This window comes from Emys orbicularis, chromosome 10 (genome assembly GCF_028017835.1).
Source record: "Emys orbicularis isolate rEmyOrb1 chromosome 10, rEmyOrb1.hap1, whole genome shotgun sequence".
Classification (NCBI taxonomy): Eukaryota; Metazoa; Chordata; order Testudines; family Emydidae; genus Emys; species Emys orbicularis.
The window spans coordinates 84080148-84151875 of NC_088692.1; the positions used below are offsets into that span (position 1 = coordinate 84080148).

Here is a 71728-nt window from a genome sequence, read left to right on the forward strand (position 1 = left end):
ACTATTACATGAAAAATCTGTCCTACTGGTTATTCACCTAACGATTGCTTTTTTCTGGCCGTAGGTCATGGATTACAATTTCTTAACAATTCAAAGTTCATATTTTATGGCCAGCTAAGCATGCAGACCCATTTCCTCATGACAGAAAGTCATGCTATAGGCAGTACATGTGCAAATGTGATTCTGCAATGTTCTGTTTGACAATAGCACGGCCTTTTAGAGAATGAAACCCCTAAAACCTGTGTCTGGAGGATGTATTACCTCACTCTCCATTAAGTTTGTAAGCCTACAGATAGATCATTCACCATAGAAAGAGCAAGCAAACTATGGTGTGCCACAGGAAGCAACTTATTTGAATGTTACCTCCAAAGGAGAAGTCCAACACTGAACATTTTAAATCGTGAAGGGATGTTTTCTGTGTAATCGCATGTTCAAATAATAATATTTGACATTTATATGGTATCTTTTATCCCAAAATGCTTCATAAACTATGGGCAAAATCCTAAAGTCCTTGCTCAGATCAAACTCCCATTGGCAGCAATGAATTCAGGAGAGTGGTGTCAGAGGATTTGGCCCCATAAAATACCAATGAAAGGCAGCCACCTCTGGGGTGGAGAGCAGCAACCGAGCAGCGTTTTGCACATGAGTGGGAGAAGGGAAAATTTTGGTAAAGGACATTAGGGCAAACCCCCTACTGTTATGGAAACGGTGAGGGGATCTTTTACGTCCACATGTTCCTGACAGGAGCTCCATATTTAAAGCCTCATTCATCTCTCTCACACACAAAATAAACTGCACTGAATTCCATTTATCTGCCTCCAGCATATGAAAGCCTGAACTGAGCAGGTGGTTCCAGAGAGCTTTGCATTTCAAACCTGAACCACGGACTTTCAAGCTGCCCTTTCACAGTTATTATGATATGCCGCATTTCACGTTTAAAAGCGTTGGCTCTTTTGTTTCGATACCGAAAAGCAGGGGGCTGGTCACTAGGATGGACTGGACCACAAGAATTCCATTTTGCAAACAAAGGCAAGGTTCTGGAATTTGGTTTCATTCTGCAGCAGGATGACACTGAGATGTTCTGAATTTTTTCACAACTAACAAGCGCACAGTCTGCTGGTTAGGGCATGCACATGGGATGTGGGAGACCCTGCTCTGCCTGGTCCTAACTGCCAGGCTCTTGATTACTGGGGTGGCACACTCAGTCTGACCAGAAATTCTGTCCTGGACCTAAGGAAACTTTCACTGAAACGAATGCATTTCCAATGAGAGCTTCAGTTTGACTAATCAGCATCGGCTGATGAAGAAACGTTTAGTCAAAAAATTCCTGACCGGCGCTGTTGGTGACATCCCCGCTAGAGCCCTGGTGACCTCTTCTCTAGGGGGGCAGGATAGCTCTAGTGGTTTGAGCATTGGCCTGCTAAATCCAGGGTTGTGAGTTCAATCTTTGAGGGGGCCACTTAGGGATTTGGGGCAAAATCAGTACTTGGTCCTGCTAGTGAAGGCAGGGGGCTGGACTTGATGACCTTTCAAGGTCCCTTCCAGTTCTAGGAGATAGGTATATCTCCATATATTTATTTATTTTTATTTCTCCAGACCCAACGTCCTCGGCCTCACACCACAGCCAGAGTTGCTGTCACTAAGGCTACGTCTACACGACGAGTTAGGGATGCAATGCCCTCACTCGCTACACATCCTCGTGCCACCTCTCATTGAGCCAGTGTGCGTCTAAACAACAGTGTAGCCATGGTAGCATGGGTAGTGGCAGTGAAGGTACCGCTTAGCCAGGCTGAGGACATACCCACAGGGTTCAGGCAGGTTTGTTCTCAGCACAGCTAAGCCTCCGTGGCTACACCGCTTTGTACACTTGCATTAGCTCAATGAGCTCCAGTGCAAATATATGTATACAAACAGGGGAATTATACCCCTCACTCATAGTGTAGATATAGCCTTAGATCGCTGGGCAAGGCTCTCTGGAGCTGCACCTTAACCAATTCAGAGTTAAGTTTGCAGTCCTATCTGGGACTCACCTCATGATGTCCGTGATTGAGGACACCACCCACTGTGTAGCAGTGACTTTAATACTTTGGTACAATTTGGGGAGCTCAGGAAAGAGAAAGCCGGCTTCCAGATTTTCCTAGCTTTTGTTAATTTCAGGCCTGTGCACAGTGGGGTCAGTATTTCATCCTGTTTGGGGAACATTTTCCCCCCAGGTTATTTTGGGTGATATTACACCTGCAAAATTTCATATTGTTTTCAAAACCTGGATTTTCACACTGAAATATGCCAGAGTCACACCTTGAACTTTGCAGAGAAAACACAGATGCTCGTCGGCATGGACTTTCACATTTCAGGGCTCCACTCCACACCAGGTCCTGTGGAATTGTGCAGGTTTTGTCCTGCAGTTGCACCCTGTTTATTACATTGCAATGAAATGTGGAAACTCAAATGGTGAGACTGTCACATTAATAGTGAATATTTTATACAACCCCAATGCCCAGTCCTGCAAAACCTTACTCATGATAGCAATCCTTATGCATGCAGGCAACCAGGGGGGCTGGAACAATTTGCACAGTGGGGGTGCTGAGAGCCATTGAACCAAATTACAAACCCTGTATGTGATGCAAACTGCTTCAAGCCAGGGGCAGCAGCAGCATTGCCAGCACCTCTAGTTCCAGCACCTATGCAGGCAATCCGATCAACTACACCAGTAAGTTTGTGAGACCAGGCTCTACATATTAGGATCTGAGGATCTGGCCCGCAAGAGTATATTTCCACCCCCTGTTGGGCACACCATATTGCATAATCAAAATCTGTCCTGGAATGTCACAAATATACCCTTTCTTTTTATTTTGCACGTTGGCTTTTATTGGGCTTTAACGTTTTAGGCCGTTTACCAGGAGACATGCTGCGCTCAGTCTGGGCGCAGAATTCCCAATGATGCTCATAAAAGTGCAGTGCCAATTTTTTGACTCTATTGGGGGACAAATCAGATCAGCTGGCCAGCAGGCCTTGAAGTCTGCAGTCAAGATTCTCCAACCCCATCTGTGATTTATCTTGTTGAGACCGGCAATAAAGGCTCAGTCCAGCCTTCAGAAAGGCTATCTATATGGACTATCTGATAAGAAATTATTTATGTCCTTTCTGTCTCCTTGCCTTATCATCCTACAATATATTGCAATACAATTACAATCATCACATTTTGGGATTAATCACCTTAGAAAATTGTATTCTCTTGTCTCTGTTCCGCTGGTCTCAGTTCATGGTGATGGTTGTGTATTAACTGCATTAAATCTTGCATGTCATCCCAGATATTGTATCTGAAGACTCCCATCCTAACTCTAGTACTAAATTTGCATACCTTGTAAACAGAAGCCAATATTTTTGTGTCCAAGAAAGTTAAACTATGGAAGCAGTTCAACCAAAGTTTTTAGCACTTGGGAGCAAAATTGTTTAACTTATTAAAGGAAAAAATATTAAAACAGGGAGGCACTTTTTAAACTTTTGAATAATTAGAAATCTAGGAGCAAATCTACACAAAATTTTTCAATCCCAGTATTATTCTGGTTTTCTATATATAGGAGCTTAAACATTTGAATATGGGTATATCCTTCTTCCCATCAAAGTCCCTTTCTTATCAATAAAAGGATACACACACTTTTCTTAAGAATATCATGTAGGCTTTACACAAAAATCTCCAAAAATTCCCATAATTGTAACTTAAAAAGTAAAAAAGAAAGAAAATCTCCTTTAAAAATACCTAAAAATTAACTCACCAGAAAGCCAGTAGTTTTCGGAGGAAGGGAAATTACATTTCTTATGTAAGTCTTGCCATCTGCAGCTTTGACACTATGTTGAGCACTACTGAGTACTTCACTTCAGCAGTTGATCTTCTTTGCTCTGACCTCTGTAAGTCACAAGCAGTGATTCATTCTGCTGCTCGTAATCATGTGGAAAGTAGAAACCTACAGGTATCTTTTTCAAAGTCCCAGAAAATAACACCACCCTCTGCTGTTGGTTTCATTTACAACACAGGGTGAATGAACTTTTCCCCATGATGAACTTTAAGAATGTTCCATGTATTTACTCAAGTTTGTTGGCATAATCAGTATGAAAAAAGAGATCTGAATAAAACTAGATACTAAAACATAGTACTCTGGTTAAAAAAAAAAGTTACATAATATGGTTTTCGTGCCTTTGTTATGTGAAACCTAAATTAAATGCTCAATTTTTCCACATAGAAAATTAATATGGCTAGATATTATCCATACCATCACACAAAGGTGTTCACAGCTAATCTGGACGACGCTGGTATTTCAAGAATCAGTTGTCCACAGGTCAACAAATGGTTCTTTCATCTCCCCCAATTTTTTTTAACCTGCCCATTACGCATGTTTTTCCACCTATTGATCCTTTTACAGTTCAGTTTTTCTACTGTGGCAGCAAAGAGGTCTGAAAGACAATAGGCACAAGTCTAGAAAGTAACTTAATTAAAAGAAATAATCCTAACCTGAGGTAAAATGACTCTATTATTAATGACTTTAAGGTAGGACTCCAGCCGGGAGTGGGCATTCCGGCACCGGTTGGGGCGGGAGGAGACGCAGCAGGAGGTGGTGCTCCCCATCTTCCTTCGCCGCCGAGCCCCGGCCGGCCAGCCAGGCGCAGGAGAATGCAGGGGGAGCCCGTCACCAGCGGTGGCGTGAAGCTATGGGCAGCAGCGAAGAAAACAACAAGTAGGAGAGGAAGAGGTGGTGGCTGCTGCTGCTCCCGTAACCATACTGATCCCCCCACTGGCTCCTCCAAGAAGCCTTTCCCCAAGCCCGGCCAGCAGCAGCTAAATCATCCTGCCCTAGCATCATGAGATTTTTCCAGGACCCCCCAAATTGGCCAGGGCCCCTAGGCGCAGGCCCTATGGGCCCATGTGTTAATCCACTACTGTCATAAAAGACACATGTTACAGGTGTTGCCCAGTGTTTGTAGATAATAACAACACTGCTATAGCATCTTCACGCTGAGGCTCTCAAAGCCCTTTACAAACATAATAAACACAGTCCAAAACACCCTTGGGAGGCAGGGAAATAGTATTATCCCCATCGTACAGGTGGAGAAAGGTGAGATATCTAAATGATTATTATTAACAATAATACAAGGGGTACATAAGTAAGAGGCCTTGTTTTAGCGGTGCTGGGCATCCCACAATGCCAAATCTGAATTCGATCCTTTTGATCTGATCGTTCTATATCTCATTAACATGCCAAGTTACGCTGTCAGAGTGTAGGTTAAATAGAGTAGTACATGGAAGACATATTCGCCAGAGGAAAAGGTGGTAGGATAACTATTTGTTCCATGTGCTATATAGGTGCAGAAGGCCATTCTGCGATTTACTGGTGAGGGCTGTAGCCAGAGCGGGTCCCTTGCAGGTACGCTCTAACTGATTAACCAGTAAAACTTTGCAATGTAATAATAATGCCAAAGTATTCGTTTTAATGTCAGCCATAGTTGAAAATAGGGATTAATGCCACAGGAGCCATTAGCTTTTTTACACGTGTCTGATCTTAGCATCTGAGTGCACAACTGAACGGTGCACAAAAAGGAAAAACCAGATCCCATATCAGTGGTGAGGCTCCTAACAGCCAGGTATCATTAATAGCCTATGGTCAGGGAGTGGTTGTCACAGGCTCCACATTCTCTCCCTGTCTTCAGCATTTTCCAATTTGAATTGACGCCGCTTTGCTGTTGAAGCAGCGTTTTGCAATCATTTATCTTTGAGTTCCCCGTCTAGATGCAATTCAGAGCATTCTCTGCCCGCCCCTGTAAAACCTTATCTAGCCAATGCTCAGGCTACATCTACACTACAGGGGGGGGGTCGATTTAAGATACGCAAATTCAGCTACGCGAATAGCGTAGCTGAATTCGACGTATCGCAGCCGACTTACCCCGCTGTGAGGACGGCGGCAAAATCGACCTCCGCGGCTTCCCGTCGACGGCTCTTACTCCCACCTTCGCTGGTGGAGTAAGAGCGTCGATTCGGGGATCGATTGTCGCGTCCTGACGGGACGCGATAAATCGATCCCCGAGAGGTCGATTTCTACCCGCCGATTCCGGCGGGTAGTGTAGACCAGGCCTCAGACTCTCCAGACAGATAGGATTTACCTTCAGTCTGGCAGGGAACAGGATTATAGTTTTTCATTCACAAGCCATTTCTTAGGGGTATAAAGGCTCGCGTAGACTGAGGAGAGAGGCTTAAGGCTAAAAGGCAGGGGATTTGATGTAACTTATACAGTCTCTCTCCCAGGCTTTCTATAGTGTTTTTTTCCGTCTTCTTTCAAGCTGCATGATTTATAAGGGCTCTGGCGCGCCGGACGCAGCCTTATCACCCATTCCCAGGGAGTCTGTAGGGCTTTTCTTTCCCCTTTAAATGAGCACACGTGTTGTGTACATCAGACTGAGCAAATAGTTCCTTCCACCATCACAGGGCCAAACGGGGTCGCGTACCCCTCACTTGTTGGCTTCAACAGACGATCAAGGGGCGGAGGAAAATCTTGACCCACACAGACCAGTCACCAAGTGAAAGCATGGAACTGCCAGCACCAAGATCTATCCAACCTAAAGCTGATCATCATCTATGTTTTCAGACTGATATTGCCCCCAACTGGGGTCTTAAAGCTCACCCATGCAGGGTTTGGCACTATAGCTTACGTTTCCAAACCTGAATGCCTATGGAAGTGCGCCATGGAAAACCATATTTAGGGGCCTAATAATTAGAGGCACTGACCATCTGCAGCTCCCACTGAAGCCAGGAGCAGGTGTAATAGCTCCCCAGTGATGGTTTGGCTCATGTCCTGTGTCAGGGCAGCTGCACTATTCAGTCATCAGAGGGGGAACTCAGTGGTCTAGAAACCTAAGCCGCCTCTCCCAGTCACAGGAGTAAGTTGTGTGGCTGGGGGGAAGGGTACGTGGCCGAGGCTCCCTGAAGGCCTGATCCACTGTCTGAAACAAAGGAAAAGATTCTTGCAGGCTACAATGAACCCTTATGCCCCAGAGATTTTGATTGCCACCTTTGTATCCCTTACCTGAGCTCTTCGGCTCCACCCATGACATAGGACATGACTTTGTGCTCCATTTCCTCCCCAGATTTGGCTTTGGTGTTTCTAGGAAGAAACTAGACTCTGTCCTTGGCATTTCAGTTTTGCTTATCTGTTTGTAGTACAGTTTTCTGATCCCTTCGGTGTCTTTGACCCCACATGCCTGGTTACAGAATAACTCAGCACTTTTTTTTTTTTGGTGCCATGTACAAAATCAGAGTTCAAATGCATTATGAAAGCAAGGTCCCTGAGCTTTTTATTTGAATAACAATAAAAATGGTTCCTTTAACTGTGCAATAAACATTTATATCCAGGCAAGTTTTTAATTACAGTGCATGCACACTGTACAGTGTGCAATAATAAAACAGCTAGTTGAACTATGCGGTCACATTACTGTCATGAATCAATTCTTGGGAGTAAAATAGATCTGAGTGACTTTCAAACCACTTCATGAAAGCACCAGAAACAAAACACTAATTATTTTGTAAATGAGTCTGGCAAGAATTCAGCATGAAGTTTCAGTATTTCCAGAGTCCTTAAGTATAACTACTGACAGGATTCTGAGGCCTAAATTTGCTATATTAAGTTACAAATCAGTATGACTGTCACTAGAACAGAGCCGTAACTAGCTATTTTTGCGCCCGAGGCAAGAATATAAAATTGCCCCCCCCCCCAGCGCCTCCCAGCCCCCCCCGAAACACACACATCCAGCGCCGCCCACCCCACGGAAACAAACCCATCTTCCACTGTCCTGGCCTTCCCAAACTGCTGACTAGACAAAGCCATCAGCTCACAAGGCTGCCTACGCTCATCCAGACTTTCCTTACCAGGCACATTGCCACTCCCAACAGATAAACTGCTGCTCTTCTCGCTACACTGAGCTACTGCCAGCAAATCACAGTTACCCTTTTCAGGTTCCCTTTTACAAGCTGTACTAGCCAACAATCCATCACCCATCCAAAATCTACCCTTTCCTTCCTCAGTTAGGGCTTCCACCTGACCATCCACTCAGGGACGGCTCCAGGCACCAGCTTGCCAAGCAGGTGCTTGGGGCGGCCACTCCGGAGAGGGGCGGCACGTCCAACTATTCGGCGGCAATTCGGCGGACGGTCCCTCACTCCCGCTCGGAGCAAAGGACCTCCCGCCGAATTGCCGCCGCAGATCGCGATCGCGGCTTTTTTTTTTTTTTTTTTTTTGCGCCGCTTGGGGCGGCAAAAACCCTGGAGCCGGCCCTGCATCCACTTTAATCTGCTCCTGAGAAACATTTTCCTGACCAATGAGATCTTTCTGCTCTTGATTTCAGATTTACTTCAGATTTACTTCTGAGACATTAGACAGACATTCAGAAACTTCATTTACAGACAAACAGCTCTTTTCCTCAGACAAACCTTTGGAGAAACCCTCCCCAGGCAAATCATTGCCCATAACAGACACAGGTTTAAGATCATTCCTGTCCTGTGACTGGCTCTGGCTACCTGGACTGAACAAAGCTTTAACATTTTCCCCAATCAAAAGATCCTTAGGCAATAACTTCCTTACACCAGCTATAACTTCATGCTGAGTATCATTCCATTCAAGGTGGATTCTGGCTAAAGGCAGACTTACAGGCCTTGGCTACACTTGCAGATGTACAGCGCTGTGAGTTAAACCTGACTTCGTGCAGCTGAGTAGGGAAAGTGCTGCAGTCTGTCCACACTGACAGCTGCCCAGCGCACTGTCGTGGCCACATTTGCGGCAATTGCAGCGCTATTGGGAGCGGTGCATTCTGGGCAGCTATCCCACAGAGCACCTCTTCCCATTCTGGTGCCGTGGGTTGTGGGAAGGGGGCGTAGGTGCGGGGCATTCTGGGTCCTGTTCCAACGCTCCGTGATGCGTCGCTTCGCATCCCAGAAATCCCTTTGTTTCCGTCCACCTTTGGCGCCATCTTTCAACGGTTTCTGTGCAGCGCGATCTGTCTGCGGGAAATGGAGACGAACTGCTGAGACATATGCTGACGAGTCTCGCCAGCACGTCACGTTTGGCTGTCGAACTATTCCTTAAGATCCAAAGTGACAGTGAGAGTGAGGGTGAGGAGTCCAACGATGCTATCGAGCCGCGTAACGCATACGACACGAAATTGCTTGTGGCATTCACGGACATGCTCAGCACCGTGGAACGCCGCTTTTGGGCTCGGGAAACAAGCACCGAGTGGTGGGATCACATCGTCATGGAAGTCTGGGATGACAAGCAGTGGCTGCAGAACTTTCGGAGGAGAAAAGCCACTTTCATGGGACTGTGTGAGGAGCTCGCCCCCACCCTGCGGCAAAAGGACACGAGATTGAGAGCTGCCCTGCCGGTGGAGAAGCGGGTGGCTATTGCAATCTGGAAGCTGGCAACTCCAGACAGCTACCGGTCGGTCGCAATCCAGTTTGGAGTGGGAAAGTCGACCGTTGGAATCATAGAATCATAGAATATCAGGGTTGGAAGGGACCTCAGGAGGTCATCTAGTCCAACCCCCTGCTCAAAGCAGGACCAATTCCCAACTAAATCATCCCAGCCAGGGCTTTGTCAAGCCGGGCCTTAAAAACCTCCAAGGAAGGAGATTCCACCACCTCCCTAGGTAACGCATTCCAGTGCTTCACCACCCTCCTAGTGAAATAGTGTTTCCTAATATCCAACCTAGACCTCCCCCACTGCAACTTGAGACCATTGCTCCTTGTTCTGTCATCTGCCACCACTGAGAACAGCCGAGCTCCATCCTCTTTGGAACCCCCCTTCAGGTAGTTGAAAGCAGCTATCAAATCCCCCCTCATTCTTCTCTTCTGCAGACTAAACAATCCCAGTTCCCTCAGCCTCTCCTCATAAGTCATGTGCTCCAGACCCCTAATCATTTTTGTTGCCCTCCGCTGGACTCTTTCCAATTTTTCCACATCCTTCTTGTAGTGTGGGGCCCAAAACTGGACACAGTATTCCAGATGAGGCCTCACCAATGTCGAATAAAGGGGAACGATCACGTTCCTCGATCTGCTGGCAATGCCCCTACTTATACAGCCCAAAATGCCGTTAGCCTTCTTGGCAACAAGAGCACACTGTTGACTCATATCCAGCTTATCGTCCACTGTGACCCCTAGGTCCTTTTCTGCAAAACTGCTACCTAGCCATTCGGTCCCTAGTCTGTAGCAGTGCATGGGATTCTTCCGTCCTAAGTGCAGGACTCTGCACTTGTCCTTGTTGAACCTCATCAGGTTTTTTTTGGCCCAATCCACTAATTTGTCTAGGTCCCTCTGTATCCGATCCCTACCCTCCAGTGTATCTAGCACGCCTCCCAGTTTAGTGTCATCTGCAAACTTGCTGAGAGTGCAGTCCACACCATCGTGTTGATGCAAGTTTGCAAGGCCGTTAATCGCATCCTACTCAGAAGAACCGTGACTCTGGGTAACGTGCAGGAAATAGTGGATGGCTTTGCACAAATGGGGTTCCCTAACTGTGGAGGGGCGATAGATGGGACGCACATTCCTATTCTGGCACCACCCCACCTTGGATCCAAGTACATTAATCGGAAGGGGTATTTCTCTATGGTTCTCCAGGCGCTTGTGGATCACCGTGGGCATTTCATTGACATTAACACAGGCCGGCCCGGAAAGGTGCATGAGGCACGCATCTTTCGGAACACTTGGCTGTTCAGGAAGATGCAGGCCGGGACTTTTTTCCCAGAGCGGAAGATCACGGTAGGGGAAGTTGAAATGCCCATTGTGATCCTTGGAGATCCCGCTTACCCGTTAATGCCGTGGCTCATGAAACCCTACACAGGGAGCCTTGACAGCAGCAAGGAACGGTTCAACTACAGGCTGAGCTGGTGCCGAATGACTGTGGAGTGTGCCTTTGGCCGTTTAAAGGCCTGCTGGCAATCTCTGTATGGGAAGCTGGACTTGGCCGAAAACAGAATCCCCGCGGTTATATCCGCGTGCTGTGCCCTCCATAATATTTGTGAAGGGAAGGGTGAAAGCTTCACTCAGGCATGGACCTCTGAGGTTCAACACCTGGAGGCTGAATTTGCACAGCCAGAGAGCAGGGCTATTACAGGGGCCCAGCGCGGGGCTGCAAGGATTAGGGATGCCTTGAGGGAGCAATTTGAGGCTGAAAACCAGCAGTGATATCTGGTGCCCTGCACGGGAGTGAAGTGCAGTAGTTCCAATCTTTAGGAATCAGTGTCTGCTAAGCAGACAAGCAGACTTGCAGTGCCTGTTTATTTCCTGGGCTAAGGAGTCTTTTACTTTATGCAATAATAAAGAATGTTTTCAAAGCCAAAAAATCCATTTATTGAAAAGAAAAAAAAATTTATTTATTGAAAAGAAACAAGGGGGTGGAGTGGGGAACGGTACAATCAGAGATTCGCGTCTGTCCTGTCTGGTGTGCTGTGCAGTGAGTGCTGCACTTCAGGACAGCTATACTGCATGGTGATGGGGGTTGAGTGCAGAGGGTAAGGGTCGTGGTTTTCAGGGCTGGGTGGTGAAGATACTGGTGTTGGAGGCAGCGGGTGGCGTGAAGAACATGGAAGTTGGGGAAAGTGGGTTGGAGGTGACAGTGGGGCACAACGGAAAGAGTTTTGGGACAAGGGCTGTGGGGGGGGTGGCGTTTGCGGTACTGCTCCTCTTTCTGCATGGCTACCAGCTCCTGGATAGCGTCTGCTTGGCGCTCCAGGATGCTTATGAGCCTATCCGTGCTTTGCTACCAGTGCGCGGTCCTTTGCCGCCGGTGTGCTGCGTTTTCCTGGCGGATCCTGCTTTCTCTCTCCCTCCAGTCCTGTGCTTTCTCATTCTCTTTAATAGATTGCCGCATCACTTCTTGCAGCATGTCTTCTTTGCTTTTTCGCGGTCTCTTCCTGAGTCTTTGCAGTCTCTGAGCAGGCGATAAGAGGGACGGCTGAGGTCTCAAGGTTGATGCAGCTGTATAGGCAAAATGCAACATTTAACAGAGGCAGCATTGTTCATACCAGACAGAGTAATGATTCCCCCCCGCACTTAAGGAGTAGAAAACACACAGGGTCTACACAATAGCATAATTTTCCTGTCCGAAACAGAGCACACATATCCCACGGGAGCCTCACAATGGTGAGTAAGGGGGACTGATTGTTTCAGGGCTGCACTGTCCTCTGGGTTTCTGTGCCTTGGGGAGAGCCAACAGCTTCAGGGGGCACCTACACTGAACACTGTCCCAACATTTTCCACAGGAGTTCATCCTGGACGATATCTCGCTGCTGAGGGTGACCTGGGAAGCAAGGGAGGGTCTTCTACTGCAATGCGGCTTCCGCCCTGGCCCATATGCAGCTTGCCTGTGTGCAGCAATGGTCCCCCCACCCCTCGCAGCACAGTGGCATGGACACGTTAGCCTGGCTGGGACAAGGACCACGGTGGCTCTCCCGATAAACCTGCGCAAGCGCATTGCACACGTTCTGGATGAGACATTCGAGGAGATTACCAATGCCGATTACCGCGATGTGATAAACCACATCAATACACTATTCTGCATCTAGGCATGCATGCCTAACCCTCCTCTCCCAAAGAGCCCGCACCGAAAAAATTCCTTCCCGAAAAAAAAAACCTCTTACCGGGAACCTGCTCTTCTGTTTGTCCTCCACCAAGTACTGGCTGCTGCGACTGGCTACCTTCCTCCTGGCTCCAGAAGAGCTCCTGGCTGCATGGCTCCAGGGATTCCGGGGTGTCTCCATCCGGCCCACCACCATCACTCCCGTTTTCCTCCTCCTCCTCCTCTTCCTCCTCCCTCCCCCCCCCGCCACCGGCTCTGAAGTGTCCATGGTGGTGCTCGGAGTGGAGGTGGGGTTAACCCCAAGTATCGCATCCAGCTCCTTGTAGAATCTGCAGGTCGCAGGGGGAGCACCCGAGTGGCCGTTTGCGTCGCAGGCTTTGCGGTAGGCACTCCGCAGCTCCTTCACTTTAATCCTGCACTGCAGGGCGTCCCGGTCATGGCCCCTTTCCATCATGTCCTTTGATACCTTCCCGAAGGTATCGTAATTCCTACGGCTGGAGCGCAGCTGGGACTGGACAGTTTCCTCCCCCCAAACACTGATGAGGTACAGCAACTCGCCATTGCTCCATGCTGGGGCTCGCTTGGCGCGTGGAGGCATGGTCACCTGGAAAGATTCGCTGATAGCACTTCACACCACGCCGGGCTGAGCAAACAGGAAGGGAATTTTTAAAATTCCTGGGGAATGTAAAGGGTGGGTCACATGGTTGGTTACCCAGCCACCAACTCGCCGCTCGCCTCGTCACCCCCCACCAAGTATAAAGCCTCATTCAAAGACCCAGGGGGTCACTATATTAATGCACAGAGCAGTCAATCAATGTCCAGACATATTATGATGATACAGTCTTTATTACATGATCATGCATTATTTTGTCTACAAGAGTAGTTTTTGTGTGTGTAATATAATATATTGAACATTAGATTGCAAAATCAAAGGGAGACTAGACTTCATGGGGCCAACACAGCAATTCAGGATGAAGACTTTCAGGAACAGTAAAGTTTTGATTCTGTAAGTAAAAATCAGTAAGAATTGAGTCTAAATGTATGATTAGAAACAAAACATTTCTATTCCCGGTGATAGATCTTCCCTGTCCCAGGGTGTGGGGCATAAGTACCATTTGTAGTATGGTTCAAGTGGTTTTCCCAGCATAGATGGCAAGATATCTGTTATGGCACTCCCTATTTAACAGAGAAGATCACACTAGAGGTATGTTGACACTATACACTCCTTATGGTGCGTGTAGAGTACATACACTGCACACACCCCCAGCACAAGTATAAATAGTGTAGACGGTGAGGCACTGCTTATGTGAGTAAAGACACATCTGAACTTTAAGGTATACCGTACTACACGGCTCTCTACATATCCAAGCAGTGCCTCCCGCATCCACATCCCTATTTTTAGCAGTGTAGTGTCCCGCTGCCACCCCCTGTTGGAATCTTTCCCTGTCACAGGGAGACTCCTGTAGCGGGGAAAGGCTCTAGCACAGGGGTCGGCAACGTTTGGCACGCGGCTCGCCAGGGTAAGTACCCTGGCGGGCCGGGCCAGTTTTATTTACCTGCTGACGCGGCGAGCCGCGTGCCGAACGTTGCCGACCCCTGCTCTAGCAGCTCTCTGCTGCCGGAGCTTTTCCCCGTAACAGGGAGCTGCCAAAGCCTTGCCCTGCTGTCTGAGGTGTTCCCTGCTGCCTTCCCCCTGCCAGAGTCTTTCAATGACATGCGCAGCTACATACCACAACCTGCTTTTCACTGTGGCGTGTAGCTCCACATACCCTACACACCACCACCAGTTATGTGCATATAGAAGTAGCCTCGCTGTTCCCCCTCTGCCTCCACCCATGGGGCTAGCGTCACTGATATGGCATTGACCATATACTAGTTGAGCAGTGCCACCTCCAGAAACCTAAAATTGGGCAAATGAGAGCTGGAAGGGAACAGGATCTCTAGCCCCTAGCTGAATATGAAACTAGAAAGTTAAAGATTACATGACCTCTGCAACGGACAGTGCCATCTATAGATAACGTTTCCTGCGTATGCTTCTTATACAAATTCTGTTATCTAACTAGTAAATAATCCATATCAACACTAGACTACCTACAATATTTCCAAATTCTTAGATACTATGTTGAACAACTTCTTAGTGTCAAAGTTACTAGGGTACATTGCCATCTAGAAGTGTAGGAAGTTTGACCATCTAATTCAAATTAAACTTAGTTGGAGTTACATATATAAACCCTTTTCCCATAGAGAAAAGAATGTTCTTAGAAGATGATAAAATATTTTCATTCTTAGGTTATGGGAGAAGACTGTTCATTATGTGATTATCCCAGGGGTAGGCAACCTATGGCACGCATGCCAAAGGCGGCACGCGAGCTGATTTTCAGTGGCACTCACACTGCCCGGGTCCTGGCCACTGGTCCGGGGGGCTCTGCATTTTAATTTAATTTTAAATGAAGCTTCTTAACATTTTAAAAACCTTATTTACTTTACATACAACAATAGTTTAGTTATATATTATACTTATAGAAAGAGACCTTCTAAAAACATTAAAATGTATGACTGGCACGTGAAACCTTAAATCAGAGTGAATAAATGAAGACTCGGCACACCACTTCTGAAAGGTTGCTGACCCCTGGATTATCCTGACCTTGTACTTTACAAGAACAGAACATTCTTTAAATTATAACCACTGCTAAACCAGAGCATGTCTCACCAAAAGAATTAACTTTTCCAATGCAGCAGCTACCCATCAATCTTGCTCAGAACCAGAAGGATGTCAGTGACTTTGGTGTCAACAGTCACCCTTTTTTGCCTGACATTTTTTCACTTAATGTTTACACATCGTACTATGTCTAAATATAGCCAGTTTAAAACACATGGTCAAAGGTTACAAGATCATGTTCAAGAAAGAGGTTAGATTCTGTGTTGCTGGTTGTGAAGATGATCAAAGAAAGCAAATACAGATGGAGTGAAAAACCACTTAGGTTCACAAAATTGCATGGTTGCAGCTGAAATTTCCATGAGGACTCATTCTGAAAAGGAACAGAAGCTGACATGTTGCTGCTCTGTCATAGTAGGAACACAACAGTAGCAGGAAACAGTGATTAAAGTATCTCCTAAAAAAAATGGACGAAATAAATTTGGAGAGCCGTAACATTGTGATTAGGGCGTGATGCGTTTAACACCTTGGGGAATCATTTACAGGGCTGATGCGATGTAAGAGCTTGGCTACTCATGGTATTTTGAGCCTCCTCGTGATCTTTCAGTATCCAACAGTGAAAATACAGTAAGTCCAGGAACATTTTTGTTCCTGAAAGCATTAGTCCTGAATTATTGTATTGGCTTCATAAAGTCCCTTTGATTTTACAATATAATGTTCTCTCTATTATATATAATATAATATCTAACTAGATAATGCATAGTGTTGTCAGATGCTACCGGTAATCCAGCGGGTTTACTGGCAATCCAGCGGGTCCAAGAGTTATGAAACTCCGTGGGGATCATAAGGGAGGGGATCAGGGGGTTTCCTAGCTTGAGGTTTGCTGCCATGTTAGATTGCGATTCTTACCACGGCAGGTTCGCTTACTCACCAGATCAGCGGTCGGGGTCACCAGTGTTGTCAGATGCTACCGGTGTGGTGCTCTGCTTTCTCCTATGTTGATATCACTCGGCTGCGTGCGTGTGTTCCCTCTGTGCGCTGCCCCAGCTCTGCGCAGATAGCTGACCCAGCAGATCCGAAGAGAACCCCCAATAACCACAGAGTCTAGTAAGAAGCAAAGTCACGTCGACTAGGTTTATTGCGACCTCGGACACAATTGCAGTTCCCCGTAGATTACTTAGTCTACCGGGCATACTACGAGAAAGTGCCTCTTGGCAATGGACCCGGCTCAGTCAGTGGCGGGACTTTCCACTGCCCCCTCGGCCGGACAAAGATATCCACTCAGGGATGCATTCTTATACACAGGTACAAACAAGTTACACATCACTCCTGACGTATTGAGGTGCAACCCCTCCACGCAGCAAGGTACAACCCCTCTACGTAGTAAGGTGCCGCCTCTCACCTTGTACATGTTGGTTCGAACAAAACAACTCTATCCATCATATTCCCCTTTTGGCCCTGTCATTGGGATAGGTCAGCCTGTTCCTTGTTTTGTGTGGAATGTACAAGTATGCGAATGTTCTGATATCTGGCGTCCAGTACCTTGTAGGTATGTCTCTTTTTGCAGCATCAGCCCTTTCCTTGCCAGCTTCTGTGAGCAGGGCCTGCCTCTGGCTCACAACTTAACTTTGCTTTATGTTAGCAAAGTCTTGACCATTACTTTAGTTCAGGCCTTAGGCCTCATACCGGGCCTCTGATACCAAGGTTTATATCTCAGGGCCTCCTCTTACTACACATAGTATATTATATATAAGCGTGGGAGAATTTAATTTTTATTTTTTTACAATTTTGAGGGATAATATTGATGATTATTTTTAAACTTTTAACATTTTTTATTGATTTTAATTTTCACAGTTATTGGAAATTAAGTGGGGGGAGCTAGATAATAATTATTTCATGACAGTAGACATTGCAATTCAAAAAGTTAAAGCGTTATAACCATTAAAACACAAATTGTCCACATCATATGTCAATATACACAAATAGTCTTAAATCAAACTCTAACACAGTCTGCTAAGCGCAGCCAGGACGCCTCTGCACACTCAGGTTGGTAGATATTCAGGTTTATCCATATTGCTGTCCTCGCCCTGCCAACACAAAGGCCGCGCTCCCTTGGGCGCCGGTGTGGGGAGCACCATGCACCATGCACCGGCTAGGGTTGCCAACTTTCTAATTGCACAAAAAACGAACACCCTAGCCCTGCCCCTTTCCCGAGGCCCCGCCCCACGCTCACTACATTCCCCCTCCTTCGGTGGCTCGCTCTCCCGCACCCTCACTCACTTTCACTGGGCTGGGGCAGGGGGTTGGGGTGCGGGAGGGGGTGAGGGCTCTAACTGGGGTGTGTGGGCTCTGGGGTGGGGCCAGAAATGAAGGATTCAGGGCAGGGCCATCCTTAGGCATACACAGCTTACGCGGCTGCGTAGGGCACCCAAAAATTTGGGGCACCCCCGGGTCTTAGTGTCCACCCTCCCACCTCTTCCTATCCCTGTTCTGACCCTTCCTGCAGGCTCCCACAGCTGGCTGTTGCAGCCTGGTGAATCTTCCTCCGGAGGGGATCTAGTAACTTAAAAGTGAAAACATCTTCCAGCCTGCCAGACCTATTAGCACAACACTGAAACTGTTAAAGAGCCATTCAAGTGGTATCAAGTATCAGGGGGTAGCCCTGTTAGTCTGTATCTACAAAAACAACAAGGAGTCTGGTGGCACCTTAAAGACTAACAGATTTATTTGGGCATAAGCTTTCGTGGGTAAAAACCTCACTTCTTTGAAGCCATTTAACAGGCATTTGCCAACCCCCAGGTATATACTGTCAGTTTCTGAATGTACTGACAAAAACAGTTGTGCATCACTGTAATATATTTACTCAGAACATGTTAGTCTACAGGACCTTAGTTTAAAATTTGCTTTAAAAATATTTCATTAGAAGATTGCTGAAGATTATTAAATCACATCTCTAAAAAATCCATGCATAGATTTTTAGATGCATAATCTGAGTATTCATCTTTAGCCTTAAATGCTTGCATCTTCAGACATATAGCTTTTTAAATAAATCCTTCAAAAGACCACCCTTATCTAAAATACACATTTTAATTTTAATTACTATAGTCCAAAAAACTTGCTTCCAAAGTCTTCCTGTCCTTTCTGTCCATCCCGTTCTCCCTTCACCCTGCTGTTGAAGAGAGCCCTTAAAGGGAAAACACCCCTTTCCTTCCAGATAGCTGGACAAACAGGTTTCCCTTTCCTTACTTCTGACTATTTTATGAACTAGTTTTAAGAGAACCCTCCAGCAAAATCAGTACCTTAGTAAGATATAAAATCCTTTGTTATGCCTAAAATCTTTGGAAACATATTTTTTATAGTTGGTGAAATTTCATAAACGTGTCTATTGTTATGGAGATTACACAATGTGAATTAGTGTTCCCTTTTTCTAAAAGCAATGAACATTGTTATGAAGACACTAAACCTCTGTGACTGATTAATTGAAAATAATGTCTTTGTTTCAGTGAGTTAAATATGTAGTTATCTGGAATGATTACTTTATGAAGGCTTAAGAGTACATTTAAAATATAAAAGCAGCTTAGAATTACTGATTAAGAAAATGTAAAACAGAGAAGCGCTGCATCGTGTATTCCATAATATGTAATGTTGTATTCAGCAGGACAGCTGACTTGCCCTTACTACAAAGGTTTTGCAAATAAATCTCTGACAAACTTCAGGGCATATCAAAAAACCTGTGACTGACATTTTTTATTCCCAAGTTTAGTGCTTTTAATTAGGTACCTTCTGCATGTCCAGTCTTCACCAGCTGGCATGCAGTGGAAAACATACTCCATTTTCTTTTGAAAAAAACCCTCTTCTGTAATTTCTTTAATGTCATTTACTTCATTTGGGTTCAGGGATTTGGCTGGAAGGGGGTGAGCAGGGTGGGGGAGAGAAGAGAGGAGGGAGACAGTGGGAGAGGGCGGGGCCTGAGCAGAGTGGGGCGGAGCCTGGGCCGGGCAGGAGTGGAGTATGGGTGGGGCCACAGGCAGAAGAGCTGACCACAGGTAAGGGCGGGTCGGCTCCCGCACACCCAGCATTCACTGCAGTCTCCTTAGGCGGGGCCGTAGTCACAGAGCCGAATGCGCCAGTGCCGGGCATTCTGCGTGAGGGAGAGGCTACGGGGGTCTCTATGGGGAACTGTGATTCTCCGCCCCGTGAAGCGGACGGCCGGCTCAGTAGCCTTGGTGCCTCATCCCTAGGGTTACCATATTTTGAGTGTCCAAAAGGAGGACACTCCACGGGGCCCCGCCCACGCCCCCGCCCCAACTCCGCCCCCTCCCCCAAAGTCCCCGCCCCAACTCCGCCCCCTCCCCTGCTTCCCGCAAACATTTGATTCGCGGGAAGCAGGCAGCAGGTAAGGGGGGGAGGAGGTGCGGCCCAGTCTGGCCCCCTCCGGCGGCCGGCCCCGACATCTCCAGCCTGGCTCGGCTCGGGCCCTGGGGTGCCGGCCCCCGGCCAAGCACCCCCGGGACAGCCCCGCCGGCCCCCGGCCTGGCCCCAGCCCGCGGCCCCGGCCCAGCACCGCCCCCTGGCCGCCCAGCACCGCCGGCCCGGCGCCCCCCCCGGCCCGGCGCCCCCCCCCGGCCCCCGGCCCGGCGCACCCCCCGGCCGCCCAGCACCGCTGGCCCCCGGCGCACCCCCCCCCCCGGCCGCCCAGCACCGCCGGCCCCGGCGGCCCGGCGCACCCACCCCCCCCGGCGGCCCAGCACCGCCGGCCCCCGGCGGCCCGGCGCACCCCCCCCCCCGGCCGCCCAGCACCGCCGGCCCCCGGCGGCCCAGCGCACCCCCGGCCGCCCAGCACCCCCGGCCGCCCAGCGCCCCGGGCCAGCCCCCGGCCCAGCGGCGCCGGATTTTCCCGGACATGTTCGGCTTTTTGGGATTTCCCCCCGGACGGGAATTTGAATCCCAAAAAGCCGGACACGTCCGGGAAAATCCGGACGTAGGGTAACCCTACTCATCCCTCCCCCGAGGCTGCCATGGGGCACAGGGGCACCAGCTTAATCACACTGCGCAGGGCCCCACAAAGCCTACGGCCGGCTCTGGTTCAGGGTGCAGGAGGGGGCTGTGGGCAGGGACCTCGCTGCTCCCCTCAGGACAAGGGAGGTTCAGGCCCGGGATGCCCTGTCTAGTCCTCAGAGCCCTCCCGCCCCCTGCGCTTACGTCATGGCCTAGCCCCGCCCCGGCGCCCAGGCAACGCCCCTCCTCAGGCCCCTCCCATCTCCGCGGCGCAGCGGGCCATGACGTCATCGCGCCAGGCCGTGCTGAGGCGGTCTGCGTCACCACGTGCCGCGACCCCGGAAGCAGAAGCGGTCGGGCCTTGGGGCTGCCCGGCCCGCGCTCGGGCAGCATGAGGGGAAGGCTGCTGCGGGCTTGGCGGGAGGGAGCCGCCGCCGCCGCTCGCGGGCTGGCCGAGCGCGGGGCCCCCCGGGGGAAGCCCCCGTGGCGGGTCCTGTTCTTCGGCACCGACGAGTTCGCCGCCGAGTCCCTGAGGGCGCTGGAGGCCGCCAGGTGCCGGGGGGAGCGGGGACCATGGAAGGGGTGGGTGTTGGGCGACCGTGAAGGTGGGAGGAAGGGAGGTGGGGACCAGGGGAGGATGGGGTGGGCGCGGGGGGGGCCTGGCATGGGAGGGACCGAGGAGGCAGGACCATGGGGAGGGGGGTGAGCGGGGATCATGGAGGGGTTGGGCACCGGGGGGGTTGAAGCGGAGGGGAGCCTGGGAGGGAGGGAGGTGGGGACCAGGGGAGGGGACGATGGGGGGGGGGCATGAGGTGGGGAAGCGTTGGGGTGCCTGGGGGAGCAGCTGTTTCTCCACCTGTTGTGCCTAGAGAGGCTTTGCCTTCCCTTCCTGGCTGTGCTGGGCACTCATTGGCATGTGCCACCTTGTCATTCTGCTACAGGGAGCCCAGGGAGGAGCCGCTCATAGACAGGCTGGAGGTGGTGACCCTGCCATCCGCTTTGCCGAGGGGGCTTCCTGTGAAAAACTGTGCGAAACAGTTTCAACTCCCAACCCACGACTGGCCGGATACAGGACCCAGTGGCCAGTTTGATGTCGGGGTGGTGGCATCGTTTGGGCGCCTTCTGAGTGAGGACCTCATTCTTCAGTTTCCATAGTAAGTCAGATATGATGGAGCAGCAGCCTGTTTTCGGGTATGGTATATGTTTCTTGTCGTCTAGCCTGTTTTGGCCGTGAAGCTAGTTTTAAGTTGTCTGTGTATGACTGAGGGCTGGTCTACACTAGGGGGGGATCGATCCAAGATATGCAACTTCGCGAAGTCGAAGTATCTTGGATCGAATTACCTGGGGTCCACACGGCCCGGGATCGTTGGCCGCGGCTCCCCCGTCGACTGCGCTACCGCCGCTCGCTCTGGTGGAGTTCCGGAGTCGACGGTGAGCACGTTCGGGGATCGATATATCGTGTCTTAACGAGACGCGATATATCAATCCCGGATAAATCGATTGCTACCCGCCGATACGGCAGGTAGTGAAGACGTACCCTGACTTTGGTTATAGAAGCATGTGAAAAGACCATCTGAGCTTTGGGTCTTTTGTATTGTGACAAATCCCTTTAAAGGGACACCATCAACTCGAAAACCAGTCATTTTTTTAAAAGAAGTTGAGTCGTTGCCAATACTAAGCTTGTTGCTGAGTTCTGCAGCAGATTTTTATGGCTTTGAAAATCACATTTCCTTGCTCTGTTAAAAATATTTTTCTTTCTCCATTTGCTGTGTGAAAGATTCACACAACTTTCTGTGCAAACTGTGAAGCTGATATGCAGAAAGTCTATCAAATATGCAAAGTTAATAAACTGAACAAAATAGAGAAATTTATTTTCTTGAATCTGTTCCAGTGCTGCTTGTAACAATAGTAGATTCAAAAACAAAAATGTTGACATACAGAAGTGACTTAAAAAAAGTTAATGAGGTCCTTCTAAATATGTGGTGTGTTCCCCTTACTTTTTCTGTTCCCCTTCCCCTGTTCACTTGTGGCCAGACATTAAAGCTATATAGTGTAGATAAGCCTCTAAATGCTTATTTATTCTTAGGATTGGCATATTAAATATGACTTAGTGAAACTGATTGAATTTTCAATACATCTAAAGAGCTAAAACATGTTTTTTATAGAAAGCAAGTTCAGTATAATAAATGGTTAATACCCATTTATATGTGTTACAGAATTACTGGTCCTATTCTAATTTAAAAATATTCTGATTCAGTGGCGTGTTGAATGTCCATCCCAGCTATCTCCCAAGGTGGCGTGGCCCAGCACCGATAGTCCATGCAGTTCTTCATGGTGATACAGTAACTGGGGTGACAATTATGCAAATTAAGCCTAAAAGGTACAGCAAACATCATTTAAAAAAAAAAAATTCAATCACTGCAATGTCTGCCTTTCACAAATATTAAGTTAATACTGTGTTGAATATTCATTCTTTTAAAGTTAAATAGTATTGACGTTAAATTTCATTTAATTAAAATGGATATATGCACCCATACAGATGATTTAATATTAAATACTTTAAAACAGTTCAGAAGTTTTACCTGAACTGCTGTGACTTGTCATGTATACGGCTTGTGAGTGGACAAATTGATTTTCCACCAGACCACCATATCACAGCTGTCTGTTAAGCACTTTGTGCTGTACAAGTCAAAAATAGCCCTAGATCTGCAGGACTACTGATCTCAAATCAACTGTGCAGTGAAACTGGTAAATTACTTCTCTCCTCTGATGATCTGCTTCTCTAGATGCTATATGGTGTACTCACAGGTTCTACAAACTTGTTCATTTCTGAAGCTGAACATAAAATGAAGTGGCATAGTGTACCGAGTACATTAAAAGGTACATGCTATGTCCCTTTACTGTGGACCTGTCTGTTTTTAGCTATACTAGAGGAATATTCTTCCTATCATACTTCTGTTGGATAACAGATTTCAATAATGTATGAAATTCACCTTGAATATTTCAGGCCATTTTTCTTTTGAACTTGGAATTGTAAGTCAAATATTCAGACCAGTTTCAGCTTGCCTCTGTAATACAATCCTATTTTCTTTTCCATAATGTTGACTTGTGAACCCAGTGTTAAAATTGTTGTCATTTCTTTTTCTTTCTGCTTGCAAATGAGTATAGCTAGCAACTGAGTTAATATACTAGCCTTGTGCTAAATTGTACACTAGATCTAGTGTGAATGAAGTGATAGTCTACTAGAGGAAGAAGCTAATGCATATGTGTTTTGTTTTTAGGTTTGATGTAGGTCCAATTATTAAGCAGGAAAAGTATGCTGTTCCTTCACAGTGCACAGCAAAGGAACTAGAAGTAATATTATCCAAGTTGGGTGCGACCATGGTAAATCTATGCAAGTAACTGCCCACTTTATTCATTGCATTGTCCTCAAAGTTTCCATTCTGAGAAGCATTCCTTGTTATGAGCTATTTGTAAATGAATTAGAAAACAAAGGAGTACATTTCCTCAATACACAAACCGAACTGCTTTTAATGTTACCATGATTTAACTGCCAGCTTTGACAGGAAAATAGATTCAGGTGGTCTGAAATTTGGCAGTTCTGAGCATCCTGAGTTGCTGAAAAGATGCATTGGCAGTATTGGTGTCCCAATCTATTAACTGGTTCCAGTGGGCATTAGTTCTAGTTTAACTGTCCAAAGCACAGACACTGACTTTTATTTTTCCGGGTGGGTGCTCCACACCCATGCCACCCAGGGGCCCTGCTCCCACTCCACCCCTCCCCAAAGGCCCCGTCCTCACTGCACCACCCCCAACAGCTGTTCGGGGGTGGCTGGTGGGTGCTGAGCATCCACTATTTTTTTTTTTTTTCCTGTGGGTGCTCCAGCCCCGGAGCACCCATTGAATCAGCACCTATGTCCAAAGAACAACTTTTTAAATACGCTGTATGAATACTGAGGCTGACATTGCTTCCAGTCAGTGGCAGCTTTTTCACTTGATTTTACACCTTTTGACACTAGCAGGCTACCTGCCACCATGAGGCTGAGGAATTTTTAATTGGAAAAAATTAGTTTATAGCACAGTTAAGTGTGTTCTTAGTTCAGTGAAATGAATTTCTTTTGAGCTTTTAGAAAGTTGGACTGATCAAAATGTGTGTGGCTTTAAAAGTCTTGGAGGAATGCTACTGGCAATATATTTAATATAATGCTCATGTACTATTTAAAATTGTTCTGTACAAAGACTTTTTTTGTTTTGCAGCTCATTTCAGTTTTGAAAAACTTACCTGAAAGTTTAAAAAACAAAAGAGAGCAACCAAATGAAGGAGTAACATTTGGTAGGTACTAAGTATTTAATGCAAATTGTATGTTTTTCATTTTTTTCAATATTACCTGGGCATATAATTCAGTTCCCGTGATCCTACGTTGTGTGTTTTTTGGGCACTCTTGTGTGTGTTGGTTCTTATTTAGGGCTGTGTTGGTATCTCTTGAAATCAACAGAAAACTTCCAATGACTTCTGTGGTAAAGGATTAACATCATGGGGGTAGAACGCTGCAGAATCTTTCCTTCGATTCCAGCAGTAGCAATTTTCTGACAGCCCCTGCAACTGCTAAAGGAAAGACTACATCTCAAGATTCTAATCAGTTTCATGCTGTTCCTGTCTGCATTACCAGAAAATTAACTGTTAGACTTGAGCATAGGTGTTGTTAACTTGTGTGATCTTCTAGTGCTGGTGGTGCATCAAGACGCTTTTAACGACTTTACAAATTACAGTTGTAAATAAACACACAGCAAAAATATAAGGTCTTTTTTGCTTTGCTTTTTTCTAGCTCCTAAAGTCACTATTGCTGTTAGTTGTATAAAATGGGAAGAACAAACTCCTGAGCAGATATTACGACTACAACGTGCCATAGGAGCTACAGTAAGACAAAATAGTAGTAATTTTTTGGAAGCTTTCCTTTAAGGTAAATCTTACCCTAATTGGGTATTGATGCTTTAGCCTTTTAAATAGGGGCTTGGTTCTTTTTAGAGAGGCAAAGCAGTCAAGGTACATGAGGATCTCCTGAGTTCTAATTCTAGCTCTGTTGTCAACTCACTGTGACCTTCCAAGTTATTTAACCTCTCTGCTTCAATTTCCCTGTCAATAAAATGGGGATAATATCTGTGGTACTTCAGAGAGTGCATTCATTCAAAGGAATGATGCTATATTTTGAAGTACTGTGTAAAGTTATGGTTAACTGTTTTAAAGGATGCAAATGTATCCTTCAGATATCTACTGCAAACATGCCAGATTTGTGTACACACATTTCTTGTTTGTGAAGTGTTAAAATTTCACATGTATAGGAGTTCTTGAGTCCTCCATCCAAGTGTATTTAGGTATTTATCATTCACTGTTAGTGCTAGAGAGTACCATATATACTCGTTCATTAGCTCATTCCTTTATAAGCCGACCCCCCAAGATGGTTAGGTAAAAATAGCAAAAACTGTATGATCCTTTCATAAGCCGACCCTATATTTCAGGGGTTGGCAAACTTTGACTCCTGGCCCATCAGGGTAAGCTGTTGACAGGCCGGGACGTTTTGTTTACCTGGGGTGTCTGCAGGCATGGAGCACCTCAGCTCCCTGTGGCCGCGGTTTGCCGTTCCCAGCCAATGGGAGCTGCAGGAAGTGGCTCCCGCAGCTCCCATTGGCTGGGAATGGCAAACGGCGGCCACAGGGAGCTGAGGGGCTCCATGCCTGCAGACGCTTCAGGTAAACAAAATGACAATGTATTAAATATTCAATTCAATGATTCCATAGAGTTTAAAATCATCAAATTTTGGTGTAGACCCATTTATAAGCCGACCCCCGCTCTTTGATGCGTCACATTTTTACCAAAAATATTCAGCTTATGAATGAGTATATACGGTAACTTTTTAAATATGTAGCTTAATATGGTTGTAAAGAAGTTTAAGAGGGAAGGAATAGGAGAAGAACAAAAAAGATCAGGTGCTTATATACCTTATGACATGTAGACAGTCCACCCTACCAGGAATAGTCCCTAAACCTTTACCTTAGTGCAGTTTACTACACTTTTCACATGAAAAAACAAAGACGACTGAGACTCCTGTAAAAATGTTCTCAGTTTATCATCTCTCCTTATGTATTTCCAGCTTCCGTTGCAGACATTATGGATGGGAAATACTGTTAAACTTCTGGATTTTGTGGAAGTGCATAACATCTGCAACTTTGCTGGTATTTACTTTAATCTGTTAACATTCTCTGCTACAAGATTTTACAAACCCTGACAGTGATTTAATTTAATTGGAAGTGAACAAAATGCTAGGCGATAGTTACATGATGCAGTGTTTTAACTAGGAGTCTAGTGGAATTAAACAAGACTAAATATTCTCATTTAGATGTATAGAAACTTATAAATTGCTCCCAATGTATTTTTATTAATGACTTGGATAATGCTATGAAGAGTGTGCTTATAAGGTTTGCAGATGACACCATCTGGGAGGGTTGCAAGCACTTTGGACGACAGGATTAGAATGGAAAATGGTCTTGACAAATTGGAGAGTTGGTCTGAAATCAACAAGGTGAAATTCAGTAAAGACAAATGAAATGTACTACCTTTAGGAAGGAGAAATCAAATGCATAAATACAAAATGGGGAATAACTGTTAGCAGTACTATTGCCTAGCCAAAGGACTTGGGGGTTATAGTGGATCACAACCTGAATGAGTCAACAATATGATGCAGTTACAAAAAAAGGCTAATGTCATTCTGACGTGTATTAACAGAACTGTCGTATTTAAGACACAGGAGTTAATTGTCCCACTCTACTCAGCACTGGTGAGGACTCAGCTGGAGTTCTGTTCCCAATTCTGGGTGCCACACTTTAGGAAAGATGTAGATAAATTGGAGAGAGAGTCCAGAGGAGAGCAACAGAGATGATGAAATGTTTAGAAAACCTTTCCTCGTAGGTCAGGTTAAGTCTGGATATGCTTAGTCTTGTAAAAGAAAGCTGAGGGGAGGGACTGGATAACTGTCTCAAATACATTAAGGGCTGTTATAAAGAGGATGATGATGATCAGTTGTTCATCTCTACTGAAGGTAGGACAGGAAGTAATGGGCTTAACCTGCAGCAAGAGAGACTTAGGTTAGGTACTAGGAAAACTTTCTAACTATAAGTGTAATTGAGTTCTGGAATAGGGTTCCAAGGGAGGTATTAGAATCCCCATTGTTGGAGGTCTTTAAAAACAGGTTGGACAAACACCTGTTGGGGATGGTCTAGGTTTACCTGGACCTGCCTCCGCATAGGTGGCTGGACTAGATGACCTCTTGAGGTCCCTTCTAGCCCTTCATTTCTATGATTCTATTATTTCTGTGTCTGGTAAAATTAATAGTTATAGGCATAGTCCTGTAGACCTGTTGAGCCTGGGTCAGCCACAAGGAAGGCCAGCCTCTCTTTTGTGTTTCCCCAAATCCTCCTCCTTTAGGAATCTCTCAAGGGAGATGGGTAACATCCAGAAGAAGCATTAATGATACCTCTGGTATCTATTCTATTGCATTGACTGTTTTGTTTGGGGAGCTAAGACATTAGAAGGCAGTGTACTGCAGAGTGTGGCTTCACTAAGTCCCCTACAGGGCAGACATGCCTTTATTAGTACAAGGGAGCTTATGCATGCTTTTGGAAAAGTTGGGGACCATGCTAGAATTCTTCTCCTACTTATGGGACACTTTCACCCCTTACTCTGACTTGCTCCTCTCTGCTATATATCGCAAAGAACAATGAGTTTTTTTGTGTGCAAACCGATAATTTTACATAACTGCCTAGTTTCAGAGACTGGCATAAAAATAAGTTTCATATTTTTTACTCTTATTCAGTAACATTTAAATGCAAGAAGTTCCTATTTGTTTGCAGATCAGCTATTAAATGAACATGGAATTGTTCCAGGATCAGTATTATACCATAAATCGTCACAGACTTTGGTGGTACGTTGCAAGGTATGTTTTATGCCTTTGCTTTCTGTTGAAGGTTCTGAAGATGATTTTTAGACTGCTACCTCTTTTTTTAATAATCTGCACCCTAACGTAAGAACATAAGAATGGCCAGACTTCAACAAATTTACCTAGTAGGTAGAGTCCTTACCGTGTGCATCTTTTATTTTCCTTTCTAGGAAGGCTGGGTCGGAGTCAAAACTGTCATCTTAAAGAAGAAGCTTACAGCCGCTGACTTCTATAATGGGTACTTACATCCCTGGTTCCAGCAGAATTCAAAAACGCTTCATGGGGATTGCAGATTTCACACTCTCAAACTTACCACAGTGAAGAAGACTGAAAGAAAAGGAAATGGTGGTGCACAATTTAAAACAAAAAGTGCATGAAATTTGTCAAGCAGGACCGCTGTAAATGAATAGAAACATTAAATATTTCATCGTCCCTTACAATAAATGAAGCAGGTATTTATTTAAGGGTGTTTCAACTGAAAAATGTGTGATATTGGTATCATCAGCCAAGAAGATGTCGTCCGTACTCTTTTATGAAGCACTACGTTCTCTTCCTTAAAAGAAGAGCACACGTTAGTGAATGCCTAACTGAGACAATGAATAACCCTGTTTCTATTGTTAAATAATAAATTATTTTTATACATAATTTTAAAAAGCTTGATTTTTTTTTTCTTGGTTTAGTCAGAGGGTAAATCAATATAATTGTGTTTAATTATGCTTTTCTGACAAACTTAAAGTAGTTTGTCCTTAAGTGGTATAGGAAATTAATGAGAAACACTCTACCTGCAAGGTCCTGTTTGTGTGAAACAAACCTATTTTGGTAAGTAATATCTGCCAAAATCCTATTGGATCCAAATATATTTGTACAAAGGCATATGGTAATTGTGTAGTATTTCAGGTTCAGCTTTGTAATTTTTCATTAGTGGAACATTTTCAAGTGAAGTCTACAATTGGGAATTGTCCGAGAGGATAATATTGGTAATTTTGCATGCTTTTATCATATAAAATAAATTAGAGAACACAAAGCAGAAATTTAGCCTCTAAATCAATACCCACTGTAATTAGAATTGTTCTCTTAGAGTACACACCATTTGGCTAGTGTTTGGTTGGATGACGGCCATCCAGAAAAGTTGTGTGTCTAATGGAGGAAAAGCTAGTAAAATTTTGGCACTGAACGTGTATATTGAATTAAGTAACTATTTGTATATGCAAAAAGAACAGGAGTACTTGTGGCACCTTAGAGACTAACAAATTTATTAGAGCATAAGCTTTTGTGGGCTACAACCCACTTCTTCGGATGCATATAGAGTGAACCATATATTGAGGAGATATATATACACACACATACAGAGAGCATGAACAGGTGGGAGTTGTCTTACCAACTCTGAGAGGCCAATTAAGTAAGAGAAAAAAAACTTTTGAAGTGATAATCAAGATGGCTCAGTACAGACAGTTTGATAAGAAGCAAGTGTGAAAATACTTACAAGGGGAGATAGATTCAATGTTTGTAATGGCTCAGCCATTCCCAGTCTTTATTTAATCCTGTGTTGATTGTGTCTAGTTTGCATATCAATTCCAGCTCAGCAGTCTCTCATTGGAGTCTGTTTTTGAAGTTTTTCTGTTTTAAGATAGCCACCCGCAGGTCTGTCATAGAATGGCCAGACAGGTTAAAGTGTTCTCCCACTGGTTTTTGAGTATTATGATTCCTGATGTCAGATTTCTGTCCATTAATTCTTTTGCGTAGAGACTGTCCAGTTTGGCCAATGCACATGGCAGAGGGGCATTGCTGGCACATGATGGCATATATCACATTGGTAGATGTGCAGGTGAACGAGCCCCTGATGGTATGGCTGATGTGATTAGGCCCTATGATGATGTCACTTGAATAGATATGTGGACAGAGTTGGCATCGGGCTTTGTTACAAGGATAGGTTCCTGGGTCAGTGTTTTTGTTCAGTGATGTGTGGTTGCTGGTGAGTATTTGCTTTAGGTTGGGGGGTTGTCTGTAAGCGAGGACAGGTCTGTCTCCCAAGATCTGTGAGAGTAAAGGATCATCTTTCAGGATAGGTTGTAGATCTCTGATGATGCGCTGGAGAGGTTTTAGTTGGGGGCTGAAGGTGACAGCTAGTGGTGTTCTGTTATTTTCTTTGTTGGCCCTGTCTTGTAGGAGGTGACTTCTGGGTACTCGTCTGGCTCTGTCAATCTGTGTTTTCACTTCAGCAGGTGGGTATTGTAGTTTTAAGAATGCTTGATAGAGATCTTGTAGGTGCTTGTCTCTATCTGAGGGATTGGAGCAAATGCGGTTATATCTTAGAGTTTGGCTGTAGACAATGGATCGTGTGGTGTGTCCTGGATGGAAGCTAGAGGCATGTAGGTAAGTGTAGCGGTCAGTAGGTTTCCGGTATAGGGTGGTATTTATGTGACCATTGCATAAATGCGATTTATGTGACCATCAGAGGGGGGTCCTCTGAGCTCTTTAAGTTTGATTACCCTGTAAAGTTATTTTCCATACTGATTTTACAGAGATGATTTTTACCTTTAATTAAAAGCCTTCTTTTTAAGAACCTGATTGATTTCTCCTTGTTTTAAGATCCAAGGGGGTTTGGATCTGTATTCACCAGGAGTTGGTGAGAGGTTTCTAAAAGCTTCCCAGGGTAGGGAATGGTGGCAGTGGACCAGAACTAAGCTGGTAGTTAAGCTTAGAAGTCCTCATGCAGGCCCCTACATTTGTACCCTAAAGTTCAAAGTGGGGATACAGCTCTGAAACCTATTTGTATATGGTCATTCAAACATTTTGTATTCTACTGAGCTAAATACAATGTGACAGTTTAATTGTAGGAAACCGTACTTTTTTCCAAAACATCAGAAGGACAGTGTAGAAGGCTTTATCGCTTCATCTGGACACCGGGATATCTCTTGCTTAATGAAGGCAGTCTGGAAGGCTTTTCTGTCATCCAGGCTTATCACGCAGATCTTTCAGAAACCCACTTTAGTACTTGACATTAGAGAAAACAGCCAGAAGTTTAGTACTTTCTTTTGAAGAAAACCTTTTTTCTACCAGATGATGAGAGTGTGAACTTCAGTTTGTAAAGACCAAGGGTCAAGAAGTCCTGTTTTCCCAAAGAGGAGACAGGACTGGCCAGTATTGACTATAGAACAGTAACCAGCAAACACCAGCCCTTGCATGCTTTGTGCTTTAGTCTTTCAGAGTTGCAGTGTGCTTACATAGATTTCTTGCCATTTTAAGCTTGACTTACTAAGTTGTGCTTCTTTTAAAGTATCTAAATGGATTTTTTTTCCATAAAGTGATTTTATATTTACATTTAAGATACCTTAATACAAATCATAGTTCTATTAAATAAATGCTTTTGTTATGCTTGTAAACTAACCTGTGCCACTAGACTTAAGTTGTCATTTACATAGATTTTGGACAATTATCTTCAGCAGTTTATAGTCATCCAACTCTGGAAATAACTAAAGTTTAGAAAAACATTTGGAGGAACCTCTGACTGGCATTTATAAACAGGACTTGAAAATTATACCAAACAATTTATTAGATGAAGAACAGCCTACCAGCTCGAGGTGTAGATGAAAGACGGGAGATACCAGAGAAATCTAGGGGCAACATCTTAGAAGCCTGCCATCCTCAGTTGTGGGGAATGGGTATAGTGCTGGGATTTTTAGCAACTTTCTATCCTTGAAGCTGCTTGGGAGTTTCCATGTATTTAGCAACCTCTGGTTTGTAGGTGTACAATAGAACTTGGAAGTTCCACCACCCTCTAGCTGCTGGAAGGGGAAAGATGCATTCTGTTCCTTTCCCCTCTGGAACCTTCTAGCTGCTATGTATTGCCCTCTTGCAGAACATATGGACAGCTGTGAAGGGGGCTGATCTTTGCTATTGTACCCTCCCCAGTCTCCTGCCTGCGCAGGTGAGATGGAAGAAAAATATTTTTGGGGGAGGGGGGTATGATGCAGTGGAGGGGGAGAGAGAGAGCTTCTCTGTGAATAACCCCAGTGCTCATGTCTGCTCCTACATGTAGCTTTCTCAAGCAGCATGAAATTGACTTGATTCTTGATTGCTTTACTATTGTCTATGAGGTCCTGAACAGCAGCAGTGAAACTGGAGTATTACTAATTTCACTTTGCTGCTGCTTGGGAGAAGCTGGGGAAGCAGCACAGCTACTGGAGCTGTTTGCAAACTCAGGAAGAGACACTGCATTCAGTTCATATTTGCAAAGTTATCAATGAAATCCTAAGGGCTGTACACTTTACAAAAAATTGCCTACGTTCTATAGAAGTAGATGGCTCAAGTTCTCACAGTCACTAGGTAAAGTTTCTCATGTTGGTGGATATGCTCCAAGTTCTGGATACGCCCAGACTTCATGCTTTAACTTCTCCCTCCTGGCCTATCTAGGGTTGCCTTGTTGGCCACCTCGATCTTTGAATGGCAGTGTGTATACATCCTTTCAGATGTAAAGAAGGATGTGACTAAAGCTGGAAGAGACGCACAGACCATAAAGTCACTCTAAATGTGTAGACACCAAGGTGGCAGGCATCCTAGAAATATCCGAGATGCATTGGGCAAGAGAGAGAAAAATCCATTAAAAATGCACCACATTATATAACATGGAGGAAAATGTTTTAATGGAATACATGTCACAATATTTTTGTATTGTCCTCAATCTATCCATGAAGCTGTAACAGGTTTCCCAAAGCATAGACTCTTCCACGATGTTTAGGCCTCTGACTCAATGTAAACCTGGAAGTAGTATCATGGTAAAAGACTGGATCATGTTGAGAGAGTTCATGTCAGCTTGAAATAACTGCACATTAGCAGGGCTGTAACTTATTACGCTCTTATGAGTTACAAATATTAAACTGAGCCTGTGTTTAGAAACTGAGACAGAGGCTCTCTTGTCTTCTGCCCATTTCTCACACTTAGTGGTTTGATATTTGACTTTTCTAATTTTTTCTAGCTCAACTTTTCCACCAAGGACAAGGAGATTAGCTTGTTAATGTCATTTACCTTTCTTGCATCTCTGAAAGCAAGATTGGTCTCAGACTAGGTTTTATGTACAATTTTAATTGTTGTATTTCTGGGTTTTTGTTTTTTCTCTCTCCAATTGTCGGAGAAAAACACAATTCTCACTTTTTGTTTGGGTACAGCAAGTCAGATGCTTTATTTTCTCTCTATCAATTGCATAGAGGGAGAGAGCTAAACAGGTCTCTCAACAGGTAAACAATTACAGCAAGCATTTATACCTTTTGTTACAGACAATGAGCAACAGCTGCATTTTGTTTATACGTAGGTCATTCTGATATCTTGTTTTGCTCACTAATGTAGACTCTTAGTCTACAGTCCATATTATCTACACAAGGTCCCAACAACTTCTCACACAGTTCTTTCCCACTCGCCTCACACATTCCTCGCTTCTACAAATCTCGCGTTATTAGGGTTACAGTTAGCCTCATTCTTGCTAACGCACTGTCATGCATTGCATCCCCTTCCTGTCCGTTCTTTCTCTGCTTCCACACCATCATTTGCCACAAGCCTTCTTCCCAGCTGGAGCCGGGAAAAATGTATTTTCCACCAAATGAAAATTTTTCCTGGGAAAACTCTGATTTCTCTATTGGAGAAAATCAAAGGACTTTGATTTTGGGTCTCGACCCAAAATGAAACCGTTTTGGCTTTTCAAATTAAATTGAAATGTTCTGGGGTCAGTTTGGCATTAATGGGTGTCCCCTTCAAGCGTGGGGCCTACTGGAACCCTCATAATCCTATGGGCCAGAGTACTACTCTCCCATCATGCATCACAGCCTCCCCTTTGGCTGAACTGATATGGGAGATGTAGTCTGGCTGGGGAGCTGGCCTGTAGGGAAGAATGGGGCTGGGTATCATCGGAACTACACCTCCTATAAAATACTGCAGTAGTTTAGGAAAATGGAGTTCATTGTCAAACTGAGACAAAACTGAGACAAAATTGTCAAACTGAGACCTTAACAAACGTAGCTAGTAGGTAGAGTCCTATGGGAATAAAATATAAAGGAGTGCAGGAGAGCTGGCAATTTCTCAGTGAGACAGTATTAAAGGCACAACTGCTGATACAGGTCTGTCTCATCTTATGCGGGGGTTCCGTTCCGCGGTTAGCGCGTAAAGCGAAAACCGCATATAGCCAAAACCCCATTGAGTTCAATGGCAGGCGAAATCGCCCGCACTACAGGTATAGTATTAAAACTGTTGTTTTTTCTCTTGTGGTTTTTGCCTACTGCGTAAAGTTGAAATTGCGCATGTTAAATGGGCGTAAGATGCGACAGACCTGTACTTTCTTTCGTAACAGTCAGAAGCCAATATGACTCCATTAAAGAGCTTCTGGTGACCTGAAAATCAAAAAGGAATCCTACAAAAAGCGGAAACAGGATAGGTTGTTAAGGAGGAGTACAAAAGAATGGCACAAGCGTATAGGGACAAAATGAGTTACATCTAGCAAGGTACATTAAAGAATCTTATTGTCTTTTTACATTAGGAGCAAGAGAAAGATGAAATAAAGTGTATGCCCTCTACATAGAGGGGAAGGGCAGCTAATAATGATATCAAGAAGGCTGAGGTGTTTTAATGCTTTATTTTGCTTCAGTCTTCACTAAAAAGGTTAATGGTGGCCCCTACTCAGTACAATATTAACAACAAGGGGGTAGGAACACAAACTGCAATAGGGAAAGAATAGGTTAAAGAATATTTAGGTAAGTTAGATGTACTCAAGTCAGGAGTGCTTGATAAAATTCATCTAGGGCACTTAAGGAACTAGCTGAAGGAATCTCAAACCGTTAGCAATTATCTTCAAGAACTCATGGAGGATGGGTGAGGTCCTAGAGGCCTGGAGAAGGGCAAACATAGTATCTATCTTTAAAAATGGAGAACAAAGAGGACTTGGGGACTTATAGACCAGTCAGCCTAACTTCAAAACCTGGGAAGATACTGGAGTAAATTATTAAACAATAAGTTTGTAGGCACTTAGAGGATAATAGGGTTATAAGGAATAGCCAGCATGGATTTGTCAAGGATGCATCATGCCAACCCAACCTAATTTCCTCCTTTGACAATGTTACTGGCCTAGTGGGGAAGTTATAAAGGTGATGTATCTTGATTTTAGTAAGGCTTTTGAGAAAACCCTACGTGACGTTCTCATAAGCAAACTAGGGGAATGTGGTCTAGATGAAATTCCTATAAAGTGGGTGCACAATTGGTTAAAAGACCACTAAAGAGTACGTAAAGAGTAGTTATCAAGGGTTTGCTGTCAAACTTAGGGTGGAGGGTGGCAGTCTAGTGGGGCCCTGCAGGGGTCAGTCCTCGGGCTTGTACTTATTCCATATTTTCATTAATGACTTGGAAAATGGAGGGGAGAGTATGCTTATAAAATTTGTAGAGGCCACCAAGCAAGTCATGGTTGCAAGCACTTTGGAGGACAGGATTAGTATTCAGAACAACCTTGAGAACTTGGAGAATTGTTCTGAAATCAACAAGATGAAATTCAATAAGCAGAAGTGCAATGTACTACACTTAGGAAGGAAAAAGTCAAATGCACATCTACAAGATGGGGAATACCTGGCTAGGCAGTAGTACTGCTGTAAAGGACCTGGGGGTTATAGTGGAGTTGCAAGTTGCATATAAGTCAACAATATGATGCCGTTACGAGAGAGGCTAATTTAATTCTGGGGTGTGTTAACATGAATGTTGTATTTAAGACACAGGAGTTATTGTCCTGCTTTACTTGGCACTGGGGAGGCCTCGGCTAGAGTATTGCCTCCAAGTCTGGGTGCCAGACTTTAGGAAAGATGTGGACAAACTGGAGAGAGTCCACTTGTGACATTGATTAGTTGTGATGTCACACAACTGTGGCTTCATAAATAATAATAGGAATCTTCTTAATATAGAGAAATGGGGAAATAAATCACTTAACATTTAATGCAAAGATAATTTCTAGCACACAGTGAAAAGGAATCTAGGGATTATGAAATGTGCTGCAGCTGCAGAACAGATAGCCTAGATTGTGCCACACCAGCTTTGCCCACACCTCACCAACATACTTGATCCGCGAGAAGATAGGTCAGAGTGTCTGCTCCTTTGGCCCTGACCAAAAGGAATAAGCTGTAATGTCTGTAAATTGAGCGAGGTGCTGAATATGTACATGCTGTTTTAGGTTAAAGGTTTTCTGGTGACCAGCCTATGTAATTCACCTGTCTTGTTCATGCTAATGCTTTAAAACAATTCCTTGTAATGTCTTTGGTTTTTCTTTAATTTCTCCTTACTTCTGTGCTTTTTGACCTGGCTGGGTCCATAAAGTTGCCCCTGTCTAAACCAAAACGATGAGGCATTTAGACATTTAGAAAGAAGCTCCTCCTGTGAAACAGCCCTAAGGTTTGAGCAAAGTGCTATTCTAATGTTTGCTTGCAAGTTAATATTCACAGGGCAGAAACCCCCAGTCACTGTGCAGCGAGCGCCTTATCAGTCTTAAGAGTGCTTTGTGGAGTCCTATGGAGCAATGCAATAGTATCACCCCACCAGAGTGCAACAGAGCTGCTTGTTGGAATATCTACTTTATGGTGCTTTGGAAGAGAGAGCAACATTTATACTGCAGTAGATGTTTGCACTAGAGAGAAGCTGCAAAGTAGCTTCTACATTTCTTGCTGTTGTCGTCAGATTGCGCTTTGTGTGAGGTTTATTGCTGGTAGCCATTGCTGTAATTTCAAGCCTAACTAGACACTCTAGTGCAGATGTTTCCTTATTTGTAACTTTCTGGATATTCACGGTAACGTATAGTCAAGAGATCAGCAGATGGTGCTGTCTGCATCTGATCCTGATCTTTGTGCCATATGTGAGTAGCATATTCCCCTTGATGCAGATAGTAGTATCTGTTTTAAGTATATGGCTCAATTGTGCCAGAATCACAAAGTAAATATCGGGTTCAGAATACCTATAATTCTTTGTCTCATGGAAAATCATTTTTAATCCTTGCTGTGGCCAGAGCTGCCCTGTTTTGCTCATAATTAAATCCACACAAAGTTCTGTTTGAGGCCACTAAATTATTCTTTTACAAAAGCAACTTTATATGCTCAAATGTTAGGAAATTCTCAGTTGTTTAGTAACTCTTTAATGCACAAGCTGAGAAGAGGTCTCTGCTTTCTTGTAGTTATTTTATGGAGGAAAAGATTAATCTTATATTTTCCAGTTTGGGACCCAATTCAGTCTAATATCTTTTGCACAATGGCTGAGATTATTGGGAATTGGATGTCTGTGTCCCCCAGGTGTCTTTGAAAATCTCAGCCAAAGTGTCTGAAAGCAATGTTTCCAGAACCTACATGATATGGGGCTTTAACCCAGAAAGTAATGAAGAATGATTATTTTTACAGAATGCACAGAATAAAAGTGGGGTGTTTGCTGATGAGGTGTGACATAGCATGCCAAGATTTACTAAAATGCTTTAGTCGTGATTCAATTCCCACCATCACTATTAAGGTCAAGAACAGCAACCCTAGTATGCAGAAATTGGTGCTAGCTAAGTAGAACAACTCTTGCCTTTTCAGAGGAGAGAGAAAATTGCAGCAACTTTATATTTTTAAGCCAACATCCACTGAGGCTTTAATTTATTAAGGGCCTTATAAGCCAGGTCAATAGGGGACCTGAAAAACGTCTCTAACTCTGCAGAGGCATTGATGTTGGATATGGATGCTGTCATTTTGAATTTCAGATAAATACCATGCAGAATAGGAAACCTTGTGGCATATCTCTTTGTATGATAGTAACTGCAGCAATTGGGGTGCTCCTGCTTGAAAGATAAGGACTTTTTAAAAGCTCTAACTTTCTCCTATTTCTTGCTGAATATTTTACAGCTGACTAATGGTGAGTCAGTGTAGACCCACATGAAGCCCTGGAGGCTAAGCTGCCTAAGCCCTAAGAAATTAAAGTTGTGGCTATATAAGAAACCACCTCTCCAACCGATGAGTGCTTGATGGTTCCAAATGGTGGTGTCTTGCTCCAGGTGAAGTCAATGGGACTTTTGCCATTGGCTTCAGTGGGAATAGGATTTAGTGGTAGATGTTTGTCTGTGGTTGGGAGGCAGTGTGTTCTCGGTGGAACATATTTTCCTGTTAGTCCCTAATTTGTGGATCTTCCTGTGCATTGTGAGGCCCATCTACTTGAATGGTGACTAGGTTGGGGGTCTGAAGCTATCACGGGAGGAGCTGAATTTGAGTTTTCCCGTGGGGGTGGTTCTTGAGTTCCCTGTAGTTGACATGATCTACCTGTGTGTTAGTGTGTAATAACTATGCGCATTAAGCTAGAGGTTGCAGCCGATGCATCTCATGCAATACATTCAAAAATAAATATGAGAGCTAAGTATTATGGAAGTCAAAGGACAGATGCAAATGAAGGACACAAGACTGAAGAATATTATAAAGATTGTGGATCAGAGATGGGGGCTGGCTAAGTTTTGTGGGTTTATTTAATGAGTTGTCTGTCGGAGAATAACAGAGTTCTCACTTTTTGTTTGGGTACAGCAAATCACACGTCTTAAAATTGTGTTTGGACTAGATGGCTCCTGAGATGGGTAATGAGATATGGAGCCCTTCTTGCTTATGTTAGCAGTGAAAGGGTGTTAGCATCTGACTGGTGGCTTTTGAGCCTACATGGAATGAATTGATGATCTCCATCTAGTTAACAGCAAATAAGTCTCCACGTCAGAAAACCCACCACCACCCTTGGCTCTCGGCGGTAACCTCGTCAGCAGTCTCAGCAGAGCAATCAAGGATTGAATAGGAATGGAGTCCTGAACCGTCTTGTCCTTCTAGGTCAGGCTTATTGGTGGGGCAGTATAGGGAAGCTTGCATTGCTGCTTCCCATGCTGTACCCATTCTCTGGATAAAGAGGATTTCAGTCCCCTGGGCTGTGACTCGGGACTCTTTCATCAGTACTAAATGAATTTTAGAAAGTTCTCCCCAAAGGAAAAACTCTAGCTTTGTTAAGTATGCACATACTCTGGGTCAGATTCTGAGCTCACTTTCCCTAGGGTAAACCTATAGTGTTGTTCCAGATTTAAACAGGTGTGTTTTATATTCTGTGTCTGGGGGTGGGGGGAAAGATGTGCTTAGTCTGAAAAATGCATTGCTGATCTAGGCAAGCCAGCGACTTTGGAGGAAGAATCAAGCCAGTGATCCATCTTGGCTCTGCTAGCAGGAGCTCAAGGCAAACCATTGCAGAGGAATAGACACAAATAAAGAGGAATGATCCAAAATCACTAGTATGAAAAGGAAAAAATGCCCGAATATTCTCGTTTTCTTTTCACTTAGCCTCATTAATTGACAGTTTGGTCCAAAAGAACATAGCTTATCGTGGCATTTCTTGTCCATTGATCAGAGGTGGTTTTTTTTAACCATTAAAATCAGTCAAGCTGAACTTTCTTGCCCTCCCCCCCCCCCCGCCCCCAACATAGATCACTGAGGACTGATCCACTAAAATATATTGAAAGACTTCCATTGACTTCAGTAAGCTTTGGATCAGGGTCAAGCATATTATCTGGTTTGGAAATTACTTACTACACATGAAGGTTGAGTGAATAGTAGGAAAAAATTAGACCTGAGTATTTGTTTCACTTCTGAAGTGAATTTTGATCTAAGTCAGGGGTGGGCAAACTTTTTGGCCTGAGGGCCGCATCCGGGTATGGAAATTGTATGGCGGGCCATGAATGCCTGGTGGGAGAGGGGGACTCTATGAGGTGTAGCACGCGGGTGGGGGGAGGCGCTCTGTAAGGGATGTTACTGAGATGGGGAGAGGGGGGACTCGTGGGGTGTGGCGGGGGGGCTCTACAGGGGCGGTACTGGGGACTCCTAGGGGCCCTGCCAGCAGTGACACCAAGGCGGCCGTACCAGGCACCGCCACGGGCGGAGGTACCCTAGCTGGGACGGGTGTGACCCCTGGGCGGTTTCGAGGCTCTTGAGGTGGGACCGTAGGAGACTGGGAGGGGATTGGGCATGCTGCCTCATGGGCGTGGGGGCTGCCACGTAGACACGGGGTTCCAATCCCGGAAACAGCGTGGTGAAGTCGTGCCTGCGCAGTGTGGCTCTGCGTGCCGGAAGATGGTGCTCATCAAGGGAATTGTGAGTCGGGGTCTGGGGAGCACCGGGTGGGTGAAGCGGGGCAAGCCTCCAACCCCTCTCCCAGGCAGGAGCTCGAGGGCCGGATAAAAACGTCTGACGGCTGGAAGCGGCTCGCAGGCCATAGTTTGCCCACCCCAATCTAAGTGCATTGGTTACCTTTTTGTGATCTCTTTCCATGCACATTCCCGTGCTTGAGGTTTACTAGCCCAAATCTTAAACTTAAATATTCATTTCAAGTGGTTTGTTTGATTGTAAAATATACAGTTTGCTCTTTCTTGGTTAGTTGCATATGTCAGCCATTCCGGGAAGAGAAACAACACCCTATGTCTTGTGCAACTAGCCAGTGCGACGCAGATTGAGAATATGGTTCATGAGCAATCAGCGGATCAGGTTCTAAGTACTGAAGAAATTCATGATAACTTTCCAAGAATGAACAAAGTTAGAACCTCAAAGAACAAAGTAAGGCCTAGATCCTCACCTCCATGACAGCTCTGCACAGTGCAGCTGAGGAGATGGGGGGGGAACACTTTCCCCATCTCAGGGGCTGCTGGGTGCCAGTTTGGCTGTCGGTGTTCCTTAGAGTAGCCTCAGAGCTGCTCCAAATTGCACTGGCTCGTAATTGCCGCCACATGCCCTGACTCTGCCCCCTCAAGCCCTGGAAAAATCCCCAGTTGCCCATTTAGAGCAGCTTTCCAACTGCTTTGTGCTAGCAGAGCTGTGCCCACAGCGTCCGCCAGAATCTGACTCGGATTGAGGATTTTGGGTTCTGTTCTGTGAATTGTTCATGAAAAGAAAAAAAAAATTCACCTTTTTAATTGAGCAAATTATTCCTTGCCAGGAATAACTATTTTGTTACTTGAGCATTAATATAGACCCATCGGACGCAGAAGGAATACAGCACTATCCACGTTACAAAAATGACCTTTTTATGAATCGACACTATTTTACAGTGTGGAATTTTGACTTGAATCAAGCAAGAAGCAAAGTAAAACAGTAGCCTTAGGCAAGTGAAACCTAAAAATCCGCGTGACGACTTCTCCGTATGCTACAAAAACACGAACTAAAATAAATGCTCTATACAATACTGCAGTAATGAATACACCGTTCTAAAATAAGCAAGGACATAAATAAAATATTTACATTTCAAGTACAAAATCTTGCAGTTGAATTCAGTATGAAGAAATCGGTTTATTCCTTTTCATTGTTACCAACTACTGTTCATGTACTCCTAGCTGGCAAAGTCTTTGGATCCAGAACATAGAACAATATTTTATGTGCATTATTTAATCTCTGAATTTTTCCCCGTTAGGCCAAAGTTTGAAGTTGTTTAACATCAGGCAAAAATAAGATTTTTATGGTGATTGCATTTAACTAAGGATGTTAACAGGGTAATACGATTGGCCCCAAATATGTTTGCTTCATAGCTCTCCTTTGTGGTGCAATAAAAAGAAAATCAGAAATTGATGAACATTAATTACTAGAGTTGAGTGAGCATAGAAATGATGTCTCCAGAAATTCAGTAATGATCCCCAACTGCAGCTGAGCAGATGTACTTAGATTAGCTTATTGGCAGGTAGCTATTCCTTTTAGAATATATTTAATCAAATATGGGTACTGTAATGGTGCTTTGGTATGTTTCTAATCTGTTGGTGTACACTGAACTCTTGGTGAACTTCTGCGTTGGGTAACTCTTCTCATCTTGGCCTGGCCAAAGCAGATGTCTCTTTGTTGCCTTCTGATCCCTGTTCTTTCTCTCCGCCTAGGTGAATTCTGCAGAGACTGGAATAAGCTTTGCTGCGCCACCTCTCTTTCAACGCAGTTAAAAGTTAATGCTATGCCTATGTTGCTCTTCATAACTCGGGAAGTACCATCAGACGTGCCATCGAAACATCTACCCAGAGCTATTTCCTTGGCTATGCTAGGGTTCTGGTCAGTGACTGTGTAGATTCCATAATTATGTCCAAGAGGGTCAAGCGGTGCCAACATTGTGTACTCCCCGGATTCATTATTTACAGCAAGGGGGGGGTGGTTCACTAGATATTCCTGGAGCATGCTATTAACACTTTCTCTATAGCACTTTCCTTGGGGAATGATTCTCACCAGTGTACGGTCCACACGGGCTTGGTCATACAGCATTCCACTGCACTTAAATTCCAGGCACACTGTGGAAAGATTGGATTGCTCCATGTCTCGAATGGTGCGCACATCTCGGATGCCGTAAAGCTTGCCAACTGTGTACGGATGCGTGCCACCCATGTTGTGAGATCTTATGTTCACCTCTTGGGGTCCGTTAATTTTTACTTTCATATAACATGCCCTATATTCCATTGGGTTGGGCCACCAAGCCTGGTAGTCTTCAGTCCAACTCATTGGGTCATTTTCATTGAAGGGAACTGTATTGTAATCATACCGGTCTCTCTCTACTCTGTAAAATCTGAAATGAGCGGCACTGTAGTGCGCTTGCTCACATTCTCTTAGGTTTTCTCTGGCGTAGATGGGGCCATTGCTCTCTCCTGCCGTGCTCGGACTTGGTTTGGCCACCGTGATACTGAAGGCAGTTTTCTTAATTCTAGGATCCATGTGATCTGTCCTCCTGTAGTTGAGCTTGTTGAGATACGGCTGCGGGACTCCGACGGCGTTAGGGTTGAGTCTGGGAGAAGAGGGCACAGCTTCAAGTTCTTCTCCCTCCAGGCTTGCCAGGATATAAGCTGAGTAGGCATCTGGACGTTGCTCATCGCAGAAAGCTGGTAAGCAAGCCCCATTGGGACCAGTGACTGCACTGTCAAAGCGTCCCCATGCTCTAGGGTTGGATGAATAACCTGATGCAGGCTCCATGTTTATAAGGGAAATCACAGCCCCCTCAACTTGTTCGCTGGGCAGAAATCTCTCACTTCTGTAAGCTCGTACCTTGACGTAACACCTTCTGCTCTCTGGGACATCCAGGTTGAAGAGCCTCCTCTCTCTGATCTCCATATTCCCAACCAAGAAAATTCTTTCCTCCCGTTTGCGACGTGTGCTTTGGTCAGGTTTGAAGTCCCCTTCTTCCTCCCACAATCCTGTCTCTGGGTTCAGTGACCAAAGCTTCATCTGCTGCAGGTGTTCTGGTATCCTGACCTGTGCAGAGTCCAGGTGAACCCTTACTTTCCCTGCATTAAGAAACTCGGTGGCTGTTTCATCAGTGAAGTCCATGGAAAACATGCCATATGTGTGCAGCGGGAGCATGTCGCCTTCCTCATTTATGTAGTTCAGGTCACTTTGTGCTGCTGTAGCTGTTGACATATTTCTTGGGTCCAGAAACGTAACACTGGCTTTCACTTTGCCTGTGTAGAGTTCACCATTCTGCCTATAAAACGTATTGGGAGGAATTTCTAGTTCAGCTATTGGATCATCCCCTTCCATGTCTCCTAAGGGAATCGTGTTCGTTTCAGAGGACTCTAACATAACTGGGGCTTTCTTTCTTAGTAACTTGATCTCGTGAAACACGCCACCTCCCTTTTTGTTGAAAGGCAAAACTTTAGTCGTGTTCACAAACTTCTGTAGGCGGTCGACGAAAGTAAGAACCAGCCTCTCTGTGTCTGCTGGGACGTGGACAGAGAAGGTTCCCTTGTAGCCAGTCATGCTGATTCTGTTGTTCCCTATGTATATATGGCCAAACCTTATTGGTTCACCATTATCTGCAGCTATGGCTCTCCCTCGGACTGTCATCTTGATCTCAGTGCACACGCTACAGCCACATTCCACAGCAACTTTAGTGGGAAGGGTGTATCCACTGCACGATATTTCTCTTATTTCCATTTTGGAGACCCCACAGCAGTAAGCAGCACGGTCTTTGCACTGGAGTCCTTGATCTATCTTTCCAGTGCATATGTTTGCTGGACATTTACCAACGTCGTAGTACAAGGAGTTAGTTGCGTTTTGGAAACAGTCATGTGGGAGTCTGATGAAGTAGCTTTCAGGTCTTGGATCGCAGGAAGCTTCATCGCTTGCTGTTAAAATAGATTTTATTAGTGAATGTGTAGATCTTTCTGTGCTGTTTGTTGCCACATGATACATCTGAACCCCTCAGATATTGATAACCATTATTTCAATAGCAATAAGGTTTTTAAATTCAGAATAATTGGATGCGTTACAAGCTTCTGTTTAGTCAAATGCCTGTGGTTCTAGTTCAGCAAAGCACATGCTTAAAAGATGTGATTAAGGTCCGTCTATTCAGAAAAGCACTCAAGCATGTGCTTAACATCCCATTCAAATGAAGAATTTCCTTTAGTTATTAAGGTTAAGCATGTGCCTGAGTGTTTTGCTCAATAGGGATGAACTTAAACATATGCTTAAAGTAAGGCACGTGCTTAAGCGCTTTGTTGAACTGGGGCCTCAGCCCCAGTATCTAAAAGGACTGAGGGCTGGTCCACACTGGAGCGGGGGATGGATATAGGAAACGCAACTTCAGCTACGAGAATAGCGTAGCTGAAGTCGACGTTTCCTATATCGAACTAAAAGTACTTACTTCGGGTCCACGCAGCGCAAGCAGGCTCCCCCGTCGACAGCGCTTCCTCCTCTCGGCGAGCAGGAGTTCCGCAGTCGACGGGGGAGCGCTTCTGGGATCGATCTATCGCGTCCAGATGAGACGCGATAAATCGATCCCAGAAGATCGATCTCTACCCGCCGAATTAGGCGGGTAGTGTGGACCAGATACTCCGCTCATATGGCAGTGAGTGCAAAGGACAATTATTTTGGGTAGGTCATTAAACTGAAAGTTGGTAGGTGATCCAAAGTGCACAGGACTGTCTGGCTAATATTGAATGTATCTTGTATTAATGTGCTAATAATGAATATTATTTCTGCAAAACTTGTCCTAAATTGCCTCAACAAAACTGATTTTGCACATTGGCAATTCCCAACTTCTTGTAACATGCCACGTTTTCTTACCTAGTACAGAAAGTTTAGCAGCTTGGGATTTCACAGACCCGGCATCGTTGCTCGCCTTGCAGAAATACTCTCCTGCTTGGTCTATGTTCAGGTTCCTTAACGCCAGCTTGCTGTTATATTTGTACACTGAGGAATCCAGCAAAGTTCCATTGTGGTACCTGTAAGAAACAGAAATCATTCCATAGCCTGATAAAAAGTGAAGGGGCGGGGGACGGATAGCTCAGTGGTTTGAGCATTGGCCTGCTAAACCCAGGGTTGTGAGTTCAATCCTTGAGGGGGCTACTTCGGGATCTGGGGCAAAATCAGTACTTGGTCCTGCTAGTGAAGGCAGGGGGCTTGGCTTGATGACCCTTCAGGGTCCCTTCCAGTTCTATGAGATAGGTATATCTCCATATAAAGTATAAAGGAAAGGAAAACTGGATGGGGCAAGGAAAGGATGGTTTTAGTGGCTACTGCACAGGACTGGAAATAGAGACATGGGTTTTATTCCTGCCTCTGCCACAGATGGCTGGGTTGCTCAGTTTTCCGCTCTGCAAAATTGGAATAATATTACCTAATGGAGCTGGTGTGAGCTTTTAACTCTCTAATAATGCGCTTTGAAATCCTTAAGTAGAAGGCCCTACAGAAGAGCAAAGTATTTTTATGAGTATCTGGTAAATACGTTATTGTGGGGCTGTCCACATTTTGACATTGAGGGATACATTGGCAACTCTCTAGGAGCCTGTAGATAGTCCTAGTTATAATTTACACTTTGCATATATTTATTTTAACAATAAACAGCCCTAATATCTGCCTGTGCTTGTATTGTCATTGATGGATGGCTAGAACTTGCTCGTTGGTTGAGTCACCAGCACTGAAACCAAAATGCTCAAGCATTCACAGAGATATTGGAGGGATATATTAGACCACTCGGAATTTGTCTGTGGTTTGAAAGCTTTTATCACCAGACCATATCCCACCCCAACAGAAGGGAATGGGAGTCTTTCCAGTGACTCCTGTGGGCATTGGACCCAGGCCATCTGTGTGTTGGAGATCTCTCTCAAACTGGTAAAAACGTTGACAGGTAAAAACATTTAAGTATGACCATTGCACATCAGTCTTGGGCTGGATTCAGGTCTGGGGTAAACTCAGTGATGTTAAATAAGCTCAGAATTTAGCTGTGGGTCTTTGGTATGTTAGGCTAGTCTGTGCTGAGAATTTCTAGCAATTTTCCTACCATGGCACTTTGCCCACTGGTTCAGCTTAACTGTTGCTAAAAACTGTGGAAATGCTTGTGCATGATTTTTGCCACCATGTCACCAGGGTAAGATACATGATTGTCAAAATGCCTTCACTTGGCCTATGCTGGGGCTTCTACCATTTCTGGCACATGTAGAACCACAATGGTCCTAAACTGGGTAAAAATTCTTACTGTAAATCCAGCTTTAGCATAGCCAGCCCCCACAGGTTGCATCTAAAACACAGCAGACTGGCGAATGGCTACCGACCACATTTGAAGGTTCTGCTGGATTAGGGGTTTTTGAATTATTATTTATATATTTTTTCCATACAAACTCTAACTGCAGACTTGTACAAGAAGTAATATACACCTCTACCTCGATATAACGCTGTCCTTGGGAGCCAAAAAATCTTACCGCGTTATAGGTGAAACTGTGTTATATTGATCCACCGGAGTGCACAGCCCCGCCCCCCCGGAGCACTGCTTTACCGCGTTATATCCAAATTCGTGTTATATCGGGTGGCGTTACATCGAGGTAGCGGTGTAGTATAAATCTTAGAGAGACAATTATTTACAATAATAATTTCCCATGCTATAAAGTCCTACACATTATATCTGTCACATTTCAAAAATATATTTGCTAAGACAATAAGGAGATAAAAATAAAATATACACTACAGAGAAAATTACTCTCTGATCCATCAGTTTTACTGTATCAACTCATCACACAAGGTAAGGGCCAGATTGTGGATAGCACCTTTCACCATCAGCAGTCCAACTAATGTCAATCTTTGTGGAGTAAAGTACTACTTGCGGTGTGTAAGCACTATTATAATCTGGCCCTAAGTCAGCAGTGTGCTTTGATTTAGGTTGCATTTTGGGCATCTTTATACTAAACTCTTCCTCAATAGCAAGAGAATTCTGCGGGGGATTTTTGAGATTCCAGATGCAAATGACCTGACACACTATTTATTGACCGGAAGCCCTTCAAGCCAGGGATTGATTCTTTTCTATGGTTCTGCAGCACCCAGCACAGTTGGGACATTTGGGCACGACCGTACTATAAATGCTTCCTCCTAACAATAATATAAGGATTTACTGTGATTCTGCAGAGGAACCTAAATGCAGAGGAACTCCTAAGAGCATTGTTGCATCTCTTATAGCTGTAGCACACTCAGAGGCAAAAAATAACTTTGTGGGCCGCCTTTAATTGCTTACCAGAGATACTGAGCAGGGGCTGGATTCCCGACAGCTTTACAGCAGAGTAGCACACTTTGCCCTATTTGCCTCACTTTATCCACCGGATTCTTTACAATGTATGGCTTGTCTGTGGGAGGGAAGAAAATCCGCATTCTTTTCAGTTTAAAACCACGGTTAGATTTGATGAATGTTAAAAGCAGCAGCAAACTCCCGAGCAATCAGTGGATCATAGCAGTAAATTTTATTGCCAGGAGTCTTTGTCTGTAGTTACCTGCTCTTTTCAGACGCACGTGGATTATTGAGGATTTCTTGGTGCTTTCAGGTACGGGGACAGTCACAGTGGCGTATCTGGCCTTTTTTATTTTCAGAATGTTTTTGCCGTCGGGGCACACTCCAGGAATCCTAAACCCTCCGTTACTATCGGACTCCGTTAACAGCTTCAGATTCTCAGACTGCACGTAGACAGTAGCTTCAGCAGCTGGTGCGCCGTCTGCAAGGGAGACCATCCCATGCAGTACGTGGTCCTCACACATGCAGGAATCGCACTCCGCATTCACGCGGCCCATGGAGCAAGTGAGGTTGCACTCTGGGGAAGGAAGGCGTGTAGGTTAAAATGGAGCATTCGGATTCAGTCTGGTAATGCTTTCCATTAAGGACCTTGAGTCTTATTGTAATTCAAATTGACTAAGGCAGATATTGCACGGGAAATAAATTTGATCCAAAACACATTTTTATTGATGATCAAGAGCTGTGTATTAGAAGCAGATTGACTACAGAGCCGTTACATTTTCATTAAGTGATCGCTTTATGACTATTGGTCACTATCTTGAAATAACTAGCTACGGTGAACATTCCATTCTACCTCCCAGCATGGAACCTTGGGGAAATTTGAATCTAGTTTTGGATGTGAACTTTCCAAGTTGGCCACAGCTATACAATGGGCCAAATTAAACCACAAATCCAAACGCCTTAAACACTGGGAAAGTTGGGATGCAGATCCAAGTGTACAGGTCATGACTCAGGTCTGTCTATAAAACAAACTACCCAGTTAACTCTCTGGGTCCAGTTCTGTCCTGACTTGACTATGCAATGGGGGGTACTGCATGGCCATTCTCTGAGGACAGAATTAGGGGTCTAATAGATTAACTCCAAAACAGTGAGTCTCAACTTTTTCCAAAGGTGGACTACACCTAATAGAGAGTGTTTCAGGGAACCATCTCCCTTTCCAATCACAATGGGCTCACACCATTTCTTCTTTCATTCACAATTGCTTAATTGCCCTGTGGCAACTACAGTAATATTAGGAAAGTATATAACGTAATTTGCCTACTTTTAATGCTACTTACCATGTGCTAATAAGAGGAGAACTAACACCACGTAACCAGCCAGCAGACCACTAGCAAGTACTCTGCAGACTACCAGTGGTCCATGGGCCACAGTTTGAGTGCTGCTCTAACAGGACATTAAGCGTAGATGCTCCTTAATCCAAGAGATCCACAGCATCCCTGATGGAGCCCTGAGGGTTTCCCACGCTTTGATCCCCTAATTTTGATGCTTTGGTATTTTAATTTTAGCTCATCTCTGGAGCCCTCTGTTTAATCACAGGGTAAGCACAGCACAGACCGCAGCAGTATGAATTCCCCATGCTTCCCCATCAGTGTACTTCAGCCATGACCTGACAGGATCACCTGCGGGGTGAAGGGGTAGATCAGGCTTTATGGCTTATTCAGTCCTTGAGCTCCTGCCAGATTCTGGCAAGAAAGATGCTAAAACCGTCCTGGTGGTTCCTGAACACTAGTAGTTGGAGTGAGACCGTGACATTATTCCAGGTAGGTAAGGGACAGTGTAATAAAGTTTATATGAGCACCTGAACAAGAATGTCCAATGCAGAGTCGCCCTTCCTCAGTCGCTTCATTACAGTGCAGGTCCAAGTGGCTCTCTGCCAGGCAGGTTCTGATACGGGTCTGGACACCAGTTTTGCTGCATTCTGCTGAGCATGCACTCCATTTCGACCATGGAGACCAAAACCTTTTTGAATCGTGCAGCAAAGACCCTTGAATGACATCATTGCTGTGTTACTAAGATGCATGTTACATATACTATGGGTATGTCTACACCCAGCCGCTAGTTCGGCGGCTGGGAATCGAAGTTCTGGGTTCGACTTATCGCGTCTTGTCTGGACGCGATAAGTCGAACCAGGAAGTGATTGCCGTCGACGAGAGGAGTACCGCGGCGTCGATGGGGGAACCGCGGCGTCGACGGGGGAGCCTGCCTGCCGCGTGTGGACCAAGGTAAGTTCGAACTAAGGTACTTCGAACTTCAGCTACGTTATTCACGTAGCTGAAGTTGCGTACCTTAGTTCGAATTGGGGGGTAAGTGTAGACCAAGCCTGTGTATTCTCTCATGCCTGGGAAAAAGGCAGTGATTTTTTAAAATCATTTAGATTTAAAAAAACCCGAAACATATTAATGATTCTGAGTAATAAGCTATGAGAAGACTTCCGAATGCATCTGACTTAAATCTGTGCAGGCTACTACATTCAGAATTACTAAAGTAAAGCTCAAGGGCAATAGGTGCTTAGTCTTGAATGTCTTTGTTTTAAAGGAAATCAAACAGATATTGTCACTTACATGGAAGGATATAAGAGTGTTGGCACAAGCTAGTCCAATGACTCTGATAATAATAATTAAACAAACGTTGTCTACAATAACATAGGTACATCTCTCATTGTGAGAATTGCACTTGTTTTACGGAGGGCAGAACAGAACCCTGGAATACTACTTAGCACTTACATAGCATTTTATGTGTCAGATTATTTGCAGTGCGTGGTATGGTCTTGTGTATGGTTAGGATCTTCAGACCCTTCAGTTAAAAAAGTTACTAGATGGAATTAATGTAATTTAAATGGCTTGCTTGCAAAATACACGGTCTGCTCGAAGTGTTTAAAAGTCACCATGCCCCATAAAATATTTATTAGCACATTCTTTTAAATACGTACAAATCTGCTTTTATGGAAAAATGTCTATGCACCATGTTATATGTTCTTCCAGCTGTTGTAATAGACCAGCTAGAAGGTCAGGTTACCTGGTAGGAATGCAGACAGATGCCCAGCTAAGTGTCTGAATAACAGTGTTGGAATATGAACCCCCTGTCTTATAAAAGCAGATGTTTTATGTGGACTTTGGTGGCTGGAGAAGGAAAGCGAAGTACAGCAGCCGCAGAACTGTAATGGCTGGCTCGTCGAGAAGTGCCATGGCTTAAATGCACATTTTAAAGCTGTTGGCGCCTGAAATCCCGCGTTCTGGTTGGTTGATCTGACAGATAACAGTCTCAAAAGAGGACCGTACAAGCGAAAACGCTTTTATGGGGTGAATGATAAGTAGAGCCCTGTGTTTTATGCAAACGTGAAATAGCACAAAATAAAACAAAAAAACGAAGATTCAAACAACATAAAATGAAAAACTCAACCCTCAGCGGAAGCTCCTGTATCTCCTGTCGTGTCAGCCTGGGCCTGGTGTATGGGGTTGCAGCATCACTCAGGTTTGGCCCAACCGCCCCTCCATCATGAGGATGGGGGAGTGGTCGGGCCAAATTTGCGTGAGTGACACTGTGACCCTGGGTGCCAGGTCACAATGCCCGGAGCAGGGAGCCAGGCCCAGCCCTGCAGGACAACAGCCATCACTGCAGGTCGGATGCAAGGTGGACTTGCTCTGCAACCATCCCCTCATGGCCTCCCCCCGGGGCAGGGCCCAACTCCTTGGCGGGGGAATGGATAAAATGAAATTATAATCGATTCCTGAAACATAAAAGCAATTTCACGGGGCTTTAATTATGAGCCCTGTTTTATGTTTGGAGCCCGGGTCAAGAGACTCAGGCTTGTGCTATTGTGCTAAAAATAGTAGACATTGCAGTTCAGGCTGGAGCTCGGGCTCTGAAGCCCAAGGAGGACAATGGGCTCCAGAACCTGGGCTCCAGCCCAAGCCGCAGCGTCCACACACCTATTTTTAGCGTCCTAGCATGAGCCCCGCACCGTAGCAATGATCCGGGCTCTGCTGCTCACTGTGTAGACATACCCTGCACATCCTTGTTGGATGGCATGTTGGACCTTATTGCTTTAAGAGTGACATGCTAAATAGTCATTCCAACCCCCCGGAGAGCTGCTGCGCTTACCTATGGGACACAGGAAACGTACGGCATAATTCAAACAGGTTTTTCCTGCCAGCTGCTCCTTATTCAAACACCAGAATCCCTCCTGTAGGCTAGCGTGGACCACTTGGCCTGTGTTCTGGGCAGGAACCCAGTCTGTGGTTCGTGCTTCGATTCGCGTGGGTCTCTCGCACACCTTGTCCCTGAAGTAAAACCTGATGGCGTCTAAACGTTCGTGATCCCCGTTGCCGCCTGGATGATCAACATTGAACCATGTGGTCCACTCCCCATGATCTGGATAACAGAAAGGAGGCTGCAGTACTGACAGTCAGCTTTGGAGGTGTGATCACCACACCACTTTCTGGCTCTTGTTCCCATTTAATTTTCATCTTGAATGTTTTTTTTTTTTTTCTCCTGTGTGTCCACAGACTGGGACTGGGGTGTCAGGAATCCTGGATGCTAATGCCAGCTGTGTTGTGTTAACATGGGTAAGTCCCTTAACCTCTCTGTGCCATAAAAGGTGGGTATAATACCTCCCTGAGAAGGATGTATGAGACTTAATCCCTTAATGTTTGCATGGTGCTTTGAGATCCCTGTTTCCAAGTGTGGTCAAGTCTAGAAGCTTCTGTTCTAAGCCAGCGGTTCTCAAACTGTGGGTTGGGACCCCAAAGTGGGTCACGGTCCCTTTTTAATGGGGTCGCCAGGGCTGGCATTAGGCTTCCTGGGGCCGAAGCCAAAGCCCTGCCGCACAGGGCCAAAGCTGAAGCCTGAGGGACCCCCTGTTCTAAACAAATTTGTCAATATTAGATATTTCCCCTTGTCATGAAACATGGGTTATCCCCAACTGCCGTGTTAGCTCTAACAACAGGCTTGGTAACAAGAGTGAGTTTAACCATCAGTTTAAGGGGGAAACAAGCAGCTCAAATTGGCATCCCAGTTTTTGAGCCAATGCAAATCCTTTATTTGAAATACAGGAGGTGTGTCCCTGGTTTTGTGCTTTTAGCTCATCACACATGGATGGGTCATTCCCACCCCAACCATTGCTAATAATGGTAATGAAGGGAAAATGAGATGGGAAGGTTGGGTAACTGCTGTGAACGTCTGGCACTCACTCTGCCATAACATCATGGTTCAGCGCTTTCAGTATCCGCTGCAATTTTAAATCCTACTCTGTGGTGCCTGACATTAGGGAACATCACTTGAGGCATCTGGGTATTTCCTGGGGATTGGTCCTGCTTTGAGCAGGGGGTTGGACTAGATACCTCCTGAGGTCCCTTCCAACCCTGATATTCTATGATTCTATGAAACAGCTGGAAGGAGCTGATGGGCAAAAATGGCGCTGTGGGTCATTAAATCTGCTTGGTTGTTTATCACCGAGAAATACCCTAGGGTATTGGAGAAAGATACGGGTTGAGTGCAGGGTGACACTGCGCTCAGCATTTCTAGAGGATTCATGCCTGGTGGGCTAACCAGTTAAATTGTTTGGCTTCTCTGCCGCATTCTATTTGGGATGTAGGGCCAAATTCATGGTAGGGAGCTTATCAGAGAACCCACCCACAGCTGATGGGAGCGTTAGATGGAATTTATCTGCCTTCTTTTAGCTCCCCAGCTGCAAAAATGCCACAGAGGCGCATTTCAGGGTGGAGCTTAGGGAGCTGGGGGCCAGATCCTCAGTTGGGGTAAATCGGTGCAGGTCCACTCACTTCAATGGAGTGACACCGATGTAGGGATCTGGCTGGTGGTGTGCACATTTTTGCACATAGGCCCTCTGATTAACCCACGGCACCCACACACAGCCCTGCGTGCAGATATTCCCAGTCCTGGCAGGAACTGTCTGAATGGGGAGAGAGGGTGGGGATGCTTTCAGCTAGAGCAGGGGGGACACATTTACTCTGCTTTAGCAGACCCGTGACAGGAGCTTATTTACATTGATCCAGAACTTGTAGGGGACCCGTGAGAAATTCCAGCCATTGATTCTGACGATGGTGGCTTGTCTTTTCATTTTGCTGGTCGTGTGGGGAGAGCTCTTAATTCTCTGAGTGGTCCTGGGGCTGGGTGCTTTTCTACCCAGCCCAACTTTCTCAGGGCACCTTCCTTCTGCTTGTGCACAGTGTGGGACAAAGTCTCCTTGGAGAGTTCTACTGAAGACTCGAGTGTGGAGGAAGACGTGTGGAGGGAGCCGTCCATCAAACTTCTTCTGAGGGACTGAGACTGGATGATTTCTGGTGGGGGATGGGGTGTAGTGAAACTGCTCCCCATTCAAGATTTCTGTATGCATTCCTCCTCTCTGAGGAACCTTACGTGCCTAAGGGAAGTGTATGAGGCTGGATTCCAGCTAGAGATATGGGCTGTGGTTGTATATTTGACCTTCAGTATTCCCGGAGAGAAGCCCGAAGCATATTGCAGTGACAGCCGAATCCTGCCAGCGGTGGGGATGAGGCCATGGCATAAGTGCCTCATCTTGTTAAACAGGTTGGCTATTAAGCATGGAAAAAAATATACGTGCACAAAACGACCTCTGTCCCCACCAAGCAAAGCTCTGGAGATGGAAAATGACTTACTTGCTAGGTTGTCCTTTACAAAGGGAGTGAGGGGTTTCTGTCTGGGATGGAGCCTGCTGACGGATTGCTTCAGAACCCTCTCACCTGGGGGAGAAGTTTACAACAACAATAAAGACAGGGAAGAATTGGATTTTTTTCCAAAATTTCTTTTAATCCACCCCCAATGTTAGCGCTGCGGGAGCCAGGGAATGGATCGATACTGAGAGATAGCTCAGTAGCTCTGCAGTCACGTGATAAATTGCTGGGGATTCAAAGTATTGATGGTCAAAGGATGTCTCTTTTTTAAAAGCTAGAAGTAATTATTTTTGAAGCAGCCCTGGCTTTATTAATAGTCGATATCCTCAAGAATTTGCTTCTCTGCAATGGGTCTGAGCTACGAAGTTTGGATTTGGGTTTTCATGAAGCTGGGGCTCGCTCGACCCTGCTCTGAGTTACATGGGTACTTCTCCCACTGACTTTAAAAGGAGCACCACCCGTGTAACTTAGTGCATAATTGGGTTTTGATTCAGCCACTCTAGACTTAGGGGCCTGCCAGGAGACTCTGATGTGGATCCAGTTCTCAGTGGCTGTGTTTGGGTCCAGAGTTTCTGTGCACGGCCATCTCAGAGCTTCTGTTTTGCACCAGTAGCTGTCTGGGTAGAGAACTGCTGTGTGACCCTCCTGAGCTACAAAGGGCCTGCATCCTCAGTGGAATTTAACTGTGGGCTGAAAACTTTTGTATTTAAAACTATTTACAATGACAGCCAGACCTCCCGATATTCCCATCCTCGCCAAAAGCAGTCGGTCTGGGAATCTCACAAAAGCGCCTCTTCTCACCAGGTTTCCTTCCTGACAGCAAAGCAGTGGAAATTCTAAGTGAACCAAGCTGTTCTGCAGACCACAGGGCCAAAACCTGGTCCCAGTGAAGCCAATGGCAAAAGTCCCATTGACATCGATGTGACCGGAAATGTAGTCCAATAATCAGTTTCTAGCACTGCTGACTCACTGAAAAAACCCTTCCAAAGTGTGTTACAGATTCCAGGTAATGGCTGCCAACTGCTTTGTTTTATTAATGCTGCAGTTAACCCCAAAGGCTAAATCTTTAACACGGCGGCCTGCCTAGGATTGGGCACTGAGCAAATGCATAGGGGAAAAGAGGAAGGAATGCTCCTCCAAGGCTGCAGCGTGCTACTCTGGCCCCATCTCTGCCCCACACTGAGCCCAGCCCCAAATCTTTGCTGTCTGCATGATTGGAACATGCTTAAGATTCAGTAACCAATGACAATAGTAGCTATGTGCTGCTTTAGAAATGTAGGGCTGGAAGGGACCTCAAGAGCCCACCCCACTGCACTTTGGGGAGCAATAAGCTAGTTTCCCTCCCAACGGGATAAACTATGAGGTTTGAGGCCGAGTAGTATAATCACGCATGGGCAGTGCGTCATTGCTAACTATGAGTGAGCCGTTAGCCCTGTTGTTGGAGGTCAAATATGTTTTGAATGAAATTTAGAACTGTTTAGACTGAAAACTCAGGCAGGCAGGGATGGCTTGTAACACGAATGAGGAACTAGTTTATCACCAGTGTTGCGATTAGATGTTTTTTAATGGCTTTCGTTGAGAGATAAGGAGTTTGTGTGTGTGGACCTGGGCAACAAAGGGATGATCTAGATTTGTTTTCTGTTGCCTTTTTCTTTAGTTAAATTTGTGCTGCTGAAAGGTGTGTGATGGAAAGCTAGAGATGCTGGCCAGAAAATGGAAACCATCATGGATTTTCCCCACATTTCGTTTTGACTTTATGTCAAATACTAATTTTTGCAGAAATTTCCCAACTATCTCTATTGACAGAGACTGAGATCCTGCCTCGAGTCAAAAGAAGGGGGTTATCTGCTCTATTTTATTGCACAGGCAGTGTAACTGCAGGCTTCCTAACCCACATTGCCCCATCTATATGCTGATCCTGCCCTGGATACCATGTCTAAGACAATGTTGACTCTGTGGATTTCAGCCAATCATTGGTGTGCAAACTCCTAGTGTAGACAGAATGAACTGCTATAAGCCATAATTTGCACCAATCTCACTTACTCGTGCTTGAACCCAGGGTAACCTGTACCAGTGCAAATCACGTCTTTGCTGGTCGATATGGGGGGCCAGCAATTCAGCACTGCCACTGATGGCTGGCTGCTGATGGCTGAAATTGGGGGAAATTCCCAGAATAGACCGTGCCTAAGAGGTGACAGTGTAGTAGAGGGCCCACAAACTACACCATGTCATCTGGGGTATGGCTCTCACTTATGCCAGTGGTTCTGGGTTCAAATATTGGAGTAGAGGTGGGGGTGAAAATTAGGGGACTTTGATTAGGGACGAAGGATGGTCCAGTGGTTAGGGCACTAGCCTGGACCTTGGGAAACCTAGTTTCAATTCCCAGCTCTGGTACAGACTTCCTGTGTGACCTTGGGCAAGTCACTTGATGTCTCTGGGCCTCCGTTCCCCATCTGCAAAATTGGGATAATAGCACTGCCCTACCTTACAGGTGTGAGGGGATCAGATCCTACAGTGAGGGGGGCCAGATAAGTACCCTAGATGGGAGATGTTAGCAGGTAGTGCCAATGCACCAGTGATTTTTCTGACGTGGGCAATTCCACTGGGAATAGGCCTGAAAACAACAGTTTATTTCATATAGGCCATCAAACAGCCATCAGCCGGTGACAGCTTTGGGTCACTACCATAATGTTGGTATAAATGTTTAACCTTCACTTAGAACAAATGTGGTGTCCAGAAGAAGGAGCGAGAGAATCCATCCTCTTGCTGCGATCATCCTTTTCTTCACTGGCTGAGCCCCCACTGAGACTGGAGAGTCTGCCAATAATTTTAGTCCCTGGGTAATTTCCCTGAATCAGGTCACCTGTGAAGATAATTTCAATCATCATGGGTCGGATCCAAAGCCCACTGAAGTCAGTGACAGTCTTCCCATGGATGTCAATGGGATTTGGCGGAGGCCCTATCTGATGGTTCTCTCAAAGAGGTCCTACAGGGCAATTCATCAAGGGCCAGATTTTCCCAGCCTTCCTTGGGTTGGGTAACACCTCCCTCCAGATAGAGGCTGGGTGATTTCAGGCCCCAGCATGCTACGACTGATGTCAGTGGGGCTCCTCCAAGACTGAAGGACAATTCAATATAATGATAGGTGGCAAAATCTGGTGCTAAAAGAGCTGAGAATGGCTTTGATTCCTAAACACAAGACTTGACCTGTCTGGTAGGAATAGCCTTGAGTTCCGGTCTGAAGACTATGTTCCTTGGAACTACGCCGTATGGCCATTCTCATTAAACATATATTTACCAGTGTGGGCCAAAGATCGCCTTGGGTAAACAGTCCTGAGGCACACGGGCTTAGGGCTACGTTTTTACAGTATCCAATCATTTGGGGGCCCTCACGGTATAACAATCTAGTGTAAGTATTGACCAACCAATGTGAAATACACTCCTTTGCCACTTACACCCACCCACCCACCCCTGTTTTCTGACCAACTTCCACTTGACGTGGCACTTGTATCACCGTTGGCATCACGTCTGGATTCACAGATGTTAAAGCCGGTAGAAGGACTAGTATGATCCTCTAGTCTGACCTCCTGCATAGCACCGGCCTTAGAGTTTGGGCTTCTGTCTCTATCCCCTTGCAAACATTAGGGTTGATTCTTCTCTCACACTGGTGGAACTCTATTGACTTCAGTGGAATTCTTCCTTATTTCTATTTGTGTGAAAGGCGTATCTGGCACAGTGTTCTAGTATTTGTGTCCTCCCACATCATTCAAGCCAGGCCCCTAGATGTGTTCTGCAGACAATGATTTCATGGAAGATCATTAAACCGCCTTCTCATGGATTAAATTTCTATGCAATCCTGATGTTTAGGGACTGCTGCAGTAACCAAGCCCGACAGTCCCACATTCCTTCTGAAACCGCAACCTTGCTCCAAGAATGACACAAGTACAGTGGCATATACTGGAAAGGAGTTGCGACCAATAGCAAATACGGTTTGGAAATGAAATGTAACTGAAACATCCACCCAGACAAGTTCCAGAGCTGTCGGCACTGTAGATTAGATCACATGCCTCTGGCATCAATGTCATTCTGTTATTTGCAAAGTGGAATAGCATCAAGCGTGATCTAATGTCCAGTCCCAGCTCTGCCACTGACTTCCTGTGTGGCTTTCTGTAAGTTATATAGTAACTGCTCAGGGGCTTAGTTTCCCCATTTGCAAGTTGGGGATAATGCTACCTACTTATTTAGCTGCCTCGCAGGGGAGGTGTGAGGACTGATGTTTGTACAGTGCTTTGAAAGTGTAAAAATTCTATATATGTGCAAAGTATTTTGAGACAAGGTAGGAGAGGTAATATCTTTTCTTGGACCAACTTCTGTTGGTGAAAGGTACAAGCTTTCGAGCTGTACTGAGCTCTTCTTCAGGTCTGTGGAAGGAAATCAGAGTGTCTGAGCTAAATACAAGTGGGACAGATTGGTCAACAGAAGGGGTAATGCATGCTGTACATCAGTGGTTCTCAAACTGGGGCCGCCGCTTGTGTAGGGAAAGCCCTTGGAGGGCCGGGCCGGTTTGTTTACCTGCCAGGTCCGCAGGTTCGGCCGATCGCGACTCCCACTGGCCACAGTTCGCTGCTCCAGGCCAATGGGAGCTGCGGGAAGCGGTGCGGGACAAGGGATTTGCTGGCCGTCGCTTCCCACAGCCCCCATTGGCCTGGAGCGGCGAACCGCGGCCAGTGGGAGCCGCGATTGGCCCCTTCCCGCAGCCCCCATTGGCCTGGAGCAGCGAACCTGCGGATGCAGCAGGTAAACAAACCGGCCCGCCAGGGGCTTTCCCTACACAAGCAGCGGCCCCAGTTTGAGAACCACTGATATACAGCATGCATTACCCCTTCTGTTGACCAATCTGTCCCACTTGTATTTAGCTCAGACACTCTGATTTCCTTCCACAGACCTGAAGAAGAGCTCTGCACAGCTCAAAAGCTTGTATCTTCCATCAACAGAAGTTGGTCCAATAAAAAATATTACCTCACCTACCTTGTGTCTCTCATATCCTGCAAAAAAGTATTATTATGACATTAGTGGTTACAGACCAGGGACTGAGAGATAGGACTTCTAGGTTCTATTCCCAGCTCTGCCCATTATGAGGCTCCTTGAGTAAATCACATAGGCCCAAACTTACAAGTGTCCCAGATTTTTGGGGTGCCCACCTTCTGATCTGATTTTCAAAAATTCTGAGCATCCTCTCCCATTTAAGTCACTTGGAGTTGTCAGTGTCTGAGGAGATGTCCCCAAAGTCAGTGGACATATTGAAAATATAGCCTTAACCACTCTGCCCCTCAGTTTACCCATCTGTAAAATGAAGATAAGATTTACATACCTTGCAGGATGGTGGTGATGCTTAATAACAGTAGTGATAATGCCTAGCTGTTAGAAAGTCATGTTTACGAGGGCCGCTGAGAAAAGGTACTATAAGAGTGGGAAATATGTTTATTATAACTTAAAAGCTGTGAGTGGCCAAAAAATGATATAAGCAGGAAATTAGGGACAATTCGTGGCTTTTTAATGAGAATTTGAAATTACAGTCTAACAATACAGTCTAATGGGGGAGGGATAGTTCAGTGGTTTGAGCATTGGTCTGCTAAAGCCAGGGTTGTTAGTTCAATCCTTGAGGGGGCCACTTAGGGATCAGGGGGGAAAAATCTGTCAGGGACAGTACTTGGTCCTGCTGTGAAGGCAGGGGACTGGACTCCATGACCTCCTGAGGTCCTTTCCAACCCTGATATTCTATGAATAGCAGAAGAAAAGTCACTCCTAGTTAAAAGCCTGTTCCCATTTGGAGTCCTCTGTTGTAACTCAGCTTGTTATGAACTGGATTTCATGCAAATCTCAGCCAAGAATTAGGACATTTTTTCCTTTCCCATAGGGTGCAGAAGCCAGAAACTGTCTACATTCCTGGAAGCCCAAGACACAGAGGGTTTTAAAAATGTTCGTTTTCCAGCTGAGCTTCCCACTAAGCCAGAGGGGTTTAAGCACTCTGCATGCTGTACACATTCCCGTTTATCTGAAAAGAGGATTATGAATCAGGAGCTAGTCACAATGTAGAAACATATTCACATTCAATGAGGTTGAACAGCTCCATGTAAATTAAGAGGCTCCCTTGCTTGGATGTACAGATTTTGTGCTTAAAAGCCTAGGTTTGAAACCTACAGAAGAGAGATTGTGCTTTGAGGGCTGCTAATATCTGTGTAATATATAGAAATCTGATAGAAGAAAGTCAGGAGACTTTTCTCCCAAGCACTGATTTGAGTTGAATAGAAATGAAAAGTGATCATTTCTGCCTAGGCTAATGATCTGTCCTGTACTCACGTCAGACCACAGTTCAATGTATATTTCCTCCTTTCCATGTTTTTCAGAGCCATTGAGCACTGTCTCTGAAATATATCCCTCAACACGCCATCAATGAATTACCACTTACAGTATATAGATCTTTCAACCATAAACACAGTCAAATACAATTACTCTGCCTTAATCACATATTTATGATCTATAATCTTCTAACCAGAGGGGGAATAAAACCCTGGATTAATTCACTTGCACACATCACCTAGACAACAATTAAGGGAAAATCCAATCTCACTTGCTGCAAAGTTTTTAGCCAAGCTACGATACGAGAGGTGAAGCAAGAGTTAGTTGCACTCACAGCATCCTTGAACTAAGGAATTTACAACCCTTTAGTAGAAGAAATAGAGTTTGCAGCTTACCAAAGTCTCCTGTATGCTACTTCTGAGTTGGGCTACAGTACAGTACAAGCGATCTCAGCAGCTTGAAGCTGCTGGGGCTCTTATATAGCACAGCGTGTAGCTTAAGAGGTGGCACTGAACCACGGGACTCAGAGGAAACCAAATAGAAGAGTGAGGAAACCGCAGTCTGAGTAATCCCTGACCAAGGTGATTGCATATTCAAACTTTCTGCAAAACAATGCAAAGCAACGGCAGACTGGGGAGATGAGTAACCGGAGAGAGCAAAGGGACTGACAAAGGACATAGAAACTGCACTGGAGAGCAAGTATGTCGTTTAGTACTGGAGTATTATTTCTTCATTACTTATACCATGTCCTGAGGTGTGACAGGAGCCTCAGTGGACAGGATGACAGACAAGACGGAGAGAGAGATCACGGTTACCGTTTTTACTTGTGGAAGAGGTTTAGATACTAGGCTTATGGGGGGCCAAATAAGAACCCTGATAAATAGATACGTCCCTGCCTTGAAGAGCTTACACTTTAAAATTTAGATGTCATAACATGAGAGCACAGGATGAGACAGGGCCGGTTAAATAACAGTGACATAAGCCCCAATCCTGCAATGAGCTCTATATGGGAATAGCCCCATGCCCATTCAGAGCTCATCACAGAACTGAGACCCTGGTTAGTTCACAGGCACTTCTTGGAGAGCAACCTTTTGGGGTTATTTCTGAGGTAAGGCGGGGTAATGGTGGGGAGTTGTTTGTTTACTATTTCCCGTTTAATTCCGCTCAGTTCTCTTCTTCCTTCTGCGGTCTGCAGCAGCCCTGCGTGTCAGGAGGGATGTGATGAGGTGAGTGTGCCGGGCCGGCGAAGAGGTTTTGGGAGAGAGTTCCAGGCATACTGGGTGGCAAGGCAGAAGAGGCAGAGACGTTTGCTAGAGAAGGAGATGAAGGGGAAATTGAGGCTGGAAGGAGGAACATACCAAAGGAGACCAAGATGTTGGCAGAAGCTGAGTGATGAAGTAGGGAAAGAAGAAGTGAGACTACTAAGAACTGAGGATGGGTGGAGACTAAAGATAATATGGGGATGGCCCACCAGCTAAACAAATACTTTGCCTCGTTTTTAATAAAAATAATGAGCTTGGGGACAGTAGCAGAGAGGACATGGAAGTAGAAATTACCACATCCGAGATGGAAGTCAAACACCTTAATGGGACCAAAGCGGGGCAGGGGAAGGGGAGCAGATAATCTCTATCCAAGAATGTTAAAGGAACTAGCACATGAAATTGCCAGCCTAATAGCAAGGATTTTTAATGAGCCCATAAACTCGGGGGTTGTGCCCTATGCCTGGAGAATTGCAATTATAGAACCTATATTTAAGAAAGGAAAAAAAATGATCGAGGAAGCTATAGGCCCATTAGTTTGGCCTCAATTGTATGCCAGGCCTTGGAACAAATGTTGAAAGAGAAAGTAGTTAAGGACATAGAGGTAAACGATAATTGGAATAAAATACACCATGCTTTTACAAAAGGTAGATTGTGCCAGACCAACCTGATTATTTTTTTTGAGAAGATCACTGATTTTTTTAGACAAAGGAAGCACAGTGGATCTAATCTACCTGGATTTCAGTTAGGCAATTCCTACAGTACCACATGGGAAATTATTAGTTAAATTGGAGAAGATGGGGATTAATAAGAGAATCAAAAAGTGGGTAAGGAACTGGTTAAAGGGGAGACTACACCGGGTCACACTGAGGGAGGTTACTAGTGCTGTTCCTCAGGGATCAGTCTTGGGTCCTGTGATGGGGTATACAAACCCCACACTGGGGCAGAAGGGGCTAAAGGACAGTATTGAGCCCAGTTAGACCTGCCCCTCCAACCCATGTTGCTACTGGAGGCCAGGTTGAAAAGGGAGCAACCCAGCTCTGGAGGCTGGGGAGGAGTGCAGGCCTAGCCTGCAGGCTCCTGCTCCATATACTATATCAGCGGTTCTCAAACTGGGGGTTGAGACCCCAAAGTGGGTCATGAGTTCCTTTTAATGGGGTCACCAGTGCTGGTTAGACTCATCGCCAAAACCCGAGACAGACGGACAGCCAAAACCCGAGGGCTTCAACCCCAAGCAGCGGGACTCGAGCTTCACCGGGGCCAGCATTAGACTCACTGGTGCCCAGGGATGAAGCTGAAGCCTGAACAACTTAGCTTCACAGGCCCCCCTGTGGCGTGGGGCACAGACAATCGCCCTGCTTGCCACCCCCCGAGGCCGGGCCTAAGAGTAGAATAGCCTCAACGTGGAGAAAAACCTAATTGTTGCTGTCGCTTCACTGCCTCCCAGAATGACAAGGCTCACAAGTGAAAACCAGGCTCAAGCATCACACTGAAATGTGAGTACAATATTCATATTCCAATTGATGCATTTGATAATTATATGGTAAAAATGAGAACGTCAGCAGCACTTTTTCAGTAACGGTGAGCTGTGACACGTTCGTATTTTTATGTCTGATTTTGTAAGCGAGTAGTTTTTAAATGAGGTGAAACTTGGGGTACACAAGACAAATCAAACTCCTGAAAGGGGGACCGGGTCTGGAAAGGTTGAGAACCACTGGGCGAGAGACACCTCCCGGAAGTAGTATATGCTGGGCCCGGCTGGGGCTGACAGTTTAGCTTCCTTTTTATTTTTCCTTATCTGGCACCAGAAGCAGAAGCAATGGTAGGAAGCAACCCAGGGAGGGTAACTCAGAGGATGCACCCAGGCCTCTTCCCAGGGTCAACGCTCCTAACCCTCCTAGGGCTCTGGGTTGTAGCCCAGTGGAATGGGTGGACCCAGGCTCTCCAGCCACTCTCCCACAACTGTGTGGATGCTAACCACTATGCCACCCAGCCCTCCGAGGACCCTACTACAGGACCAGTGTTACCGAACATTTTCATTAATGACCTTGGCACAAAAAGTGAGTGTGTGCTAATAAAATTTGCGAACGACACAAAGTTGGGAGGTATTGCCAATACAGAGGATGTGTCTGTCACTGTCTCTGAATATTTTGCACTGGATTCCAAGAGTCACTATTTCAGGAAGATGCATGACAAAGACTTTCTCTGCAAAACAAGGAGAAGGTTATTCCACATGTGAAGAAAACTAAACGGGATATTAAAACTAGACTGCTGCGGGCGCAGGCCTGTCTGCTTGAGATTTTCCAGCTGTTCTTGTCTGAGCCTCTCCTGTCAAGGATAAACGCAGCTGGAGAGGCTACAAAGAATGTTCAGGAGACATACACACATTGCTCGGGGAAAGACCACCAGCATGTTCGTGCAGAGGTTCATTAAAAACAATTCCCCATGGAATTCAGACCTTGTGATCGGTCTCTGGTTTCACCATCACTCACCTGCAATCATTGCACCAGGTTAATGGCAGATTGGTCAGTGCATGGGGCGTGTTGAATGCCATGGTCTGTAGCATGCTGAGCTTGAGCCTGACAGGTATTTCTCCACAGGGAGTTCAGATTCTTTCCACTAGCCGAATATGGAAGATATCATCCGTTCTCCAGCTTGGCAGGGAGATGTTGCTTTGCTCCCATGCATCCTCAGAGTTGTAAGCCACACAGCCAGACAAGAGCTGAGTATTTCTAACGTGTGATGTGCTGATAACAAACATGATATGTGGCTGTCCCTGGGCCTGTCCAATGTGGTTTATCCTCACATTCTCCAAGACTGCTATGATGTCTATATAATAATGCACTGTATTTGTATGCCTGCCTGTCTTCCAACAGGTTATATGTGTTTTCTGCCATAAATAATGGCAGAGCAGTGTATGAGTGTATAGGATTGTGTCACCATGTAGTGGTTAACTTCTCTTGTAAAAGCTAAGTTACTGTTGTCTCTAATGTGTGCCATGTCGCCCTCCAGTGGCTGAGGTCTACTGAGGACATAAAACTTATACTATTACTACATATACATGATTCTTGTGGGTCACAGTTCATTCATTTCTAATATTGTAGTTCCTGAGGCTGTGTGAGAAAGGTTTTAGCTTTCACTGTTTACTCTTTTTGTGTGAGGGATACTTGGGAGTTTTCTTAGTCAAATACCTTCTCTGTGTTTTATTGTGTAAACTAACCCATTTCTAGTGGACACAGATCTGAAGATCCAAATACTGCAGAACTTTGGGCTCCAGATCTCATTCCAGAGCCAAATGTCACGCTATATCTTCAGTGGTCCAAATAAGAGCCCCTAATCAGGACAACACCGAAACTTTGAACAATTTCAGCTCCGGGTTCAAAATCCAGATCTGAACTCGCAGTTCAGAATCCCTCCAGAGTCTCCGGTTTCTAGGATTTTCAACCAGCACAAATTTATTCAGTATTTAAGACGGAGGAATGTGTTAGAATGAAATGGACATTTTTTCATCCTTTTTTTTTCTTCTTCTTAATGCTTTTCACCTGTTAATTTTAAAGCTGGAATTAATTGAAACTTCATCTCTCCCTGAATTAGCATTCAGTCCAAAGCCAGAATTCCTCCTGAGGCTAAAGGGATGATGCATCCAGTGGTCCGTAGAGATTGTCTAGGACTTAAGGGGCTTGTCTGCTCAGCTTCCATGCCAGGCCACCTGCTCTTCACTCTCCTTCCCATTTGCTACTGTGGATTAACTCTCAGGAGGCTGTGTGGTTTCCTACACAGTTACTTCTATGATTTGATATAGGAAGTATAACTAATTGTAAAACAATAGCGTATTTATCTGAATTTTGCATGATAAATTTTCCAACAGTGACCAGTACCAGAACTTCAGGGGGAGTGTATAGAACAGGGCAATTTTAGAGAGATCCACCCTAGTTTTCCCCAACCAGCTTCTGGCAATCAGAGGTTTAGGATCACCCCAAGCATGGGGTTACATCCCTGACTATCTTAGCTAATAGCTATTGATGGATCTATTATCTAGTTCTTTTTTGAACCCAATTATACTTTTGGCTATCACAACATCCCAAGGCAATGAGTCTGCTAATCTAAATCTTATTCTTTTCTGTTCTGGTTCTTATACTGCACCCATAACCATGGTATCTGAGCACCTACTCTTGTTTTCCTGGCTACATTCCCATTCACACTGCCAGCCTCCCATAGGGATTTGATGCTAATCTCCCTCTGCTTATGTGTGGATTTCTCTGTAAGTTCCTCCCTCTTGCATCTTTATGCAAAAGGAGAATACAGGATTTTAAGTAACAAAGGCCCAGATCCTCACACATATTTCGGCACCTAAATACCTTTGATCTGGGCCTAATTGCCCACTTGGTTCCACAGCAAACACTGTTTTACAATAAAGTTAAATCCATTCTAGAACAAGGAGCTGGGAGTTCTGATTTCATTTACCACCTGACTCCTTGGAGCTACCCAACCATTCTACAGGGATAACTAATGCCGACTTTTTTTTTTTTAAATCTTGTTTGATACCCTAGCCCCCAGCAATGTTTTCCATGTTATATATTCAGTCTTGGAGATGTCATAGAGTCCCAGGGGCTCACTGTGAGGTTTGAACCATCATCAGACCTTTCAGGCACAAAATTATTTTGTAACTTAAAACAAACAATCCTTCAGCTTAAAGTCATGGCCCAGTTGCCTAAAATCTTTGGAAAAGATCCAGAAAATGTACTACAGTAGTTTGCTTTTATTGCACAAAGGAGAATTTACAGGCTGTGACTAGGAGTCAAGGAATGACCAGACATTTCCCACTGGAAGGATTTGGTTATGAGTTAAACTGTGGACCATGGTTAAATGCTATTCAGTTTTACATACATCATTTATGTAACAGATGTAAAACCTACCTCTGAAGTGTTAAAAGCACTGTGGGAGTTTGAGAATCTGTGGCTGGTGAAAGGCTAATTTTAAGCTACAACTATAATTCTGGCAGGCTCTGCCTAAAATGCCAAGCAAATTAGGAATTAAGGTTCAAAGAAAAACAAGCATGGGACCTGGGGACCTCAGGAAGCATGTTTCATATCAGTGTTTCCAAAACAAAATACTGCAGGATAATTAGAACAAAACAAGCAGGGGAGGATGGTCCCTGTCTCATTCCTGACTTCTCAACAGGTTGTAATGCACCACGCCATGGATTAAAAGCAGGTTCCTGTAAACAAAAATATGAGGGCGACACTTTTTTCTTAGCCACTATGTGTGAAATATTCATATGGAACCACAGAAAAGTAGAGTCACAGTTGTTGTTTTATTTGTGATATATATTGATTGTTGTAGCCCCTAGGAGCCCTAGTCATTGGCCAGTACCTGTGGTATTAATTTAGATGGAATATGTGAGCTAAAGGTTTTAACATAACCCAGTCTCTGTCCAACGTTAAACAGTGTTAAACAAGGTCCGGGGTTTGGCATACAGAGACCTCAGCCTGCTTGGTACCATTAATACCCCATTAAAAATCCTTTAAACCTTTTATTAAAGATAAAGAAAAGAAGGGAAATCATTTAAATATTTGAAATGCAAAGTATTAAATAAGGCTTTCATTTTAACAACATCCCTTGTTCCATTTTTCTTTAGCTGGTAAGAGTCCTTAGAAGGGAAAAACAACAACCCTTGTTTGTCAGTCTCTTAGATGGTATCAAAGATGGTAATAACTGATGGTAAGAGAAGAAATTAGTTGAAATGGGCTGGATCTGTTGTTGTTAAAGTCCAATCCCATTTCATCCCAGGTGGTGTTTGGGATTCAGCTGGAGCCAGTAGACGTAGCAATGTCATCTGGGTCCCTCTCTCTGGCCTGGTCTGCTCAGGCCATCTCTCGACATCAGGTTGATGAAGGCCTGGCATTCCAGAAAATGGTGGGAGAGGCAGCCATAATGGTGAAGCCAAAGTCTCTTTCTTTAAGGACCCAGAAAGGGAATGGTGGGCAGAATAGCCCATCCCCTCATTGTTTTGTCCACCAATTAGGGTTCACTGTTTTCTGGTTCCACACTTTTCATGTTTACCAAGCATGATCTTAACACAGTCCTCGAGTTATATCAGTAGGGTTTTGTGTTTGGACTTCTTCACTGTTGGCATCTCTCTATTGTGCCTTTTCCCATCAACATTTGTTATTATAGGTCATTGTGACATCTTATGAGCTTTCATGTACTTCTTATAAGTTGAGCTCACAATTAGGGTAAAGTTGTAGGGCCAATTATCACAACAGACCCCACTGTATTAGGCATTGTACAAACACAGAACGAAAAGATGATCTCCTACTCCAGGAGTTTACAGTCTAAGTATAAAACACGAGACAACAGGTGGATAAAGACAGACAGATGGGGGAGCACAAAGAAACAATGAGACAATACTGGTGAGCATGGTAGGCAGTGGTCTCTTGACTGGGGTTCTTGTTTTCACCTCAGATTGGGTTTATTGAAAGGTTTGTGACCCTTTGAAGCACATCTGGTGCCAGTTTTTGAGGAAATGCTGGTCATGTTGTGCTTTCATATTGATACTGGGGAAAATTTGAGGTTTTGATGCAAAACTGTGAAAATTTGGTGGCTTCAACTTTCAGTTGTTTCTCTTAGAGATGTTTGGGTTTCTTCAAATGTAAATTAACAGTGAAACTCTGGGGAGTATAGAATGCATAGAATATTAGGGTTGGAAGGGATCTCAGGAGGTCATCTAGTCCAACCCCCTGCTTAAAGCAGGACCAATCCCCAGAAAGATTTTTGCCCCAGATCCCTAAGTGGCCTCCTCAAGGATTGAACTCACAACCCTGGGTTTAGCAGGCCAATGCTCAAACCACTGAGCTATCCCTCACAGAATGCCACACAGAAGAAGAAGAAGAAACTGTGGAAATCTCTGCCAAGCAAACTGACCACGATTCTCCTAGCTCTGCTAAGTAATATCAGGCCATACTCATCCCTGGTGTATCTCCACCGCCTCCTGTGGAGTTACGCCGGTGATGAATTTGGCGCATTGACTCAATTAGTATCTCCTTGGCATAATGGAATAGATACTCAGCTGGTACAAATTGACTTTAATGGAGCAATGCCAAGGATTGCACTGGCTGAGGTTATGGCTCTTTCAGAGGGTTAAGGTGCATCCCCACGGAATGGAGTTATTCCAGAATCTATACTGGGAAATATAATGTTCATGCACAGATCCTGATTTTCAAACATCAACAAGCCAGCTCGCATCAGACCAAAGAAAGCTCTCTGGGCCTGATTCTGCTTCACTGATGTCAATGGAGCTTTGCTGCTGAGTCCCATGGGAGTAGGACCGAGGGCTTCCAAACAATCATATTTGAAAAGTTAGCATCTTTTTTCCCCAAGTGTAATAACAATTATAGGCTGGGAAAGGGCTCTTTTGTTTTGACTCTTTCTCCAGAAAAGCAAAGAAAATGGGGTTTAATTTAATTTTGGGGCTGAAGCTTGTCAGGCACGTTTCAGCCAGGAGAGTCTGTTTATATTCAGGTTAGAAGGGCTTTGGAAAAAACAACAGATTTAACAGGAACAATAATGCTCTCAATGTCCTGCCCAGCAGCCTTCTTTGCCCCCTTCCACATGAGGAACGACATCCTTTAGCCCTTACTCACATGAGTAGAAGCACTGGGCCAAATTTTGCTCCACCCAACCAACTCAAGTTTGCAGCAAAGCTAAAAGAAATGAATGAATTTGCTGTGTACATTCCCTGTGCAGGACATTCCTCGAACCTAGTAGGTGTTAAGGCTGCTGAATGGAGCACGCGGGTTGTTTCATACTTTGACTTCACGCAAAGATTGTACAAATTTTTTGCTTCATCTACTCATCGTTGGAATGTGTTAGTGTCTTTACAAGGTTGTGAAGCGCTTGTCTAACACTCAATGGTCAGCTCATGCTGACGCAGTGAAGGATCCGTGTGATGTCTGTGAAGGGATTCAAGCAACTCTTGATTCTTTGGCCAATGATAACCTACCATCAGCCAAGAGACACCATGCATGATGGTCAAAAAAAATGGACAAGCTGGAGACAGTATATGTCACGATTCTTTGGCATGGCATTCTCATCTGTTTCAGTGAAACAGGCAAGACTATATACAAAAGGAGATGAACTTGTCTGTTGTCATCATCATCATCCGATCTTTGAAGTCATATACACAAGACCCGAGAGACCAATTTGATGAATATGAATGCAAGGCAAAGGCAGAAGGCCCAGAGGCTGATTACAGTAACAGTAAAACAATGAAGCTGTTGCCTAAGTCCCTTCGAAAGAGTTGCCGAGTATGTTTACATGCAGTGTACGTTTGTTTATTGAGAACAGGTCAATCCAGGCATGAACCAAACCCAGACATCCACCAGTCTTGGCATCCTTGAGCTAGAGGCGTGGCAGAGATACAAGGATAGGAACAACCTGCTAGTGACACCAAGTCTGGGCCTCACAGCTTGCATATGTTTTCCCAATGGCTTGCCTATGAAGTGCTGGTGGTGATGTTTCAGCGCAGATCAGTTAGAATTTTAACCTTCTACCCTCATCAGCACCTTCCTAACCAACCCAGAAGGAAACAGCAGTGAAGTTTCAAAGCAGGCCAGGCCTCAGGAGTGACCGTATGTGCAAGCAGATGATGAATGTATACTGTGCTTCAAAGCCAACATCTGGTTATTTCATAGTGCCTCTTTAAAATGGATTTCCAGATGGTGAGCATTGCCAAGAATAAAGCAGAACCCATTGTTCTATCTTGACGTGACAGAAGGAAGAAGTAAAGAATAGAGCAGGTTTTTATTTTTTATGAACTTTTTTATTTCTAATTTTTAACATGCCAACCTGTGTATCATTGTCTAGCACGAAACAGGCCAATGCTTGGACACAATAGGAAATAACACACAAGAGAAAATAAAATAAACACGTGGCCATCTAAATATACAATTGTGGCGCTACTTACAAGAAACAGTGAGTTCATACCATGGCAAAAATGGCTTTAATATACCTTTGCACTCCCTTGATCCTGGGCCAGCTGGGTGCCAGTCTGGTTTCCTGGCATAAGTTAGAGCAGCCTGAAGGCTGCTCCTACACCCTGACAACCCAAGGGGCTATTGCAGCAGCAGGGGTAATGGTGGGAGGGGGCAGGAAATCCTCTCTCCAGCTATAGCCTCCACACCAGCTACAGCACTGATTCTCAAACTTTTGTGTTGGTGACCCCTTTCACATAGCAAGCCTCTGAGTGCGCCCCCCCCTTATAAATTAAAATATTTTAAATATTTAACACTATTATAAATGCTGGAGGTGAAGCGGGGTTTGGGGTGGAGGCTGACAGCTCATTACCCCCTACATAATAACCTCACGACCCCCTGAGGGGTCACAGCCCCCAGTTTAAGAACCCCTGAGCTCCAGGGAGTGGGATGGCAGCCCAACACTTGTTAGACTGAAGCTGTAGGTGGGTTCTTTCTGTGCAGCATTTTGTGAGACTGTGTTAGCAGCATGCCACATAAAATTATAAACTATACTGTAAAAAAAGCCAGAGAAGAATTGCTTTCAAACACTATAGATTAGCTCTTATAAATTGCCCTGTATTTAAGTGCCTCTGTGCCATACTGTGATATTCATTAATTAATTTTAA

The 71728-nt window shown here is 45.0% G+C and overlaps 2 protein-coding genes across 2 annotated transcripts; one reads left to right on the forward strand and one right to left on the reverse strand.

The window, feature by feature from the left end:
• Positions 1-20656: 20656 nt before the first annotated feature.
• Positions 20657-28893, forward strand: MTFMT (mitochondrial methionyl-tRNA formyltransferase). Its single transcript, XM_065412725.1, has 9 exons — positions 20657-20817; positions 21207-21419; positions 22523-22645; positions 23547-23649; positions 24523-24598; positions 25092-25183; positions 26415-26496; positions 28171-28253; positions 28427-28893. Exons 1-9 carry the CDS (start codon positions 20657-20659, stop codon positions 28631-28633), a joined length of 1140 nt encoding a protein of 379 aa, XP_065268797.1. The 3' UTR covers positions 28634-28893.
• Positions 28894-42040: 13147 nt separating this feature from the next.
• Positions 42041-57245, reverse strand: CILP (cartilage intermediate layer protein). Its single transcript, XM_065412600.1, has 8 exons — positions 57179-57245; positions 54455-54538; positions 51918-52187; positions 49615-49800; positions 48019-48333; positions 47766-47874; positions 45329-45486; positions 42041-44388 (listed from the first exon to the last, which is right to left on the reverse strand). Exons 1-8 carry the CDS (start codon positions 57243-57245, stop codon positions 42041-42043), a joined length of 3537 nt encoding a protein of 1178 aa, XP_065268672.1.
• Between the last annotated feature and the right edge of the window lie 14483 nt (positions 57246-71728).

What these genes read in the sequence shown, in the direction of transcription:
- CILP (XM_065412600.1), bottom strand. Translation starts at nt 57,245, where the DNA reads ATGATCGCAGCAAGAGGATGGATTCTCTCGCTCCTTCTTCTGGACACC. An exon ending in ACGTTTCCTGTGTCCCATAG is followed by an intron (nt 49,801 to 51,917) that starts GTAAGCGCAGCA and finishes ATGTCATTCAAG; the next exon opens with GGTCTTTGCTGCACGATTCA. An exon ending in CGTGCGTCTGAAAAGAGCAG is followed by an intron (nt 47,875 to 48,018) that starts GTAACTACAGAC and finishes TCCCTCCCACAG; the next exon opens with ACAAGCCATACATTGTAAAG.
- MTFMT (XM_065412725.1), top strand. Translation starts at nt 20,657, where the DNA reads ATGAGGGGAAGGCTGCTGCGGGCTTGGCGGGAGGGAGCCGCCGCCGCC. An exon ending in ATGCAAATTAAGCCTAAAAG is followed by an intron (nt 22,646 to 23,546) that starts GTACAGCAAACA and finishes TTTTGTTTTTAG; the next exon opens with GTTTGATGTAGGTCCAATTA. An exon ending in TAACATCTGCAACTTTGCTG is followed by an intron (nt 26,497 to 28,170) that starts GTATTTACTTTA and finishes ATTTGTTTGCAG; the next exon opens with ATCAGCTATTAAATGAACAT.